The following is a 72089-nucleotide window of genomic DNA, read 5'->3' as shown; positions in this document are numbered from 1 at the left end:
TAGTCATATTGGTGATGTTGGATCTCAACATTCTTGTAACTTGGGTAGCAATGATGTGTTGCTAGATACCTCTCATTGCTTATGTCCCTAATTGGATTTAGGGACATTGCCAACGTTGACAAGAACCTATAGGGTCACACACATAGAGCAATAGATGGAGACTAGTTCATATGATGAACCAAGAGGAAAGATGAAGTCAAGTTTGACTTGGCTAAATATGGAAAGTCTATAAAAGGCAAGTTTGACTTGACCTAAATCCACAAGTTTGACTTGACTATGAGTTAGACTCAAGTATGATCCAAATGTTGGATAAATCAATTAAGGGAGTTAATTTGGTCATGTTTGACTTTGGCCAAATTAGGAAGGTTGAAAGTCAATATTGACTTGACTTGGATGCCACCACATTTGATGAGGTGGCATGGGAGAACCAATGGGGATGCTACACATCACCATGCCACCTCATGCTTGCCACCTCATGGGAGGTTACCCATGAGTGGCCGGCCACATTAAGGGGGCAATTAAGAGCATTAATTGCCCACTTAATGACATTTATGTGGCCGGCCACATGATATGGTGGATTGATTGAATTTTTGAATTCAATTTTTGATTCTTCTTCTTCCTTGGTGCTCTCGGCAACTTCTCCTCTCTTCCTCCTCTTCTTGGCCGAAAACCACATAGGTGCTAGCACACCTTGTTTCGGTCATCTTCTCCACCTAATTGCTTGTGTGGACACATATAGAGGGGCTCTACTTTGTGCCCTCTAGATCCAACTTCAACCTTAGTCGAGCGGGATAAGCGAAGGGCACGCATCAAAGGTAGTTTTTCTTTAAACTATAGATCTAGGAGTAGATCTAACATATTCGGGTATTAAGCATGATATAAATACGTGGAATTTTTCGAATCGGATTTTTCTTTGCACGAGATCCTTGGCTAGGGTGTTTCGGGGTTTCCGCGACGCGAAAAGCGATTTTCGTGGCCCGAAAAATTCTAACAGTGGTATCAGAGCCATCGTGCGAAGCACGTATTTATTTTTTTCTGTATTAGATACAAAATTTAGATGCTTTTAAGTTTCTGTGATTTTTCTAAATTTTAGGAATTTTTGGGTATTTTTCTCGTAGAGGCGAAAGAACGAGTGCGAAGCACTTGTACACTTTTGTCACCGAGAAAAATTTCTCCGAAACGGCAAGTTTCACCCAAATAGATTTTGGGACAGCGGGTAAGGGCGCTGTATAATCGCAAGAGGACACTCGCGAAGGTTATTTCGCGAATAGGGGCGCTGCCCCTAACCCCGCAAGGGGCCTTGTCCCGCGATTACGCCCGAAACCCGCTTAGCGGGACCGCCGTGGAGAAGGGACTCAAAAATTCAGAAAAATCAGTAGAAAAATTTTAAATAAAAAAAATACACAATTCTGAATTATGTACAGTATGTGTTGGTCATGGCCCAAGTCCCAAAATTTTTTATGAAAAATTATGCGTGTAATTCATAATACGGCCTGCGTGCCGTCATGTGTTGTGTGTGCTGTATTGTGGATGCGACCTGCGTGTTGCCTTTTTCCATTATTTTATTTCTGTAAAAATTAGTTTTAAGACTCGAATGTAACTCGAGTATAAATTTTGTAATGTACAAAATTTGAAGATGACGAAATTCCGGAGAAGACGGACTCGCGGGAGCATGCCGGCAACACATGGGGATCGGAAGGAGGAGCTTGGAGAAGCTGCCACCTAGACCCTAGGATGACCATTGGATCTTCTCTTTGGCTAGAGAGGATCCTAGTAGGGCCATGACCAATCACATAATTTAAATGTATATATTTTATTTTTGCTTATGTGTATGTGATGCATGTTTGTGTAGAATAGAATATGCATGAGTGTATGTGATGCACATGTGATGTGGGAACCACATCTTGATGTGCACAATACACATTTAGGATTTAAATTAGATTTAATTTACGCCTAAATATGATGCACATCGTCGATTAGATTAGATCTAAATCGAAATCAACTCGTAAACGCCTACCGGGCCATGATACCCATCACTACCTCGATCATATGCGATTGTCGTATCTGCCAAAGCAGAGCAACGCATTTAATCTTGGTAGGATGCGGAGGGACAACCTTGGTCCCGCCTATCACGCTCGGGTTAGATTGAGCTCAATTAGATTGAGTAGCTAGCAAAGCTCAATTGGATCGAGTGAAGCTATAGGCGTATTCCAATAGTTGGAAAGGTAGGACAAGATCACGTTTATAAATAATCTTGGGCGATTTAGCCAAAGCTAACTCAAGATTATTTGTAAAAGTTAAATCTTGATCCTATAAACAAGAGTTGCATGGAGATGTAATTGGTAATTAGCTACCTACCGATCATACTAGGTCTTGGGCGATTCAGCCAAAGCTGACTCAAGATGTAGTATGATGTGGATCTTGTCCCACAAAATTCAGTGGGAGCATCATTTAATTAAAGGCCTAATTAGATGATAGAATATGATATTGATTCTCTGCATGTTTAATATGTTGTAGATTGCCATGTCACCAAACGCGAACACTCTCTCCCTACGATCTGTCCTTGAGAAGGACAAGCTCACAGGAGCTAACTTCCTGGACTGGTACAGGAACCTGAGGATAGTCCTCATGCAGGAACGTAAGCTGTACGTTCTGGAGCAAGCAGTTCCTGAAGCACCACCAGCCTCTGCCGCTCGTAGCATTAAGGATGCTCATCAGAAGCATCAAGACGATGCGTTAGACGTGTCGTGCCTAATGCTATGCTGCATGTCCTCTGAGCTTCAGAAGCAACACGAGAACATGAATGCCTTTGATATGATTGGCCATCTTAAGCAATTATATCAAGGGCAAGCCAGACATGAGAGGTTTGAAGTGACTCAGGCCCTCTTTTCATGTAAGATGAAAGAGGGAACCCCTGTAGGAACTCACGTACTCAAGATGATTGGGTACGTCGAGAACCTAGAGAGGTTGGGGTTCCCATTGGGCCAAGAGCTGGCCACTGACTTGATCCTGCAATCGTTGCCGGCAAGTTACCGTCAATTCGTCATGAACTATAACATGAACGAATTAGACAAACCACTGCCCGAGATGCTCAACATGTTGAGAACTGCTGAGCCCAATCTCACCACTACCAAGACCAGTACCGTCCTGATGGTACAAAAGGGCAAGGGTAAGGGCAAGTGGAAGCCCAAGGGTAAGGGTAAGACCCAGACCAAGGGCAAAGCCAGCTCTTCAGCACTCAAACCCAAGGGCGGGGTGCAAAAGGATGCTACCTGCTTCCACTGTGGTCAGACAGGGCACTGGAAGAGGAACTGCAAGATCTACCTGGAGGATCTTAAGAAGAAAAGAAGCGAGGCTTCTACTTCAGGTATAAATGTTATAGAAGTCAACCTTTCTATTTCTACATCATGGGTATTAGATACTGGATGTACATCTCACATTTGTACTAATGTGCAGGCGCTGAGAAGTAGCAGGGCATTGGCAAAGGGCGAGGTGGACCTACGAGTAGGCAATGGAGCAAGGGTTGCTGCTGTTGCTGTAGGAACATATTTTCTATCTCTGCCCGCTGGGCTTGTATTGGAACTAGATAATTGTTGTTATGTCCCTGCACTAACAAAGAATATTATTTCAGTTTCCTGTTTAGATAATAAAGGTTTTTCATTCATAATAAAGGACAAATGTTGTTCTGTTTATTTGAAAGATATGTTCTATTGTAGTGCACATCTGATGAATGGCCTCTATATTCTAGATTTAGAGAGCCCTATCTATAACGTGAGTACCAAGAGGTTGAGATCAAATGAGTTGAACCCAACCTATCTCTGGCATTGCCGCCTAGGCCACATAAACGAGAGTCGCTTGTCCCAGCTCCATAAGGATGGTTTGTTGGACTCATTTGATTTTGAATCATATGAGACATGTGAGTCATGCCTTCTAGGCAAGATGACTAAGACTCCCTTTAGTGGACATAGCGAGAGAGCGACAGACTTGCTAGGACTCATACATAGTGATGTATGTGGCCCTTTCAATATCACTGCTCGGGGTGGTTATAGGTACTTTATCACATTTACTGACGACTTCAGTAGATATGGTTATGTGTACTTGATGACACATAAGTCTGAATCCTTTGAAAAGTTCAAGGAATTCAGAAATGAAGTACAAAACCAGCTCGGCAAAAGTATTAAGATACTTCGATCAGATCGAGGTGGAGAATACTTAAGCCATGAGTTTAGTGACTATCTAGCAGAGTGTGAGATTCTATCCCAACTCACTCCTCCTGGAACACCACAGTGGAATGGTGTATCTGAAAGGAGGAATCGTACCTTATTAGATATGGTACGATCTATGATGAGTCACACAGATCTTCCTAATATCCTATACGGCAGTGTTCACACTTAACCGTGTTCCATCAAAGGCGGTCATGAAGACACCATATACGATATGGACTGGGAGGAGTCCCAAGATGTCTTTCAAGAGGGTTTGGGGTTGTGAGGCTTACGTTAGACGTCAAGTCTCGGACAAATGGGACCCAAATCGATAAGTGTTATTTTATAGGATATCCCAAGGAAACTAAGGGATATTACTTCTACATTCCTAGTCAGCACAAAGTGTTTGTTGCTAAGACTGGGGTCTTTCTAGAAAGGGACTTTGTTTCTAGAAAGACTAGTGGAAGTTCATTTGATCTTGAAGAAGTTCAAGACAACGACCAAAACACTGAGCCATTGATGGATACTGAACAGGAACCACAAAGAGTTGTGGATGATGAGATTGTTGCACAAGAAGTTGTGGAACAACAACCTGTTCATGTAGACCTACCTCTTCGCAGGTCTGATAGGGTACGTCGTCAGCCTGAGAGATACTCATTTCTCTTGCACGACCGGGATGACGTTATGCTCGTTGAGAATGAGCCTACCACCTATCGGAAGCTGTGATGAGCCCAGATTCGAGTCATGGCTAGAAGCCATGAGATCCGAAATGGATTCCATGTACACCAACCAAGTTTGGACCTTGGTTGATCCACTGAAGGGGTCAAACCCATTGGGTGTAAGTGGGTCTTTAAGAGAAAGACTAACATGGATGGACTTACTCATACCTATAAAGGTAGACTGGTAGCTAAAGGTTTCAAGCAGATTCATGGTATTGACTATGATGAAACCTTCTCTCCAGTAGCGATGTTTAAGTCCATTCGGATTATGCTTGCTATTGCAGCCTACCACGATTATGAGATCTGGCAGATGGATGTCAAGACAGCGTTTCTGAATGGAAACCTCCTCGAGGATGTGTACATGACACAGCCTGAGGGTTTTGTAGATCCACAGCATACTAGCAGAGTATGCAAGCTGCATAGGGCCATTTATGGTCTGAAGCAAGCCTCTCGGAGCTGGAATCTTCGATTCGATGATGCAATCAAACAGTTTGGTTTCATCAAGAACGAAGATGAACCCTGTGTCTACAAGAGGGTTAGTGGGAGCACAGTTGTCTTCCTCGTATTGTATGTGGATGACATACTTCTCATTGGGAACGACATTTCCTCGCTACAGTCTGTGAAGACTTGGCTAGGGAATTGTTTCTCAATGAAGGACTTAGGTGAAGCAGCCTGCATTCTAGGCATTAAGATCTATAGAGATAGATCTAAGAGATTGCTTGGCCTAAGTCAGAATACATACATTGACACGGTATTACTTCGGTTTGCCATGCAGAATTCCAAGAAGGGAAATCTGCCGATGTCACATGGTGTGAGTCTTTCGAAGACTCAAAGTCCCTCTTCTAGAGAGGAGAGGGACCGCATGGATAAGATCCCCTATGCCTCGGCCATAGGATCTATCATGTACGCCATGTTATGTACTCGTCCTGATGTCTCGTATGCTTTGAGCATGACGAGCAGATACCAGTCAGATCCAGGTGAGCATCACTGGATTGCGGTCAAGAATATCCTTAAGTACTTGAGAAGGACTAAGGATTATTTCTTGATATTTGGAGGTGATGAGCATCTAGTTGTAAAGGTTACGCGATGCTAGCTTCAAGCCGACCGGATGATTACGGATCGCGATCGGGGTTAGTGTTACGCTTGAATGGTGGGTGTGGTGGAAGAGTTGAAGCGGACACGATTCTGATTCTAGCGGAGGTGAGTATATTCTTGCATCGAGGCGTGAGGAGGCGATTTGGATCCATGAGTTCATTTCGAGCTTGGGGTGGTTCCTAGCATATCGATCCTGAGCTCTCTGCGACAACAATGGAGCTATTGCGCAGAGCTAAGGAACCTCGCTCACACCGCGGACAAAGCATATACTACGGCGCTTCCATCTCGTTCGAGAGATCATCGATCGAGGAGATGTGAAGATTTCAGAGTACCAGAGGCTAACGTCGCGGATCCCTTGACCAAGGCTTTGGCACAGACTAAGCATGATGGTCACACTAGGTCATTGGGTATTAGATACTCAGTGATTGGCACTAGTGCTAGTGGGAGATTGTTAGTGAGCCCTAGAGCCAATCATGTGATGGTTACTTTTTGGACTCTTTGTATCATATTCTTGTACATATATTTCTGATATATAAATAAAGGCATTGTGATTATTATACTTGTGTGTATTTGTGCTATATAAATAAGTATAATAATGTCCTAGAGTAGTAGGTTCATATCTATATCAATCGATTAGTTGAATCGATAGTGAGATGATATAGAGAACACTACACTTAATTATTCCTAGTCAAGTATTAACATAGAAGGACAATGTTAATGCATTGAGACTAGCATGTAGGTCAACATGATGACTTGATCTCACAAGTCATGGATATGAGATATCAAGTTGACACATGGGTATACATTGGAGAATGTATACTGAATGACCCGCCATGAGAAAGTATCATGGATCGTTATATGAGTGTCATATACTTTCTCAGTGACTATTAGTATGACTTTAGTCCTTAGACCTGAAGTCACCGTTCCCTCATAAGGAGTTATGTACTTTGGTTTCGTCAAACGTCACCCGTGGCGGGTGGACTATAAAGCGATTCTTGGGTATGTAACAAATTATGCGGAGGATGTGAGTGATGTAGATGGGATCTATCCTCCCATATTACGAGTGATATCATAGTCTTGATAGAGTGAGATCACTAAGTGCGTGGCCATGCCCAAATAAGGCAATATGTGATATTGCGCTTATTTGATTATAGTGAGTCTACTTGGAGTTCAAGACACTTAGATTGATTGGAGGATGACACGGTCTATGCCTCATATAAGATCAATCTAGATATCAAGGATAGAAGGACAATGTCACATATTGTGAGAGTCACAATTATTAGTCATATTGGTGATGTTGGATCTCAACATTCTTGTAACTTGGTAATGATGTGTTGCTAGATACCTCTCATTGCTTATGTCCCTAATTGGATTTAGGGACATTGCCAACGTTGACAAGAACCTATAGGGTCACACATATAGAGCAATAGATGGAGACTAGTTCATATGATGAACCAAGAGGAAAGATGAAGTCAAGTTTGACTTGGCTAAATATGGAAAGTCTATAAAAGGCAAGTTTGACTTGACCTAAATCCACAAGTTTGACTTGACTATGAGTTAGACTCAAGTATGATCCAAATGTTGGATAAATCAATTAAGGGAGTTAATTTGGTCATGTTTGACTTTGGCCAAATTAGGAAGGTTGAAAGTCAATATTGACTTGACTTGGATGCCACCACATTTGATGAGGTGGCATGGGAGAACCAATGGGGATGCTACACATCACCATGCCACCTCATGCTTGCCACCTCATGGGAGGTTACCCATGAGTGGCCGGCCACATTAAGGGGGCAATTAAGAGCATTAATTGCCCACTTAATGACATTTATGTGGCCGGCCACATGATATGGTGGATTGATTGAATTTTTGAATTCAATTTTTGATTCTTCTTCTTCCTTGGTGCTCTCGGCAACTTCTCCTCTCTTCCTCCTCTTCTTGGCCGAAAACCACATAGGTGCTAGCACACCTTGTTTCGGTCATCTTCTCCACCTAATTGCTTGTGTGGACACATATAGAGGGGTTCTACTTTGTGCCCTCTAGATCCAACTTCAACCTTAGTCGAGCGGGATAAGCGAAGGGCACGCATCAAAGGTAGTTTTTCTTTAAACTATAGATCTAGGAGTAGATCTAACATATTCGGGTATTAAGCATGATATAAATACGTGGAATTTTTCGAATCGGATTTTTCTTTGCACGAGATCCTTGGCTAGGGTGTTTCGGGGTTTCCGCGACGCGAAAAGCGGTTTTCGTGGCCCGAAAAATTCTAACACGAATAGCTATAACATCATAAGATGAGTCCTATGCTATCATATATAGTTCTTCCTCTACCTGGCACCTTCTAATTTTCATTGATTTAGTTTGTCTAACTACAAAATCAATGGCCTTCCTTGAACATGAACTAGTATCTCTCATATTCCTTGTTTATTGAAGCTACACCTAATTGATGCCAGATAGTAGTATTTCTTTATTTTATCTTTTCTAATCATCCGACTTGATATTACTAACTTTTCATTCATGATATTCCAAACTCTAACCTGTATAGTCTTATAGAATTAGTGAAGGATGATAGGAAAATGGATGAGGAAGCAACAACCTGTAACGACCACCCTTCTTAATACTCTACTACTCTCTCAGAGTGACCGTTACTTAACTACTAACTCTACTTAACCGGTATAATTAAAAAACCACGAGGAATCCCTACCGAAAAATTTCGGTAGAATCTCCCCTGTACCGGTGACCATAATCATTAATACATAGCATAAAATACATAGCCACAGGTGGCTGGAACATTTATCAAACAACCACGCAGTTTATAAGACACAACAACTAAAAAAAATAAACTATTCTAGCAATAACAAATGAATAAAACTCCAACAATGAAAAATAACCAAACTAACAATGCGGAATGAAAATACAATCTCAAAAGACATAAACCATAAGGTACAACTCAACTATTTCTATCCACTAAACATGAAACTCAAAACTTCCCAGGTCTCCCCATAGTCCTGGCATCACACATCCTTCGTACACCTCCTTGTCGCCTTCCTTTCTATATCTTTTCCTTTCCTGTATCTGCAGTAAGAGGAAATGCAAACTATAAGCAAAATTTGCTTAGTAAGCGCTATCTAACTCACAAAAACATGAATATGCATGTATACAGAAAGAACTAGAAACTATATGCTCTAAAAGAAAGTAAAGCATAAACATAACTGCTCATGTCAAACTAATAGCAAAGAAAACTAAGGAATCATGCTATACAAGGAATCATGCTATACAGGATAAAACTGCATGCTTGAAAATAAAGCTAATCATGCTAAATAACTAAGCAGGAAAAAAATAAAACTAATACTGCATGCTTCAAAATTAAAAAAAAAAACTAAACTTACTAACTCTAAGCATAAATGGTGCTTGTTTCATTTGTTTCAAAACTTATACTTTATTACTTTAAAATAATAATCAACTTCTCTTGGGCCCGGCATTGTACCAATTTGCGCGCATCCTTATTATGAGTCGAGGTATCTAATCCCAAAACTACTATGGTACTTCTAGGCGATCTTGTGCCTAGGGGTGATCTAGGAGCCCACCCAATGGACCTTGTGTCCGGTACATGCTATTAAAAAGTAAAATACTTATCTTCTTTTTAACTATAACTTCCTTATACTTGTTATTCTTTAATTCTCTTATAACAAAATACCTTGGCATTTATTCAAACACTTAGTGTGCTTTAAATCCTAAACTTCTAGAATTTATGATCAATTTAAGACCTTGGTCTTTTCTTACTTATAATCACTCATAACCCCTAAAAGAGTTTAATAGAGCACTATATGCATAAAAATTCTAGAGTTTCACAAAATAAACACAATTCTGCATATTAAGCTACACAATTCTGCACTACAAACTCTAAAGAAACTAGAAACTAATTGTTTTAAAAGGAAGGCTACTCATGCACATCTAATAACATAAGGAACTAGAAATCTGCTCTAAGATTGGAGTTCTGCATATTGAGGTAACAAGGAAACTCAAATATGTATGCTTAAATGGAAGTAGCATATCTAAACCTCAAGCTCATATTTAACATAGGCAAATTATCTAAACCTCATGCTCAGATTTAACATAAATAAATTATCTAAACCTCATGCTCAGATTTAACATAGGCAAATTCTGGAATTTAAACTACACTACTCAAACAATGGCTTATACTACAATCCGAACTGAAATGCTTTAAAAGAAACATGACTGTTCATGTTCATCAATGCAAGGAAACTGAATTTGCCATGCTTAAAGAAAACTGATCATGCTTCCTAAAAATCGTAATAAGAACATCTAAACAGAAACTCAAAGTGGGTATGTTTGTGCCCATTTCATAGCGAGAAAACTAATACTTATACTTTACACAAGAGGGATGTCCTTGCCTTTTAAATAACGCTAAAAAGGTCTAAACTAGTTAGAACTTGAAACTCTCTTAAACTTATACTTCTTATACTTTAAAATATTAATCTTTTCCTATTAACTCTAGAAATAACTAGTATTTAGAGCTCCTAACATCTCCAGAACAAACTCCAAAACGATTTCCAAAAGTTAATAAAACTCTTTACCAACTCTATTCCATATGGACAACTAGAAGCAAAATACTAGAAACAATTTAACAAGTTCATCTGAACCTCAAAAAAAACATCATCAAGAATTAGCTATAACCTTGTAACTGGAATCTTAAACAAACTTATGTAAAACTAGTTCAAGCTTATACCCTTATAAAGCATCAGAAATCCTTAAACTTGTCATATCAGAACTCTACACTAATTCCTTATGGAAACATGCACTGTTCGGAAATCCAAATTCCGAATTTCAATTCACAAAACCGAAGCAAACATTTACAAATTAAACAACCTAAACAAACCAAATTTCATCACATGCATTTCTCCATTTTCTTCAGTTCTGTCAAAAGAATCCTGTAAAACTCCATATAAACTGATCATGCACATAAGAATTCATGAACACAAGGACCTGAACCCATATCTGTCAATGAATCCAAAAAAAAAACACCTTGGTGTAAAACATTTCTTTAAAGCTCACAGAAAGGGACTGATCTACAAGAAATTTCATCCACTACAGAACAATATCCATAAGAATCCACAGCTATTCCGGGAAACAATATGTCAATGAATTAAACCTCCACCTTCCGAATCTATTCAACATTTTTGAAGCAACAGGACAGCAAGAACATCAATGATCAAGAATTAAAGCTCCAATAAAGCAAATCAACCTTAAAATTCAAATCTCCACTGGACTCAAAACACCATTCAATCCTCAAGAATTAAAGCTCCAATAACTTCTCGATCAGGCATTTGATCAAACAGGTATTATGCAGAAATCTCACAGCCTCAACAACATGAAAGAAATCAAATCCAAATTTGTTCTTAGCCATGTGAAAGCCATGAAAATGGCGAACAGAACCCCACTTGTAAATCGAATCCCTCAACAAGACTTAAGCAGAATACAAAGCTTTAAATCTGAAAAACTAGGGTTCTATGGCTAACTCAATCTTTACAACTGCAATAAGGGAGAAAGTCACGGTAAAACTCAAGAAAACAAGAAAACACCAAAGCAAAAATCGGAGCAACTCTTACCACAGGTGAGTAGCAACTTACCTTGCCGTTCTTGAACTCACAGCCGGAAAAGAAAGCCTCTAGGGTTCGGAGGAGGTGAAAATCTCAACGATCCCTTCTTGTCCGCGTGCCCTCCTCGACGAAATTACCTTGCTTCTTCGCTGCCATCGCCCGAGAGGAGGAGCCCTAGCCTTGGCTGCGCCTTCGCCCGAGAAGAATCGCTTGAAGAAGGGACACGGCGCCGTCGCGGGAGCAAGAAAGGGAAAACGGGATTTTTAGGGTTCGCGTCGGGTGAAAGTAAAAGGATTAAATCCTTATACTTAGGTATTTTATTATCTAACTACTGCTTAAGTATTATTCATCCCTTTCCTTAATTAACACCGGCAGCCAGCATAGCTGGTCAGGCAGGTTTTGCTCGGGTCAAAGGTCTCGGCTTCGATCCCTCTGCCGCGCACTTTTTATTCCAATTTATTTTAAACGTTCCAACTATAGCTTAAATATATTTCACTCCATACTTGATTAACAAAACTCTCGCAGATCGGTTGGTTGGCTGAGTTCGGTTAAAACTTGGTTCGGGTCCGAGGTCTTTGGTTCAAAACCCGGCCTCAACACTTTTTTTTTTTAAACTTCTTCCTCTTGGTAAAAATATCAAACGAACACCAAAAATTACATAAAAATACTCTAAAAATTTCTAAAAATCTCTAGAATTTTTCTATAGCATTTTAAAATATTTTTAAATTACTTTTGGGACCCGAAATGTTGAAATTTGGGTTGTTATAATTCCCCATACCTTATAAAAAGTTCGTCCTCGAACTTAGAATAATTCTGGATATCTCTGTCTTATACTGTTCTTTACTAGTGATACTTCTTTGCTTCTTAGTCTCTTAACTTCTCTGTCCATCATCACTTATATCACTTTGTACCCATTAGTGGTCCTTGAAAGACTTGTTATAAAGTCCTTGGAGACCATAGGTGCATTAGTCACACAAATTGGCATGACTACAAATTCGTAGTGTCCATGAAAACTGTTCTGGGTGTATCGCTTCCTTTCACTTCCAACTGATGGTACCTAAAGCGCAGGTCTGCTTTAGAGAACACTATTGCTCTCTTTAACTGATCAAATAGATCATCTATTCTGGGAAGAGAGCACTTGTCCTTAACTGTTACTTTGTTCAGCGCTCTAAAATCTATGCACATCCGCATAGATCCGTCTTTCTCCTTAACGAACAACTCTGGAGCTCCCCGGGGTAAATGACTAGGGCGGATGAAACCCTTGTCAAGTAGCTCTTGAATTTGTTCTTGTAACTCTCTTAGCTCTGCTAGAGAAATTCAATACAGAGCTTTTGAAATTAGGCTGGTGTCAGGAAACAACTCAATTTCAAATTTTATTTCTCTGTTGGAATATAGTCCAGGTAGCTTTTCTAGAAATACCTCTGGATATTCACAGACTACCCGAATGTCTTCCTGCTTGGGTCTTTCTTGTTATTATTGTCCTTCTAATTCTAATTACTTAAATGGGCTTCTGACTCCCCACTGTCTTGTCCTCTATCTTAACATCTAGTTATGCCAAGAATAATACCTGATATCTTCTCTATCCTTTCTAAACATACTTATGTATATATGAATATAAGAGAAACAAAACTAAAATTGTCTCTATTCTTTCTAAGCATATGTATCAAAACATAGAAAATTAAAACATGAATTTTCTTCTTTCCTAAGCACATATAAGCAGATACTCTATACTGCAAATAATAAAGAAAGCATAAAAGAAAATTAAATACTTTCTTACTTGAAGACGGCAAGGATGGTGCTGATGTGTGATGCTGGAGAATGGGGCCTGCTCTGATACCAACTGTAATGACCACCCTTCTTAATACTCTACTACTATCTAAGAGTGACCGTTACTTAACTACTAACTCTACTTAACCGGTATAATTAAAAAAACACGAGGAATCCCTACCGAAAAATTTCGATAGAATCTCCCCTGTACCGGTGACCATAATCATTAATACATAACATAATATACATAGCCACAGGCGGCTGGAACATTTATCAAACAACCACGCAGTTTATAAGACACAACAACTAAAAAAAAATAAACTATTCTAGCAATAACAAATGAATAAAACTCCAACAGTGGAAAATAACCAAACTAACAATGCGGAATGAAAATACAATCTCAAAAGACATAAACCATAAGGTACAACACAACTATTTCTATCCACTAAACATGAAAACTCAAAACTTCTCAGGTCTCTCCATAGTCCTGGCATCACACATCCTTCGTACACCTCCTTGTCGCCTTCCTTTCTATATCTTTTCCTTTCTTGTATCTGCAGTATATAAGTAAAATTTGTTTAGTAAGCGCTATCTAACTCACAAAAACATGAATATGCATGTATACAGAAAGAACTAGAAACTATATGCTCTAAAAGAAAGTAAAGCATAAACATAACTGCTCATGTCAAACTAATAGCAAAGAAAACTAAGGAATCATGCTATACAGGTTGAAACTGCATGCTGGAAAATAAAGCTAATCATGCTAAATAACTAAGCAGGAAATAAATAAAACTAATACTGCATGCTTCAAATTAAAAGAAACTAAACTTACTAACTCTAAGCATAAATGGTGCTTGTTTCATTTGTTTCAAAACTTATACTTTATTACTTTAAAATAATAATCAACTTCTCTTGGGCCCGGCATTGTACAAATTTACGTGCATCATTAATATGAGTCGAGGTAGCTAATCCCGAAACTACTAAGGTACTTCTAGGCGATCTTGTGCCTAGGGGCGATCTAGGAGCCCACCCAATGGACCTTGTGTCCGGTACATGCCATTAAAAAGTAAAATACTTATCTTCTTTTTAACTATAACTTCCTTATACTTGTTATTCTTTAATTCTTTATAACAAAATACCTTGACATTTATTCAAACACTTAGTGTGCTTTTAATCCTACACTTCTGGAATTTAGGATCAATTTAAGACCTTGGTCTTTTCTTACTTATAATCACTCATAACCCCTAAAAGAGTTTAATAGAACACTATATGCATAAAAATTCAAGAGTTTCACAGAATAAACACAATTCTGCATATTAAGCTACACAATTCTGCACTATAAACTCTAAAGAAACTAGAAACTGATTGTTTTAAAAGGAAGGCTACTCATGCACATCTAATAACATAAGGAACTAGAAATCTGCTCTAAGATTGGAGTTCTGCATATTGAGGTAATAAGGAAACTCAAATATGTATGCTTAAATGGAAGTAGCATATCTAAACCTCAAGCTCAGATTTAACATACACAAATTATCTAAACCTCATGCTCAGATTTAACATAAACAAATTATCTAAACCTCATGCTCAGATTTAACATAGGCAAATTTTGGAATTGAAACTACACTACTCAAACAATGGCTCATACTATAATCCGAACTGAAATGCTTTAAAAGAAACATGACTGTTCATGTTCATCAATGCAAGGAAACTGAATTTGCCATGCTTAAAGAAAACTGATCATGCATCCTAAAAACCGTAATAAGAACATCTAAACAGAAACTCAAAGTGGGATTGTTTGTGCCCATTTCATAGCGAGAAAACTAATACTTATACTTTACACAAGAGGGTTGTCCTTGCCCATTAATTAACGCTAAAAAGGTCTAAACTAGTTAGAACTTGAAACTCTCTTAAACTTATACTTCTTATACTTTAAACTATTAATCTTTTCCTATCAACTCTAGAAATCACTAGTATTTAGAGCTCTTAACATCTCCAGAACAAACTACAAAACGATTTCCAAAAGTTAATAAAACTCTTTACCAACTCTATTCCATATGGACAACTAGAAGCAAAATACTAGAAACAATTTAACAAGTTCATCTAAACCTCAAGAAAAACATCATCAAGAATTAGCTATAACCTTGTAACTGGAATCTTAAACAAACCTATGTAAAACTGGTTCAAGCTTATACCTTTATAAAGCATCAGAAATCCTTAAACATGCCATATCAGAACTCTACACTAATTCCTTATGGAAACATGCATTGTTCGGAAATCCAAATTCCGAATTTCAATTCACAAAACCGAAGCAAACATTTACAAATTAAACAACCGAAACAAACCAAATTTCATCACATGCATTTCTCCATTTTCTACAGTTCTGTCCAAAGAATCCTATAAAACTCCATATAAACTGATCATGCACATAAGAATTCATGAACACAAGGACCTGAACCCTTATCTGTCAATGAATCCATAAAAAACACCTTGGTGTAAAACATTTCTTTAAAGCTCACAGAAAGGGACTGATCTACAAGAAATTTCATCCACTACAGAACAACATCCATAAGAATCCACAGCTATTCCGGGAAACAATATGTCAATGAATTAAACCTCCACCTTCCGAATCTATTCAACATTTTTGAAGCAACAGGACAGCAAGAACATCAACGATCAAGAATTAAAGCTCCAATAAAGCAAATCAACCTTAAAATTCAAATCTCCACTAGACTCAAAACATCATTCAATCCTCAAGAATTAAAGCTCCAATAACTTCTCGATCAGGCATTTGATCAAATAGGTATTATGCAGAAATCTCACAGCCTCAACAACATGAAAGAAATCAAATCCAAATTTATTCTTAGCCATGTTAAAGCCATGAAAATCGCAAACAGAACCCCACTTGTAAATTTGAATCCCTCAACAAGACTTAAGCATAATACAAAGCTTTAAATCTGAAAAACTAGGGTTCTATGGCTAACTCAATCTTTACAACTACAATAAGGGAGAAAGTCACGGTAAAACTCAAGAAAACAAGAAAACACCAAAGCAAAAATCGGAGCAACTCTTATCACAGGTGAGTAGCAACTTACCTTGCCGTTCTTGAACTCATAGCCGGTAAAGAAAGCCTTTAGGGTTCGGAGGAGGTGAAAATCTCAACGATCCCTTCCTGTCCGCGTGCCCTCCTCGACGGAATTACCTTGCTTCTTCGCTGCCGTCGCCCGAGAGGAGGAGCCCTAGCCTTGGCTACGCCTTCGCCCGAGAAGAATCGCTTGAAGAAGGGACACGGCGCCGTCGCGGGAGGAAGAAAGGGAAAACGGGATTTTTAGGGTTCGCGTCGGGTGAAAGGAAAAGGATTAAATCCTTATACTTAGGTATTTTATTATCTAACTACTGCTTAAGTATTATTCATCCCTTTCCTTAATTAACACCGGCAGCCAGTACAGCTGGTCAGGCGGGTTTTGCTCGAGTCAAAGGTCTCGGCTTCGATCCCTCAGCGCACACTTTTTATTCCAATTTATTTTAAATATTCCAACTATAGCTTAAATATTTCACTCCATACTTGATTAACAAAACTCTCGCAGACCGATTGGTTGGTTGAGTTCAGTTAAAACCTGGTTCGGGTCCGAGGACTTAGGTTCAAAACCCGACCTTAACATTTTTTTTTTTTTAAACTTCTTCCTCTTGGTAAAAATACCAAACGAACTCCAAAAATTATATAAAAATACTCTAAATATTTCTAAAAATTTCTAGAATTTTTCTATAGCATTTTAAAATATTTTTAAATTACTTTTGAGACTCGAAATGGAGAAATTTGAGTTGTTACACAACCTAGCTTCTAGCTTAGCTTACAATCACCTTAACAAAATCCCCTTTTCTAGAATAGTTGAGAACTGCCCAAAACATACAAAATAATTTGGGAAAAAAACACACATATCTGAGTGATATGACCACATATCTGAGTAATTTAACTTACGACATTTCCATCTATCTCATGAAGTACTACATTTCCTCCCTTAGAAATAAGATATGGTCTTACTTCATCCAATACTAACTCAACATTTTCAGCAGTTAAGGGAAACTCTGCTAATCGATTTGGTGCAGCAATTGATTTAACCACTGCAGCAAACATTGGCAACAAAGACTGTCAGCTTTATCACAGAAATCAACTAAATCAGAGAAAGAATAAACATCCTTTCATTTTGGAAAATATGATCAATGGGTGAACCTTAAGATATTTAACATGAATTCATGGAATTATGGTAGGTGTAGAATATCTTCTAAGCAAAACAACAAAACACAGGAAAAAACCAACCTTGAGGCGGAGAGGACGGAGCGGTACAAAAGAGGCGGCAGCAAAAGAGCACGCGGCTTCCATGAAAGGTGAGGGATTCGTCAATACCGAGGCTCGCATCATATTAACCAAAAATCCAACTCCTCTGTTCTCTTCTTCGTCCTTTTCCGTATTCTCTTCTACTAGTCGACCACTTAAATACCAACTCCTAGGCCAGTTGGATTGATCCATGAATTTAAGTTGCATGGGGCTAGACAAGCATGACCTACATGGAAGACCATTTCACGTATATGGAGACAAAATTATACTAAATTAAATGAATTGTATATTATAAGGAACACCATCAACTCAAAATTAATCCACAACCTAAGGAATACGAATTAAATTGAATGCAAAAAAGAACAATGATTTCAATCTTTGGGCCATTGTAACTAATTTATGAACCCAAATATCATCTCTTTCACCCTATATTGCACTATATATGTAGTCTTTATTAGCAAACATGTAGCATAACAATGTCTTTGAAAAACATCTTTTGTATCAGAACAAACAAAAATGAAAAGGAAACAAAACACCAGCCCACTGATACTAAATGGTAAAACGATTGTATTGGATGTTGTGGTGATTTACTGCAGCCCCAATCTGCATATAGGCCCGTTCTTTATAACATTGAAATCAACCTGAAACCAACGATAATTATGTCTTAACCCACAATTCTCTAGCTACTGATGTATTATAATCCAATCATGCTTTTACGATGTTTCTATACCTTTGGTCCAAAGAGATCTCTGATGTTGTCGATTCCATACAAGATCATTGTCGGCCTGGGTTACACAGAATAATGGTAAGTAAAAAGTACATTTATTCCAGAAGAGAAAAAAAAGGGCGTCATGCTTCGCAGCTTTGGGTGGCGCATGGCGTACAGGTGAGGTGGATGCTCGGAGTCGTCGTCGGTGCTTGCTGCCGTCGCTGCTGGAATCAAGAAGGGTGGGCTATGGAGGTCCGGCCGACGGCAGTGAAGAGAAGAAAGAGCTGTCGGCTGGTGGTGAGGAAGAAGAGACGACCGGCAGTGGGAGGTCGCGTGCCCTAGCCGCGCGAGAGGAAATGTCACGAACAGAAAGGAATCACCAGCAGCACTGTGTCATCGCATGGGTAAAAGGATACGAAATTTTCTCCTCCTTTAATCTGAGCCGTCCATATTGTGATGAAGATGGATGAAGATCTAACCGTCAGATCTTGAGATAAGCGCTCTAGATCACTTAAGATTGAGATGATAACTTGACAGTAGACAACGTTTTTCAAAAATCGTTGTCGTAGACACTAAAAAAAAGACTAATAAATAACGCTTTTTACGAAGCATTGTCTTTGACCCATAAAAATCACTAATAGACAACGATTTTTAGAAAAGCGTTGTCTATTAATAAGAAAATAATGAAATAGACAAAGTTTTTCACTAAAAGCGTTGTTAAAAAAAAATAGACAACGCTTTTTAAAAAAAAACATTGTCGTTTAAGTGTTGTAGAATTCTAATTTTCTTGTAGTGTAAAATCCAAAGTTAGTTGACTAAAATTCAAGAGTGATCTATTACAATCAATTATCAATAGTCCAGTTAACTTTAAAAAGTCTCTAGTTGATTAAAATCTTATTCAGTTGACTAGAACTCAAGTTAAGTATACTCAAAGTCATAAAAGGTATTTTATTTATGAATAGAAAGTTTGTAGTAAATTCATTATATTGTTAAGCCAACTCAGGATCTTAACTTTAATTTACATATACCCCTGCAAAGTTTCAATATCAAACTCGAGCATTGACTATAACTAGAATCTTATTGGTTCTTAGGTTCTTAGGGATATCCCCGGAATTACGATGTCATGATAGAGCATTTAAATTATTATCCAGATATCCATGATTCAAATTTCAGCCATGATATATTTGTAGAAATTTTTCTTCAAAATGAAAGGTGTAACTAAAAGAATGCTGGACTGATCGTCACGTGTATTTCCTGATTTAATCTGATAACCGATGAAAAATTTTCGTAAGATCGAATCGATCATTCTAAGATAACCAATGAGACTAAAAAAAATTATCAATTTTTTTATTAGTTCTCTACCAAAGACTCATTATAAAATAAATATTTTTTTCACACAGGGTATGCTCTTCATTGGAACATCTTAAGGTAAAAAAATATTAAAAGAAAATTAAAAACCTATTTAATATATTTAAACTATGCTAACTTTATTTAACCTAAACAACCCCATGGTATGATTATTATTATATAACATGACTTTACACTCATGTTATATTTTAAACCCTTTTTTATCTGCTGGAAGAAAAACAGCTGATCTGATGTCGTGGTGGGTATAAATCCCAATAACACAGCTGTCATTCACATGAGACCTTGCAACCGCCACCGACGCCATTGATGTCCGATCCCAATTTCCCAAGGCACATTCCTCACCATTTTAATCACCATGATGGTGTCCTTTTCTCTTATACTTTTTCCTGTAACCGAACTGACGTGTTCATGTACATAAAGATTGAGATAAGATTGCTTTGTTTTTTTTTCCCTCTTTGCATATCGCATGTTGCTGTCCACACGTCAATCTTCCATTTCCAAAGGAGTAAAGAAACAAGTGAACTCAGTGGCAGTCACCAATCTACGCAACTTTACTACAGGCTTTAACTTAACCTCCGCCTTCCATTCTTGTATCTTACAAGCCACTTCCTCCTCGCAAGCAAAGGATGGGAGACAAAAAACAGGGCTACGCCTGCAGATCTCCTCTTCGATTCTCAAATTCATCGACCTTGCCCCGTTTTTTGCTCTCTTGTTTGGTCGTAGTCCTCAGCTGTGATGGAACTTTGGCCTACAAGAACTACACAGTTGGGGATTCCTTAGGCTGGTTTGACAGCCTCATGCAACCCAAGGTGGATTACCAGAAGTGGGCGGCTGGAAAAAATTTCTCCCTCGGAGATTTCCTCTGTGAGTTTAACGATCCATATCTCGGGGTCAACTTGTCTGATTATATAAAAAGACGACTCTGTTGTTGAGAAGATTTTATAATTCATCTTTTTTCTCATTTTGGTCTCTTTTATTCGTTTTTGATTTCACAATGACAGATCTTGATGAAATTCCGTTAAAAAATTTTCATTTCAGTTTTTAATACGGACAAGAATCACTCGGTCGTGGAGACCTACAACCTGACCACTTACGAGCGATGCGACTACGAGGATGCCGAGGCTAACGACACCACCGAGTGGTCGACGGCGACGCCGGAGTACAGCTCGGATCCGGTAACAGTCCCTGTACCTCTACTCAAAGTAGGCGCGACTTACTTCTTCTCCGGTAACTACGACGGCGAGCAATGCCAGCATGGGCAGCGCTTCAAGATCGTGGTGACCTACGGGCAGGGCCTGCCGGAGAGCCTCCGAAGCCCGTCAGAAGCCCCGGGTCCTGTGAGCCCTGATGACGGTGGGTCGATGCCGGACTCAGTCCCAGCCAACTTCGACCACCCAAAGAATACCGGTGATGGGGAAGACGTGAAGCCGGCGTCGCGTGCAGGTGAAAGGCTAGTGAGGTTGATGTGGGAGCAACTTTGTGGGATTCACATAGGAATTGGCTTCTTGTGGCTTCTAATGCACAAGGATGAAGCTTTTTAATTTGATTTGAATTTGTTGTCATTATTTTGTTCATCTTTTGTTGGTTAAGCTGGAGATTCATGGTTTATAATTCACCCAATTCATGTGTATGATGATATATAAGGATTTGAGATTAATTAACTACGCTGTCATATTTTTTTCCGATGTGTGTGATCAGAGCATGCCCTTGTTATTTAAAGGTAAACTATTAATTATCTCAATTTTATTCTTCCATCAATGTAGATAATAATTATTTTAATCTATAAAATTTTATTTCTAGAAATGAATAAGGAAACAAAATTTTTTTATTCTAGCACAGGTGTTCATTTTTTATATTTATGCATAAATTTTTACAATTCTAATATAGAAATAAAAATGAAGAATCAATTTCAAAACTATGGATATAATTTTTTTTCTATTTCTACAAAATTAAATTATTCAAAAATAATAATTCTATTTATAATCAATTTTATTCTAAATGCAAAAAGTGTTTACAAAAAATAATCACTTGAATTTTTAACAAAAAAAATTACTGAAGTGAAGAAAAATTTAACTCAAAAATGTAAAAAGATAAACAGAGTAATGTAACATAAAATCATAACATAAACTGAGAAATAATAAAGAAATACAATCTAGTTAGCTTATCTCCATAATCTATGGATCCAGGCGCCTAGAGCTTCCTATATAAGGAGGCCTCCACCTGAAGCAAAGCACAATAACTTCTTCTATGACTGCTCTATTGCGCACTGTTCCTATAAAGTTGTGAGGCTTCTTCGATAACCTGCGACTCAATTTCCTTTTCTTGTTATCAGTATTCTTTTAATAATTCTTGTACTAAAGTTTGTAATATTTTATGAATTATTAGTGATTGCCCAACGAAAGCACTTGACGAGTGCGGACCTTGGAGTAGGAGTCAATGAAGGGTTCTGAACCAAGTAAAATTGGTTTTGTTAGCGTTGTGCTTATTATTTTCTGTTGCGTACTTGAATTACTAACGAATTTTCGACAATCGCTATTCACCCCCCTCTAGCAAACTTTACTATCCAACAAGTGGTATAAGAGCGGGTACCGCTTTGAATTGGTGCAACCACCAATCAGACAAAGGGGATCTTTTTTTAATTTATATCGTTTTCATTTAAAAATTATTCTTACGCATTTCATTTTTTTCCCTCCAAGTTTTTTTAAAAAAAATCACTTCAATTTTTTCACTATTAGTTTAAATTAACAAAATAATCATTCTGGTAAAATTTGTTATAATACTTTTTATTAAATTGGTGAAATATCTTCATTTCCCACACTGCTTACCCCAAGATAAAGTCTTGGAATTTGCTTCTTGTCTATATTTTTTGCAAGTATACCAATGCCTATTCAAGAAGAATGAAACATCTACGAATCACCACCAAACGTTCAAGAAGATTTAAACTACTAGAGGTGAGGAATGGAATGGTTCTTAGGAAGTATAAATTTTGATAATTTATTGATATTGAGAAAGCCTTCTCGGGACTCAGAATTGAACAAAAATGTAAGTAAACTTATTTGTAATATTTTACCTAACAATATTTTATGCAGACTAGAAAAGTACAAGAATGCACATGAGCTTTGGACCTAGTTGATCAAGCTACACGAGGAGTCGTTAGAGCTAGAGGATCAAGTCAAAATCAAATATGGACTCGAGTCAAATCCAATCGAGAAGTTTACTGAATTAGGAGATGCGTTTAAGGTTAGTATAATTTACCAAAATACCCCTATCAGTAGTAGTTAAATAATATGCATGATGATTCAGATAAGTATGAAATTATCTCAAGTATGGTGCATGATAATCTAGATTTATATGATTTAAATTCAAAATCATAAAATAATCTAGACTCTGATCAAGTCAATCAAAACTTTGATCAATTCGACATTAACCTTGAATTTATTAAACAAAATAATGACCAAATCAATTCAAATAATTTAGTTAATTCAGAAAATTTAAATTTTAGTGAACATTTAGACATAAGTAAGTCCAACATTAAAATAAATTCAAATTTAAAAGATAAAAAAGAGAAAATAAATTTAGATAAAATCAATACCTTAATAAAGTATTTAATAATCTAGATAAAATCAGTCTGGAAAATTCTATTCAAAACCAATATAATTTAATTAATAAAAAATTAAATTTTAAAGACAAAGCAAATAAACTTAATAAATATGAGGATAAATTCAAACACTTCAATAAAACCAAAACCAAATTTAATAAATTCAAAATTAAATATTAAAAAAATGAAATTAACAATTAATAAAAAGTTAAAAGATAAACCTTTAAAGAAATATAATTCAAACAATCTAATCAATTCAAATTTAAAAACTAATAAAAAACTTAAACATTAAAAATAACCTTAACTTAAGATTGAAAGAAAATTTAAATATTAAATACACTCCTTTAAAGAAGGATAATTTGACCAATATAATTAATTCAAAAAAAAATTTAATTTAAATTACAAATTAAACATTAAATCTCATTAACTTTAATTATACAAAAATCTTAAAAAAACAATAATTTAGGGGGAGACTTCAAATTAGTTTGGCACCTCCAAAATAATCTGACTGGGTAATTAGGACTAGCTTAAATAGGAACAACAGTTTAACTTGACAAACGATACTAGTGAAGTTTTGGATGATAGTAGATTAGGGAAGCTCTGTCTATGCACGTCTAGGAAGATATGACTTCGACCAGGTGCATTTGAATTAGTGGAACTAACTGAAGCTACCTCTTACGGATCCTAACTAGTTAGACCAAGATTTTGTACTAAGTTTAGTGGATGAGACTATTTGAAAAACTTCGAAGGGATGGTTACTCTAATCATGTTCAGGTGACTCATCATATCCCAAAAGTTTATCCAAAGAATGTCTGTTTGTTGATCCCAAAGCTAAATATGAATAAAACACAAAGTTAAATCAAACCCTGAAATTTAACTTAACTCATCTCACAAAATTATAGGATTCCCTGATCGAAAACATAGATCGGCTGAGATGACTAACGACTTAACTTGAATTAAATTAAATTTAATTTAATTAAATCAAATTAAAATTAAATATAAAATTCAATTCCAAATTATTTTATTTTAAAAATGATTTTAACTTAAAAATTATTTTAACTTAAAAATTATCTTAACTTAAAAATTATTTTATTTTAAAAATTATTTTAACTTGAAAATGATTTTTAAAATTATTTTAACTTAAAAATTATTTTAAATTTAAAATTATCTTAAAAATTATTTTATTTAAAAATTATTTAACATAAAAATTATCTTAAAAATTATTTTATTTTAAAATTATTTTAACTTAAAAAATTATTTTAAAGATTATTTTAACTTAAAAATTATTTTAACTTAAAAATTATTTTAAATTAAAAATTTAACTTTAAAATAAAATCAAATTCAAATTCAAATTAAATTAACTTTAAAATTAAATCAAATTAAAATTCAAATTAACTTTAAAATTAAATTAACTTTAAAATTAAATCAAATTAAATTAACTTTAAATTTAAATCAAATTAAATTTTAAATTAAATTAACTTTAAATTTAAATCAAATTAAATTTTAAATTAAATTAACTTTAAAATTAAATTCTAATTAAATTAACTTTAAATCAAATTCGACTCCTGTCAATAGAAAATACACAAGAGCATATTTCCGAACAAAGAGGAGTAATTATGCTGAAAATAATATTAAGAGTGTGAAAGTGCATAAACAAAGTATGCGTAAAATATGTGAATGTGCATCAAAATATGGTAAATAAGTATATATAATCTACGTATATCACACCCCAGACTTAAATTTTTGCTTGTCCTCAAGCAAAGCCCGTAATATAGATTTATGTGCGTAGATGACATGTAATAATCCCTAATGAATCAATATAAACCTATCATATAGTTTCATTGATGGGCACGTTACAAAAATTATTTGAGTGTGACCTAAGTAGAAGTTCTCCGTGCTCAGTGTGATAAGTGACTTAACTTTCTCAAGTGTTAATTTCTAAGCCTAGTCAAATTTTCATTTAACCGTGTTACTCATACTTCCGGCAATAGACACTTACCTGCCACATGCAAGGTTCGTTCCCCACAAAAATGCTATGCATCGTCTACACAAGGTCTCAAAGGAATACTCAGTATCAAGAGAAATTCATTTCCCTAGTAACCTAACTCGGTCTCAAAGGGGTGAATTACTAGTTTCCACTCACGATAATTATTTTTTTATCCCTTATTTCTTTCTTTCTTTGAATGTTTGCAAAGTATCAAACTTGAACAAACCTTCATTCATATTTTTTAGGGATTGATTTTTCCAAATGAGCTTGAATGATCTGAGTTTTCCAGTAACCAAAATGTAGTTGAGAGGTCACTATAAAAGCAAGAGTATTAGTCCGGTTATATGAATCATGACTATTTTAAAAAATATCTACCATCAAAGTCAAGCATAATGTGAAGAGATCCTAAAACTAGGCCAACATTCAAATTGTTCTAGTAATAACAATGCTCACTTTATGCTACTATGGATAGGAAAAATATAGATCAATAGACATACTAGCATACCAAATCACACAATATAAATATCTAGATGAAACGTGCTAGTATTTTGCATTAAGAAACAAATAATCATGATATGATGAATAATGCAACTAGGAAAAATTTCAAAAAGAAATGTGCAAAAACTAAGAAATATGACAAACACTAACCTAAATCCAAACATCCCCCCAACTTAAACTTTTCATTGTCCCAATGAAAACTAAAAATGGAATGTGGAGGAGATTTATGAGGTTTAGAGAAGTTACCAAGTGATGAGCACCAAATGGTTGACATTCATGTTTTGAAAATACTTCCCTATATGTGAATTTCACTCCTCCACAATATTAAATCCTACAAAAAGTAAGATAGGCTAGAAAAATTAAGTAGAGGGCATGATTTATTATGAATAAAGAAACTAAAAAGGAACTTGAAGAAAACTAAAACTTGTAACGCCCACCCTTCTTACCCAACCAAAGGTGGCGCTACGTTCTTATACTACTTACGTACATGCTTTAGTTATAACAGCGGAAGAATAAAAACTTTAAAGAATTTAATTTATTAAGCATAATATCACATATTCTGATTTGTTCAAATGTGCATATGTTGATTCTATAACTAATCATATTAATTTGTCCGGATCGTTCTTTGCCGAGCCACCACCACACACATCACTATCTGCTCCTCCTGTTGCTCCTCTAGCTCATCCAGCTTCTTTATCTGCGGTACAAGGAAAGTAAGCTATGAGCACTCATGGCTCAGTAAGTTCCTTTCCTACTCACTAAAACCGAATTCATATCATTGCATATCAATATCATGCGAGGTATCATAAGCATACGACATACAAGGGTATCATATTCATAGTCATATCATAATATCACGTGACATAATATCTAATCATCAGATAATTCAAGCACATATGTAGGCAATGCATCATGAATTTGAAAACTTATACTTATAAGTACTTGAAATTCATATCATCATTAGAGGGGATCCCGGTTTGTACTACATACATAATGCGCGCGCTTCTTAAGTAGGTCCAAGGTAGCAAGTCTTGAACCCTACCATACATACATACTAGGTCCGAGTCTTACTCCATCGACCTAGGGCATTCAGAAGCCCATTTCTGACGAGGCCCGAGTCTTATTCCATCGACCCCGGGGCGTTTACGGAGCCCACCCTTGGTACAAACCATACAAAAATAATTTATCATGCATAACTATCATATCATATCCCTAACAATCTTTCATGCATTTCATTTTTCATTTCTTTTCATTATGTATAGCATTTCCTATGCTATCACATATCATGACATTTACATAACATAAATTTCATTCTTTTCTCATTATGTATAGCATTTCCTATGCTAACACATATCATGGCATATACATAACATAAATTTCATTCTTTTCTCATTATGTATAGCATTTCCTATGCTATATCATGACATATACATAACATAAATTTCATTCTTTTCTCATTATGTATAGCATTTCCTATGCTATCACATATCATGGCATATACATAGCATAAATTTCATTCTTTCTCATTATGTATAACACTTCCTAGGTTCCTTTCCTTTTTTTTTTCTTTTATTTTCAATTATCTTCTAAACAAGAAAACAAATACATGATCCTTAACATTTCATAGGGAGAACCTCGTACTAGTTGGGTAAAACAATAATTTCCCTAGCCTCTTAAAAATATTTTTGGCCGAAATTCTAGGGTTAAGTACTCCTTTGATCAAGCATCATATAGGTGTAAAAACATGAAGAAGATCCCTTTTCTATGGCATAGAAAATCTATCATGTAGTGTAGACTTAGTTAAACCTCACTAGATTTCGAAAGCTCTTCTTAACCGAATTTTCTCAAACTTGTTTCTAGGTTTTAAAATCCTCATAAAATCTGAAAAATATATAAAAAGCCTTGTACCACAGGTGAGAGGAAGCTTACCTTCTTCGCTTAAGTTTCCTAGAGTTGAGAACTTGCTTGGACCTTTCTTCCTTGCTTGCTTTGCTCGGCACCAATGGAGGAGAGGAGTGGCTAGGTCTTTTGGTGGAGAGGAGGAGGAAGAAGAGGCTTCTCTTTCCTCTTGTGTTGCTCGGCAACAACAAGAGAGAAAGAGGGAGAGAGTGAAGAGGAAGAAGAGGTTCTTCCTCTTGTGTTGCTCGGCAACAAGAAGAAGAAGAGAGGGAGAGGTGAGTCTCGGCACAAAAGGGAGGAGAGGAGGAGAATGAGTGGGGGATGAAGTTGAAGTCACCCTCCATGCCTATTTATACTAAAATGAGGGGAGGAAACTTAACTTGATCCATCCTCCCTATTCATTTCTCCCCTTAAATGACAAGAATATTCTAGAGAAATGCCTTTTGAGTTCTCTCTTTTCTTTCCCTTAATTTCTCTCTTTTCTCTTCTTTAATTAAAATTCCTATCTCTCCTCTTACAATATCCTCTCCTATCCCACTTGGTTAACACATGCATGCATCCACAAGAGAACCAAGGATCAAAACTTGTTTATGTATATTTTTATTTCTTTTTTACTTCCTTTTCCTTTTAAGTAGAAAGAATCCTTTCTTATTCTTAACTACTTAATCCTTTCTCTCCTTATCAATAATTCTCCTATCCCCTTTGGTATCCTATACATGTTCCTTACAAGAGATCCAAGGTTCAATCTCTCTTCTAACATTTTATTTTCTTTTGTACATAATAATTCGTATATTACTATATTATGCATTATGCATAAATATTTCATACATATATATATTATCTCATATTTCTTCCTTTTGTCCATATTAATTCCATACATTTTAAATCATGCATAGATGATTTATACTCTCAACTTTATTTTTCTTTCATAAAGTTTTAATCATCTAAATCCATCTTAATATTTAACTTAGAATATTTACACCTTCTTTTCATTCGTACTCTCATTATCCTTACTTTCTTATCTAGGCTTTCTAGGGGTGTTACAATCTCCCCTACTTATTGAAAGTTCGTCCCCGAACTTAGAATGACAATTTCTGCTCAGATTCCCTTAGACGTTGGTGGAGCTTCTAATCTCCCTTGACTCATTGAAGGTCCCTCAATTGAAGTCTGCAGTTGGTGTAACCTTGCGGGACCACCTTGATTCAGAACATACTGTGGTGCTTTAGTTTTGGTAGGGCAGTCTCTAGATAGATGTCCTTCCAGTCCACAGTCGTAGCATTTAATTTTGCCCTTACGACAGTCTTTTGCTTTATGACCCTCTATCCCACAGTTGTAGCACTTATTAGTGCCCGTACGACATGTCCCTGGATGTTTCTTCCCACATGTATTGCACTGAGAAAACTTGAGCTGCTTGTTGGACGGACCAATCTCAGTGTCATTCCGTCGTTTTCCCTTTCCGCCGTGGTTCCCTTTCCAGTTGGCCTTAATATTTTCTAGTTCTTCCATCTGAGCTTGCTTCTTGTCCTTGCCTAGTGCCTTCAGGTAGTGTTCGGTATTTAGGGCACTGCTAATTAACTCTTCTGTGGTCCGCGGTCTGTTAACTCCGCCGGCCACATTAAGTGCTATCTCGGGTCTGAGCATCTTTAGCATAAGCCTGACCCTTTCTCCCTCCGTCCTAACTAATTCCGGGCATAATCGTGCCAGGCGGTTGAATCTTTTCATCGCTTCTTCCACCGTTAGGTCACCTTGCCGAAATTCGGTGAATTCATCATAGTGCCTACTTGTCACCCGAGTGTGGAAGAATTCTTCGAAGAATTCCGTCTCAAAATCTGCCCAACTCATTTGGTTCACTGGTCTTTTCACTTTCACTCTGTCCCACCATATTCGGGCGTCTCCTGTGAGACAGAAGGATACGCATTTGACCTTTTCATGCTCAGGCCAGTCCAATAGTTCTATCATGCTCTCCATTGTCTTAAACCAAGCTTGTGCGTCCCATGCTTCACAATTTCCAGAGAATTTCTCTGGCCTCAGTCTTTGCCACTGGATCAGATACGCTTCTTGACGAACTACCGGTGCCAGATTCACTGATGGTACCGGTGCTGCTACCGGCTCCGGTTCAACTACTGGTATGGTTGTCGTATTATTCTGATTTGGGGTAGCAGGATTCCCTTGTTGATTCATCATGGCAGCAATCATCTGTTGTTGTTCCGTAAGCTGTCGTTGTAGCTCAGTAACTACTTGTGCCCAATCAGGTGGTGGTACGGTCTCCTCCGTTCTGGCATTTCGTCTTCTAGTCATACTTATTTTCCTAAATGATAACAAGATTAGTCTAAGTTATCATTTATGCATGAATATCCTAACATATCCTGTCTAGGTTTCATGCCATGTTTGAGTTTGAGGTATTCTTTCTTAGGTTGTCATATCATCTTTAGGTTACCTTACCATTCATACGCGTCAAGATCTAGCCGATGGTATTATCATTCTTATGCTTAAATTGATACCATTTCTACTCTTTTTATTCATCAAAAGCTTTTATTACATAACTTCTTCTCTTAAAAGGCCAGGTAGGTTGCGACTACTCCTGCCATAAAGGACATGAGAGCAGTAGTCATTATCAACCCAACCTGTATCGACTTGCCCAGATCATCCTGGGGTGGATCAGGCATTATCGGAGGTTGAATCTCCGATGCCTCTTCCGGGTCGATTATTGTCTCTTCATCCATTCCCTCGTCTTCTTCAACATGTTCGTCCAGTTCCATCGGGTCTTCATTTAGTTCTCCCTCGAGGTTGTTCAGTCCCCACTCGAAGTCTATTATATCGTTGGGGTTGAAACCCATTTCCATGTATTCAGCAAGGTTAAATTCATCCTCGACCATCTCAGGAAACTCATTCTCTCCTTCATAATATTCCATAATTTCTGCATCTTCATCTTCATTATCGTCCGAATTCCATTCCTCGATTTCCTCGAGATCCTCCTCTCCGAACTCGCCGTGTTCCGGAGATTCCGAGTCGCTCACATAGTTGTTGAAGTATTCCAGCATATCGGGTTCATCCGCGAACTCGAGGTATTCGCCAGAATATTCCACATCCTCGGGATCGTATTCGAACGGGATATAGTTCATTTCTACAAGATTTTAAAGATTCATTATTCCTCTTATGTTATAGCCTAAGGTTCTTGTATCTAGGCTACCATTCATGCATCCTACTTATCATCATGCACCATTCTCTAGGGTATAGCTTAAGGTATCTTTTCTAGGCTACCATTCATGCATCCTAGAGTATCATACTATTTTTGCATACAAATAAATTATGCAACTGTACTTACTTGGAGCGACAGGAAGGAGCTTGATGTGTGTGTAGTGAGCTGGCAAAACTTGGCTCTGATACCACCTGTAACGCCCACCCTTCTTACCCAACCAAAGGTGGCGCTACGTTCTTATACTACTTATGTACATGCTTTAGTTATAACAGCGGAAGAATAAAAACTTTAAAGAATTTAATTTATTAAGCATAATATCACATATTCTGATTTGTTCAAATGTGCATATGTTGATTCTATAACTAATCATATTAATTTGTCCGGATCGTTCTTTGCCGAGCCACCACCACACACATCACTATCTGCTCCTCCTGTTGCTCCTCTAGCTCATCCAACTTCTTTATCTGCGGTACAAGGAAAGTAAGCTATGAGCACTCATGGCTCAGTAAGTTCCTTTCCTACTCACTAAAACCGAATTCATATCATTGCATATCAATATCATGCGAGGTATCATAAGCATACGACATACAAGGGTATCATATTCATAGTCATATCATAATATCACGTGACATAATATCTAATCATCAGATAATTCAAGCACATATGTAGGCAATGCATCATGAATTTGAAAACTTATACTTATAAGTACTTGAAATTCATATCATCATTAGAGGGGATCCCGGTTTGTACCACATACATAATGCGCGCGCTTCTTAAGTAGGTCCAAGGTAGCAAGTCTTGAACCCTACCATACATACATACTAGGTCCGAGTCTTACTCCATCGACCTAGGGCATTCAGAAGCCCATTTCTGACGAGGCCCGAGTCTTATTCCATCGACCCCGGGGCGTTTACGGAGCCCACCCTTGGTACAAACCATACAAAAATAATTTATCATGCATAACTATCATATCATATCCCTAACAATCTTTCATGCATTTCATTTTTCATTTCTTTTCATTATGTATAGCATTTCCTATGCTATCACATATCATGGCATTTACATAACATAAATTTCATTCTTTTCTCATTATGTATAGCATTTCCTATGCTAACACATATCATGGCATATACATAACATAAATTTCATTCTTTTCTCATTATGTATAGCATTTCCTATGCTATCACATATCATGACATATACATAACATAAATTTCATTCTTTTCTCATTATGTATAGCATTTCCTATGCTATCACATATCATGGCATATACATAGCATAAATTTCATTCTTTCTCATTATGTATAACACTTCCTAGGTTCCATTCCCTTTTTTTTTCCTTTTATTTTCAATTATCTTCTAAACAAGAAAACAAATACATGATCCTTAACATTTCATAGGGAGAACCTCGTACTAGTTGGGTAAAACAATAATTTCCCTAGCCTCTTAAAAATATTTTTGGCCGAAATTCTAGGGTTAAGTACTCCTTTGATCAAGCATCATATAGGTGTAAAAACATGAAGAAGATCCCTTTTCTATGGCATAGAAAATCTATCATGTAGTGTAGACTTAGTTAAACCTCACTAGATTTCGAAAGCTCTTCTTAACCGAATTTTCTCAAACTTGTTTCTAGGTTTTAAAATCCTCATAAAATCTGAAAAATATATAAAAAGCCTTGTACCACAGGTGAGGGAAAGCTTACCTTCTTCGCTTAAGTTTCCTAGAGTTGAGAACTTGCTTGGACCTTTCTTCCTTGCTTGCTTTGCTCGGCACCAATGGAGGAGAGGAGTGGCTAGGTCTTTTGGTGGAGAGGAGGAGGAAGAAGAGGCTTCTCTTTCCTCTTGTGTTGCTCGGCAACAACAAGAGAGAAAGAGGGAGAGAGTGAAGAGGAAGAAGAGGTTCTTCCTCTTGTGTTGCTCGGCAACAAGAAGAAGAAGAGAGGGAGAGGTGAGTCTCGGCACAAAAGGGAGGAGAGGAGGAGAATGAGTGGGGGATGAAGTTGAAGTCACCCCTCCATGCCTATTTATACTAAAATGAGGGGAGGAAACTTGACTTGATCCATCCTCCCTATTCATTTCTCCCCTTAAATGACAAGAATATTCTAGAGAAATGCCTTTTGAGTTCTCTCTTTTCTTTCCCTTAATTTCTCTCTTTTCTCTTCTTTAATTAAAATTCCTATCTCTCCTCTTACAATATCCTCTCCTATCCCACTTGGTTAACACATGCATGCATCCACAAGAGAACCAAGGATCAAAACTTGTTTATGTATATTTTTATTTCTTTTTACTTCCTTTTCCTTTTAAGTAGAAAGAATCCTTTCTTATTCTTAACTACTTAATCCTTTCTCTCCTTATCAATAATTCTCCTATCCCCTTTGGTATCCTATACATGTTCCTTACAAGAGATCCAAGGTTCAATCTCTCTTCTAACATTTTATTTTCTTTTGTACATAATAATTCGTATATTACTATATTATGCATTATGCATAAATATTTCATACATATATATATTATCTCATATTTCTTCCTTTTGTCCATATTAATTCCATACATTTTAAATCATGCATAGATGATTTATACTCTCAACTTTATTTTTCTTTTATAAAGTTTTAATCATCTAAATCCATCTTAATATTTAACTTAGAATATTTACACCTTCTTTTCATTCGTACTCTCATTATCCTTACTTTCTTATCTAGGCTTTCTAGGGGTGTTACAAAACTAAAATGAAAATAAGATTGAACTTGAGTTGCCTCCCAAGAAGCGCTTGTTTAAGGTCATTAGCTCGACCCCTTATTCGGCTCGCTTAAATTGTGATCTGGCTGGAGTGAGAAACTTCTGGACTTTTCTTCCAATAGCCCAATTTATTAAGAAGACAGTTGTCATTATAAGAACAATGTAGTGTATCTCCGCTCTCTTTGTAAGATATCGACAAATTTAAATAAATAGGTTATTTGGGAAATAGCCTAATAGAATTTCTCTGGAATTCTTGGAAATTTTCTTAGAATTTTTCGAAGCTCGTATGACGGGTTTTGAGGGGACGAATTGACGGATTCGGATAAAGCCTGTTTTGGATACCCATTTAAGTGAGGAAATGTTAATATATAAATTAGTTTCCTTTATTATTCCTCCTCAACCCAAATCGCCGAACCCGAGCCTTCTTCTTCCTCTCTTCCCCGATCTCCCCTCTCTTTCTTCTCTGTTCTCTCTCGCAGATGAGCGACGCCGACGGGAGCGAGGCTCCAACTCTGGTGATCTTCTCTACCGGCATCGACACCCATTGGGCTCAGATCTGGCCAGTGTTTTTCTCTCCGAGCCGCATCACAGCATTGCATCTGCTCTAGCCGGTTGCCGACGCCACTGGATTGATCCAGATCCACTCAATTGCCGGTGTAGGTAAGCTATCTTTAACCGAATCTTCTACTTCTTTGGATTTCCTCCGACTCGTGCCCTAGCACAGTTGGTGATTCTTCTTCTTCTCTTGATCCTTTCCGAACCATGCCCTAGGTCCATTGTCGGTGCTTTACATTCGGATCACAGCTTCGTGTGAGCAGATCTTTGATCAGGAAGGGGGTCCTAGCCCTAGCCCTAGCCTCGAACCTCCTCTGTTCTTGATGTCGTGCCCTAACTCCGAACTTCGCCTCCTCTTTAGAGCAATGGGGTTCCGACTGTAACGACCCACCTTCTACTGACTAGGCTGTAAGGCCGGGGGTTACATTATGCTAAACTATTCTGTGCGGAAAAACTAAAAGAATTTAAAATTTCTCTAGGCTGATGTAAATTCTTTTGATAATCGCTATAGGATCTAAAATTCATGTCTGAACTACATCTTGATTTGTAGTAGCTATTCTAGAGGAGGTTTTCTGAGCTTAAACTATCCTCAAGAGCTGAACTGAGGTGTTTACAGCTGATATCAGCCCTCCGATCGATCCACGGATCGATTCAGCTCGTTACTGTATTCGGGTGAAACTCTAGATCGATCGGCGGATCGATCCAGGTTAAACAATCAATCCAATGATCAATTCGGGAGCTCTCTGTTCGCGAGAGCTGATCCCCTGATTGATCCCTTGATCGATCCAGCGTGCTACTGTGCACGGAAGAATTTATGGATCGATCGGTTGATCGATCCAGCTACATCAATCGATCCACTGATCGATTCCGCGTGCTACTGTGCACGAAGGTCCCGTTTGGATCGATCGGCTGATCGATCCGGTCTGGACGATCGATCCCAGAGCTCTCTGCTCGGGGCAGAACTCATCCGGATCGATCGATTGATCGATCCAGGACCTTACTGTTCGTGGTACAAACTCCTCAATCGATCAGCTGATCGATCGAGAAGCCTCCAATTGATCGGCTGATCAATTGGGGTTTCTGATTTCGTACCAGGAATCTGATTTCAGCACTGTTTCGTGCCCAAATTTGCATACATAAATTCTAAAGTGGCTGGACAATATTCTAATATCAGATATTAGCATTCTAAGCATGATAACTAGTATTCTAGGCATACTTTCACAATTCAAAGCATTTAGATAACTAAGTAAGCAAAAAGTAACATGATAAGAAACGCTAAGTTCTTAAATGTTCTAGTTCTTCCAAGATCTTTATTCCAGGTTCCATCCACACACATCTTCATCGCATTGTCCTCCAGCCTCCGCTAGTCCATCTTTCCTTTACCTTTATCTGTAGTATAAGGAAAAGAGTATCTGTAAGCTTTCACTTAGTAAGAAACCATCTACCTCACAAAACATGCATACGATGCAATTTATGCTTTGAAAACATGATATTTGAAACGTGTGCTGAGCAAGCTATAATATGACATTTTAACATACAAACCATAGAAACCAAAAACTGATCATGGCTATAACTGAAATGTCAATAAGCAAAGACTAAAGTGAAACATACTGAGCTAAACTAAAGTTGAGCTAGAACTGATGTTAAAATATAATCACCTGACTGATTTATGAATTTGAAATCTATTATCATACTAGATAAAAATACATAATCATGCTGCTGATGGGCCCGACAACTGTACTTGCTATGCGCGCATCCCTAACTAAACCCGGGGTTGCAAATTCTGAATCTAGTAGGGTTTACTAGGTTATCTAAACCTAGGGACGACTATGGGAGCCCAACCCAATGGACATCTAGTCCAGTACAGTGCCACTACTAAAAGTAAAATACTAGATCATAAGCTAATTAATTTATCTTGCTGATTCTAGGTTATCTGAACCTAGAGCTAGGTTATCTGAACCTAGAGGCGACTATGGGAGCCTACCCATGGATCGTAATCCCATATAAGCTGTACTAAAACTAAGTATACTGAATAAATGCTTCTATTGCATTTAGCCAAGCTATTAAAATGCCTAAGTTACATTTTAAATGTGCTGAACATATTATCAAGCACTTGGTGTGCGCTATTGCACACCCTATGTGCCAAAAGTCTGTATACTAACAAACGAAGCATAAAAATGGATAAAAAACTACTTATACTGCAGGTGAGGGGTTTCTTACCTCCTGCTCGAAGTTTCTTACAAATCTAAATGCTAGGTTTCCGGTGGAGAAGATCCCTTCGGCGATCTCCTTGCGTCTACGTGTTCCTCTCGCGGGAGGGAGCGTCCTTGTGCCGGAGTTGTTGCCGGAAGGTGACCTTACAACCCTAGGAATGAAACCCTAGGCCTCCTTGTGGTTGGCGTCGAGAGATGAGGGAAAGAGAGAGCGTCGGCGGGTGAGGTTTGAGGGAAAAGTTTTCTCGTTTAAGAAAATAACAATTCCTCACTTAAATTCCCTATTTATATTAAGTGGGTAATTCGGCCCAACTGAAATATAAATATAATTGTTCCCCTTTCCTTTCAGCACGGCCCTGTTGGGTTCACTTGGTTACTAGAGTCCACTATAAGTCGTAGGACCCAATAGGTCTCGGGTTCAATACCCGCGTAGACTATTTTACGTTCCTATTTGTTTTTTCTATTTCCGCTACTCTAAAAATTCTGTAAAAATATCCTAAAATTCCAGAAAAATACTAGGATATTTCTAATAATTATTTTGAGAATTTTCAGGCATTACACCGACAGTGAGGCAACGAGGTAAGATTAAGGTGTTGATTGATTAGTGATCTCCATTCCTTGTTTGATTTGTGATCTCCTCATCTTGATCCGATCCAGTGAGGTGAGGTTCTGTGATCGTGAGGTGAATCCATCAATGAGGATCTGTTGAAGGTGATCTTGGTTCCTGTGGTGTTTCCTTGCCGCTAGTACTCCAACTAGTAGCTCTTCTGGTTCCAGCATCAACAGTAGCTAGGAATTGAGGTATGGTGTAGGGATTTGATTACATGAACATGTGTATATTGAATTAGGGTTATGGTTGAATTGAATTTAAAATGGAACATATGGTAGATCATGTGTAATGGGATTTAGGTTTTGGATTTCTATCTAATGGAATGATTAAGTTTAAGGTAATTAATCCTAGTCAATCATTGGATTTCTAATCTAATTGGTGATTAGGGATTAGGTAACTAACCCTAATTGACCGTTAGATTTAATTAGGTAGGTTGTCATTATGGTGATTAGTGTTTTTGCCCTAATTTAGTTCTAGGGGGTTTATTTAGCTATTCATATGGATTTAGCTAAATAAAATATATATATTGTTTGATACAGGATTCTGATTCGAGACGGGCGTCTTGACTTTGGATTGCTTAATAGTACCTTCTATTTGAAGCGGATACCCTTTGACTTATCTTTTTGATATTATTTTATGATATGTATAGTGTATATATGACTAGTGGCAATTAGTAGTTTAGCACTTTCCTAGGATTTTAGTTTTAGTTAATACCTGAATACATGCTTCTACTGTTATCTGCTATACTTAGTTTGGTATACTTTTATTTCCTACCATGTGCACATATGTATGTAGAGATGGATATTTATAGTGGTTATCTACACAGGATTTGTTGCTAGACATACTGGTTATATGTTGTTGAATTCATGTTGCTATTATCCTTGTTATATATGGAGGATATCTTCAAGTATGACATGCTGTAGCTGCATGCACCATCTCGTATGATTGCATGCTGGGCGATTGACAACTCCATTATTGTTGAGCTCGTCGTCCGGCTACATGGGTCTGTACACAATGTGACCACTACATGGGTAGTGGCACAGCACTCAGGATGTGTATGGTAGGTTGCTCGGTGGTGCTCCGCTGGGACGCTCATGGGTAGTGTGACTGCAGCATGGTAGCACGCCGGGATCCCTCCCCATCATCGCGTACCGGGAAATGAGAGCATTGCGCTCCCTCACTATGTTAGAGGTAGGAGGATAGGTGTACTCCGACAACATCCTGTCCACTCAGTCACTCTTCAGGGGTAGTGACGGTAGAGTGTACGGTGTCACAACCCTACCCACTCGGTCTCACCATTGTATGTGAGATGGCTGATTGACGTCAGGGGTGACCAGGACATGTCATTTGCATCATATGCACAGATTGCATTCTTTGTGATTGATGCATATTGGATGATGCATTTTGGTGATTGCACATGATTGACATGTATACAGGATATATTCTTTTACTTTGACTATTTTTACCCGTGTATGTTCACTGTTACAGCTCAGAGGATTTGCAGGTGAGTACAGTTTATTTCAATTATGCATTTCTTATTATTCTTGTTGTAGACTGTATTACATGCTTACTGCTACTTACTACAGTTTATTCAGCTATGTATACCTGTTATACTGTTAGGAGACTGTACTATAGGTTCTATAGTTTAGGAGACTGTACCATAGGTTATTGCTGGTGGTTATTTGTTGCTGTACATATCTATTGGTTACCTACTGAGTTCTTGGACTCACATCGTTATATTACTACTTTTCAGGTTGAGGTCGTCGGGAGATTCTAGTAGCTAGCCCCCCATTGTTGCGATGATTTTCGGTTGTAGATGTTTTGTATTCGTTCTATATCGTTATATACCGGTGATGTGGGTTCTTGTATTGAGGACTTTATGTTGGACTCTTTGGGTTTGCTTCTTATGTTTTCCGCTGCGGTATTTCCATTATTTCGTTGATTGTGTTTTCTTCATTGTAGTGGAGTAGGAGTTTACATATATCTATGATGATTTCTAGATCGTCTTTCCTTTTTATACATTTTGTTGTCAACCGAAGGCTACATATTAAATTGCGTGGATTGATTATATTGAACTGTGTGGAATGTTTATATAAACTGCATGGTTTTTTTATTATTTGTATTGTATTGTTCCGACCGTGTGGGCCGAGGTATGGATATGTGTATATCTGGATTCATATTATCACCCGTACAGGAGAGATGCTGCCGAAATTTCTTTTGGCAGAGACTACCTGGGGCGTGACAATTTATTTGGTATCAGAGCGAGTTTACGATACTTGGTTTCGTGTGTTGGATTTTTGAATTAATCTGATACCAATATTTTTTTGGTATCAGAGCGGTTTTCTGATACTCGTTTTATGAGTTTTACGAGGTTATCTGGGTATTTTCGGATTGTACAGATTTTCGTCGATTTTTCGATTCGGAATTTCGAGGTATATTTTGACGAGGTTCTATTTGGGGGACTAAGCAACGACAGAACATCTCCAGACGACAACGAGGTAAATTAGGTAATTTTATAGTTCTCATACCTGTAGTGATATTTGGGTTTGCTTCTTATATTTTCCGCTGCGGTATTTCCATTATTTCGTTGATTGTGTTTTCTTCATTGTAGTGGAGTAGGAGTTTGCATATATCTACAATGATTTCTAGATCGTCTTTCCTTTTTATACATTTTGTTGTCAGTCAAAGGCTGCATATTAAACTGCGTGGATTGATTATATTGAACTGTGTGGAATGTTTATATAAACTTCGTGGTTTGTTTATTATTTGTAGTGTATTGTTCCAGTCGTGTGGGCCGAGGTATGGATATGTGTATATCTGGATTCATATTGTCACCCGTACAGGAGAGATGCTTCCAAAATTTCTTCTGGCAGGGATTACCTGGGGCGTGACACTCTTCATCATCATCTCCTTAAGAATCCTTTTGGGCGGTCGGAGATGGTTCAGTGTGAGCTTCCAATTGTTGGCCTCTTGAAAACCAACACACCCACAAGAAAAACATACCTCCCATATACATGTTAAATAAGTAAGAACCAAAATCATATCAAGTTTAGTTATGCAGTTATAAGTAATGGAATCACATCCAACAAAATCAAGCATAGGTACCTCTATGATGTTTTCTAAAAGATCACAGTAATTACTAACCATGCATTGTTGAAAGGTACTTGAAAGTTCCAAATGAGTGGATGTGACTTCTTTTGAATCAAATAATGGTTCTGGCTCTGGATTAGGTGATGTTGCAACTAAAGGTGGTGATTCTTGAGACTCTGCTAACTCTGCATAAGTCCCTGCACATTAATCCACAACATGTTCAATCCTTATAATTCTCATAGTCTCTAAGAAGTGTGTGGACAAAGGAGGTAATTCTTGAGATGTTGCTTCCATACCATAGCTCCCTAGACTTCCTTCCATATCATTATCATCAACACAAATATCAAAAAATAAACCAACATCAATATCCTCAATAGGAGAATCAACTATAGGAGGATCACTAACTTCATTTGCATTTTTAAGTTAATCTACCTCATTACATTCATCATCTGAAGATTCAATTTCATCATAACATCCTGTAAAACTTGGAGGTAGATCTGAAAACTTGTTATCCACTATATTATCATCACAATCCTAATCTGAAGAGTCTTCATCTTTATACACATCTAGAAATCTGCACTCAACCATATTAGAATCATAGAATTTTTTAAAATATTTGTTTTCATTGACCTTCACTAGCCTTTGTGGAAAAGGAAACCTTAGTGAAGGTCTTGGGAAAGATTAAACTTCTTTTTTCCCATATTCCCTTTGAGCTTATGGAGGAGGTCCAACTTGCTTATCTAGTGTTGGTGTGATCAATCGTTGAGGGAAAGGTACTTGTGGCCTTTGGGTACTTCCTAGAGTAATGGAATTGAGTTCTTGTAGTCTTCTATTCACTACAACAAAAACCTTCATAGACATCGGTTTTCCACCAGTGTCTATTACATTTTCGACCGATGTCTATGAAGGTGATGTAAAAGGTCTGCCATTTTAGACATCGGGTTAAAACCGGTGTAGTATCACTTAACAACACCGGTGTTCGAATCGGTTATTAACCGGTGTAGTATCACTTAACGACATTGTTTCATCAATGGTGTAAAACCAATGTAATATTATATATTAATAACACCAGTTTTGGCAGCGGTGGAAAACCGATGTAATATCAATATTGTTTAACGACGCCGATTCGATTTCCGAAATAGTGAAAAACTGATATTATACAACATTTTAATAGTATAAAATTTAGTTAATATTATTATACATCGGTGTATCTAAACACACCAAGTCAATATCCATATAACCAACACATAAATATTATTCTTACAATATAAAAAGATAATAGATATTGTACACATCAAGTCCGTATCCACAAATTACACAAATATTCTTCTTACAACATCAAAAGATAATTAACTATGATGCCTAAATCGCATTGGCTGATGACAAATCACCGACAGGGGCTAAATCACCTTGAAAAATTATATCAAGCTTATAGTTGCAGGGAGCAGTGTTGCCAATTCAGTCAACTTCTGTAAAAATCTTCTACCATTGTTGACTTTATGTTTGTAGCTGATGCCAAACGCATTTCATCAATTTCTATTGTAAGCAAGGCGTCGCATACAACCCGTCCAACTTGGAGAATTTTTAGGCAACCTGATAGGATATAGTTGTAATGAGCAAAAAGATCAACAACGAAAGATTAACTGCAATAGATAGGGCACTTACCTGCAACTGGGCATCGAGGATGTGGTTTCTTTGTGCTTATGTAGTGGATTACTGGTTCCTTCTCATAAATGTGCTTGCAGTCCATCCTGCTTGATGAAGAACAACAGACAGAAAGAACACGGTTTATAACTTTAATAATAATAATAACATACCTTTTGCTTGGGAAACAAAAAAAAAAAGTGAAACAGACTAGTTATAAGCTTCTTCATCACTTGATAAATAAATATACATCAAGCATTATTCAAGGAACATGAACAATTGAATTAACATAATCTGTTAAAAGGTTTTTTTGAGTTGTTAGAAGGAAATATAAGTAGAAAGCTATGGAATGTTGTCTACGACATTAACATATCCTGGGAATACGCAAGGACCAATGTTTAATTGTATATGATACCAATGTTTTATTATATATGATATTCTCATTTTCTAAAAATGCATTATAAACTATTCTAACGTTTTTCCATTCATAATTTCCAAATGGCTTACTATTAATATTTTCTTCAAATTAACATTAACAAGTACAAAAATTTACTGCCTCCTTTGGTCTTGAGCACAGTAAAATGTTTTAAGGATCGAATATACTAATTACCATGATGTTGCAAATCAACCGGAAGAGAGCTAAATCACTGCTTGGTACACTCTACACACTAACAGCATGATTCACAAACATAACTGCTATTAGCATTGTAGACCAACATTGTACAACATATGATTACCCAATATGCAATATTTTTATATTACCAAGATACAGAATATGAAAGAAACAATTGACCAAACCCAAATTCTAAGGTTTTTTCAGTATCAAGAAAAGAAAAAAAAAAAGCAACATGCAAGGATGATCTGAACTTAACAACCATATAAAAAGCATAGAGATTTTTCTCTTAGTGAAAGATGGGACTTGATAAGAAGACAAACACAGTCCTAGAATATGCAATCAATGAGTTAAAGATCGACGCAATGAACTTGCAGGATAATCAGAACAATAAGATAAGATGACATTCATAATTGTATTATTATGCCATAACTAAAATCCATGATGAAGCAATGCCAACTGCATCAGATTCTTTCCTACTTTGACAAACACACTCATAATAGCATTAAATAGAAAGTTGACCACAAAAGATTCAGCAACGCCTACTTTATACATGAAAATGCATCAATCAATGAACTTGCCACAAATGAAAACAATATGAGGCATGCATGATAGCAAGGATACACTTTCCAGCATATGACGGAAGAAGTCTCATTTTAGTGACTTTTGACAATTCCAAATCATCATTACTTTCTGAATCTGAGCTTTCAGATTCTTCATCTTCGTCGCCTATCTCAATCTGATGAAGAATCCAGCAAATAGTACATAAGCAATAAAGCAAAAAACAGCACAGGAGCCATCAGCCAATCTGACTATCCTCAATGGTGTAACTCAAATTTTCCCCTCAAATAATTCAAATCCTTCAGGACATTATTACTATAAAGGACCATTCTCAGCTAGTAATCACCAACTCAAATAGGCAACCTCAAGCACCAACATGTAGCTATCCAAGAAACAGCTTACCGGTAGCCCCTTAATTCATGCTTAGAAAATTCAAGTCAGAGGCAACAAAAGTTCAAGTTTACCAATCAGTGAGGGAAAATAGCGCATTATCGAGCACCACAATAAATTCTCCAAAAAAACACAGAAAGCTTTCTAATGTTCAGATAAACAGAAAAGAAAAAAAAGTTACATTTTGTAATTTTGATCCTTTGGATTCAATAGAAGTTCAGGTAGAACTGCCCCAAACTCAGTTATAGATCAAATACCTGAGTATAGATGCAAGGAAAGGGGTAGGTCTCTAGGTCCCTTGACACAGCGTGGAGGGATAATGACAAGATATTTAATGATATTCAACTCAGACTTTAACTTTTCATTATCCTCAAAGTCCTCATCGACTCTATGTCCATCATCAAATGTGATAGATGCAACATCAATAAGAGTCCCCAAAGTAAAAATAGCAGAAGCTCTAACCTGCCAAACAGATGTTGAACTACAAGAATTTTCCTAGTAAAACATATACAAAGATGTATAAATTCTACCTCGGGCTATGGTTCCAGCAATTAAGGTAAAATAGTTGCTACTCCATCTGCATGAGAACCTATGATTTGTACTTATGGAAAATCTTTCCAGAGCTTTCCTGGCCCAGACATAAACAAAGCCATGGAGAAGTAAAGGTTCATTTTGCCCATCACTTGGATTAGCAATTTATAAATGCTTCAGGGACACATTTAAAAAATTTGCTTGAATACATGCTTCTTGTCTCCGCCGATGTCCATCCACTACAACTGCCAAGACAAAAGCATCCATTGCTCGCTGCTCAGCATAGGCATCCATGCTATCATGAAACCTGATAAAATATGTGTGACCACCATCTTTCACCAGATCTACCTGACAAGACTGATATCATTAAAAAAAAAGTAAACAATAAATTAGTCATTCTCTAGAAGCTAGCAAAAAGATGAAGGAACACCTAGATCAAGGTCAACAGTCTAGTAAAAGATAAAGGACAAAAGTAGATTAGCATGGAGGATGGTTGTAATTACATTAGGTAAAGTATGTAGGAGTATACTTTTCAATCAGTATGGAACAGAGATGAATGGTTATGCGTGTACCTAACACTGACAAAATAAGGGAATGCCAGCAAAGAGCATCAACACAACCAAAATCATGTCACATGGCATTTGTCAATGGCTATCCCAACAAGAAGGGTCCTATGCATGAGCTACTAAGCTCATGTGGACAAGGGTCAATGAGTAGTCTTCTCAAACAAACAAAAAACATGGTACCATGTAGGTCATTCTCCTCCTCTTATCTATATCCTTCCACTTCATTTTCCTGTTGGTTGCTACTCAAAAATCCCAATGGTTCCAATGTACAAAAATTTTGTACGTGATCTGAACTTTTCCTAGCTACCATGTGTTCTTTTAAGTTAAACTTGTATCTCCTGCGGAACTTAATATGTTTGATTCCAAGTTTAACTTATATGTTCCTTTAGGTTTAGATTTGGATCTCCTGCGAAACTTAACACGTTTGATCCAAATCACCTAGGTTATAAATTCAATTAAATATTAGTTTCCAAAATTGGCTTCCAGTACTGCATGGCGAGGCACTTGGCCTTCTTGGATATGGGAGCAACCACCACCGACTAGACAAAGCCTTTTAAGGAAAGTTAATATTTAATTTCCTTATATAACTCTAGGTTAACCAAAAGGAACAATCAAATCACAAGGAAAAAAGAAAAAGAACACAACATCGAAATTAAATTCGAAAAACAAGAATCGAATGCCTCTTGTATTTGGTATTTATACAAAGAAAAATTAACTAGTATGATGCGAAAATTAAATACTAGTTATACCTCTTCCTTGTATGCTAAAAACCTCGAGATCTTCTTCCGTATCCCTCGCCTCCTCTTGGACGTCGTGTGGGCGACGATCCTCCAAGATGAACATCACCCGGAGAGCTTCTCCTCCTTCTCTAGAATTCGGCCACCACCACCACAAAGGAGCAAAAGAGAGCAAAGGGAAGAGAGGGAGAGGGGCCGACCACTTGATGATCTCCAACAACAAAATATCAATTGTTATGTTTTTCAAGGCCTCCCTTTCCCCCCTTTTTATATTAGTTTCCCAACGAAAAATTATGGAAAGAGTTTTATAAAAAATTAGACTCATTCCTATTTCCTTTTAATTTTTTCTTTTTCTTTCCTTTTAATTAATCAATCATAGATTGATTTATTAATTAAACAACTATTTGTTGATGTTTAATTATTTGACCGGCCCCTTGCTTGGGCACCAAGCAAGGTGGCCGACCACTTATTAAAAGGGAAAGAAAGAAAAATTTTTTATAAAATTTTAAAAGAAGAAAACTTCTAATAAAATTTTACAAACTCTCTTTTTTTTCTAATGTAGATATTAAAAGGAAAATTTTAAAATTTAAAACATCTCTAATAATATTTCTTTTTAAAAGAAAGTTTTATAAATTTTATAACTCTCTTTTAAAACCTTGTGGCCTAATTTAAATTAGGAAAATTTTAAAATCTCTCTTTTTACAAATTGTAAATATCTGAGGAAATTTTAAAATTCAAAAACAACCTTCCTAATTTAAATATTGCGGCCGACCCCTTTACCCAAGGCAAGGGCCGGCCACTTCTAGAGAATATGTGGCCGGCCATTGCTTGGTCACCAAGCAATGAACCGGCCCCTTCTTGGACACCAAGATAGGCTTTTCTTTGGATGGACTTGAGGCTTTATTGAGGCTACAACAGGGACCTAGAGGAGAAATTGATTTTGGCCTTCCGATGAGCTTGAGTATCCCGTGCTCACCCCGAACACACAACTCAAGTTCATCGATAATAACTCATTCCACTAGAGAGTTATTATCGCACTACCGCACCAATCCCAAATTACATTATGGGCTCCTTTTTATCATGAGTGTGTTAGTCTCCCTGTGTTTAAGTTTACGAATGTCCACTAATTAAGTGAGTTACTGACAACTCATTTAATTAATATCTAACTCCAAGAGTAGTACCACTCAACTTTATTATCATGTTGGACTAGGTCCACCTGCAGGGTCTAACATGGCAATCCTTATGAGCTCCTCTTGGGGACATTCTTAACCTAGATAACTAGGACACAGATTCCTTCTATAATCAACAACACATACTATAAGTAATATCATTTCCCAACTTATCGGGCATATTGATTTATCGAGCTAAACCTCACCCTTTGATAAGTCAAAGAAATAAATATTAAATATACATGCTTGTTATTATATTAGGATTAAGAGCACACACTTCCATAATAACTAAGGTCTAGTTCTTTTACTAAGTCAGTACAAAAAGAACTTACCTAAATGATCCTACTCAATGCACTTAAAGTGTATCAGTGTAATTTATTAGTCAAGATAAACTAATACTTAATTACACTACGTCTATTCTGATGGTTTGTTCCTTTCCATCTTAGTCGTGAGCAACTATTTATAATTTATAGAGAACCGACAACATGATCTTCTAAGTGTGACTCCACACTTCATGTTATCTACTATATAAATTAATTGAACAATTATATTTAACAAATAAATGTAAACATTTGACCAATGTGATTCTTTATTTCAAAATAAATGTGTACAAAAGCTAAACTTTTAAGTATACACTCCAACAATCTCCCACTTATACTAAAAATCTAAGCTGCCATATCTGTTGCCATACATCTGATTCTCATCCCCTCCACATGCTGATCAAAAGCTTTCGCCAGAAGGGCCTTAGTGAAAGGATCTGCCAGGTTATCTGCTGATGCTATCTTGGTGACGACAACTTCTACTCGCTTGACGATGTCTCGTATCAGGTGGTACTTGCGCTCTATATGTTTACTTTCCTTATGGGCTCGTGGTTCCTTCGAGTTTGCAACTGCTCCACTATTATCACAATAAATTGTGACGATCTTGGGGAAACCAGGAATCATATCTAAGTCCATTAGAATGTTTCTGAGCCATACAACTTCTTTGGCTGCCTCAGAGGCTGCCACATACTCAGCTTCCATGGTTGAGTCTGAGACGCATTTCTGCTTAACACTCCTCCATGCAATGGCTCCACCTCCTAAAGTAAACACATAGCCTGATGTAGACTTACTGTTGTTCCTATCTGATTGGAAGTCCGAATCCGTGTAACCCACAGGGAGTAAATCGTCTGCTTGGTAAACTAGCATATAATCTCTAGTCCTTCTCAGGTACTTTAATATATGCTTCACTGCAGTCCAATGTCCTTGTGCAGGGTTACTTTGATATCTGCTAACCATGCCCACGGAAAAACAGATATCAGGTCTCGTACACAACATTGTATACATAAGGCTTCCTACAGCCGAAGCATAAGGAACTGCCTTCATGTCCTCAATCTCCTTTTATGTTTTTGGAGACATCTCTTTAGATAAGGCTCTCCATGCCTAAAAGGTAAGAAACCTTTCTTGGAGTTTTGCATGCTAAAACGAGCAAGGATTGTATCTATATATAAAGCTTGGGATAGGCACAACATTCTTTTCTTGCGATCCCTTATAACTTTGATCCCAAGGATGTGTGCACATTCTCCTAAGTCCTTCATATCAAATTGTTTGGACAACCATACCCTTATGTTTGATAATATCTTGACATTGTTGCCAATTAACAAAATATCATCTACGTATAGTACAAGACATACCACCATGTTTCTGTTACACTTCTTGTATACACAAGACTCATCCGGACACTGAATAAATCCATATGACTGGATTACTTCATTAAACCGGATGTTCCAAGATCTTGAAGCTTGCTTCAGTCCATAAATGGACTGATTAAGTTTGCACACTAGATGCTCTTTGCCCTTTTCAATGAACCCTTCTGGTTGCTTCATATGGATGTTTTCTTCAAGACTTTCATTAAGGAAAGCTGTCTTGACATCCATTTGCCAAATCTCATAATCCATATGAGCGACAATGGATAAGAGTATCTGGATAGACTTAAGCATAGTTACCGGCGAAAAGGTCTCCTCATAATGGATTCCCTCTTTCTGAGTGTACCCCTTCGCAACAAGCCTTTCTTTGAAGGTTTCTACCTTCCCATCTGTCCCTCTTTTCCTTTTATAGATCCACTTGCATCCAATGGCTTTTACACCATCAGGTGGTTCGACAAGCTCCCAGACCTTATTAGAATACATAGATTCTATTTCGAAATTCATTGCCTTTTGCCAGGATACTGCATCTATATCTTGGAGTGCTTCATCATATGTCCGGGGATCTGGTTCATGTTTGCCTGGGATCAAGTCCGAAGACTCACCCAAAAACATGAATCTCTCGGGCTACCTTACAACCCTCCCACTACGACGAGGCACCGTCTGTGGTTGTGTATCATGTGTGACACGTGTTGCAGGCTCTTGTGGTACTTCATCTTGTACTGTTGGTAGTGAAGTAGACGTGTTCTCTCTAAGTTCTTCTAGAATAATTTTACTACTGGGCTTGTGATCCATTATATAGTCTTCTTCTAAAAACTGGGCATTGGTGCTAACAATGACCTTCTGGTCTTTAGGACTATAAAATAAACCACCTTTCATTCCTCTGGGATACCCCACAAATATACGAACTTCTGTACGAGATTCTAACTTATCAGCATCTTGTTTCAGCACATGTGCTGGACTACTCCAAATCCGAATATGTCTTAGACTGGGCTTCCGCCCATTCCATAATTCTGTGGGAGTAGAAGGTACTAAGTTTAGAATGTGCGCTGCAATTTCCAGAGCGTATCCCCAAAACGAATTTGGTAATTCTGAATAACTCATCATCGATCTAACCATCTCCATAAGAGTCCTATTCCTTCGTTCTGCCACACCATTCTGTTGGGGTGTACCAGGTGCGGATAATTGGGATTGAATCTCGGCCTCTGATAAGTAATTCCTAAACTCTCCTAAGAGGTATTCGCCACCACGATCAGATCGTAGTGTCTTGATACTTTTACCTAGACGTTTCTCCACATCAGACTTGTACTCTTTGAACTTATTAAAGCACTCAGACTTGCGGCGCATTAGGTAAATATATCCATATCTTAAATAATCGTCTATAAAAGAGACAAAATATTCATAGCCACCTCTATCCTGGATAGATATAGGACCACACAAATCAGAATGAACCAATTCTAACGCTTCTTTGGCTCTATACCCCTTGGCCTTAAAAGGTCTCTTGGTCATCTTACCTTCCAAGCAAGATTCACACGTTGGAAAGTTTTCCAACTCTAATGGACCCAAAAGTCCATCGGCTACAAGCCTTTGAATCCTACTTAAGTTAATATGACCAAGCCTTAGATGCCAAAGATGTGCTTGGTTCATTTCCGAAGGTTCTTTTCTCTTATTAGAGTTAGAAGATGTGTTATTAATTTCCATATTTTGCTTTGTGAGAGAAATTGGATTTAAAGTATATGAATTGCCAACCAATGCACCAGAACAGATAATCACTTTATTTCTCTTTATAACCAAATTGTTACTAAAGGAAACTGAATATCCATCCAAATACAGTTTAGAAACTGAAATTAAATTCTTTCTAAAACTGGGTACATAAAGACAATTCCTTAAAACCAATTTCCTATTCCTATCAAATGATAAGTAGACGTCTCCCACTGCAACAACCACCACCTTAGTAGCATTGCCCATGTAGACAGTTATCTCTCTATCAAATAGTCGCCGGGTTTCCTGGAACCCCTTTATTGTTCTGTTTCCTACGAGGATAGTCCGCCTTCCAATGTCCAGTCTACTTGCAAATAAAGCACTTGCCCTTCGGCTTCTTTATTCCCGCTTTTTGTCCTTCACCTTGAGGTTTATTCACCTTCTTTGCTGAGCCATTTTGTTTCTTCTTCTTCTTGCCTTTCGGTTTAGAAGTAGAACCATTTTCAGCATAGTGAATTTGAGAATGTTGATGAAACAATCCTTCGGTTGTCTGAAGTTCTGTCAGAAGTTCCGCCAATGAATACATCCTTTTATTCATATTATAGTTCAGGCGAAAATGCTCAAAATTTCTGGGCAGCGTTTGGAGGATGATATCGACCTGGGTTTCCCCATCAATTTCCCCTCCAAGAACTTGTATTTCATTTAAGTAAGCCATCATCTTGAGAATATGATCCCTCACGGGAGTCCCCTCAGTCATGGTGGCTGTCATCAGTTTTCTCATTGCCTCTTGCCTAGCAGCCCGATTCTGATGTCCGAAGAGTTCCTTGAGATTGTTCATTATATCATAGACTGTTGGTAAGTCCTGATGTTGATGTTGCAATACATTTGACATCGAAGCCAAGATGTAACACCGCGCCATCTCATCAGCTTTTACCCATTTACTATGATACTAAATCTCCTCTAGGGTAGAGTCATTGCTAGATGTTTTTGGGCATTCCTCTAACAGTACAAACTTATAGCCCTCAGCAGTTAAAACAATGTCCAGGTTTCTTTTCCAATCTATATAGTTGGGACCAGTAAATCTGTTTTCTTTTAGAATAATAGTCAGTGGGTTGAAAGTCATCCTAAGAATCACAAAATAAATTTTGGTCAGAACTCTAAATTTAGAATAATATTGATTCCTCAAACAATACTATTTTAAATTAACCAATACCTTAAAACACTGTGAATTTTGTATGCCACGATAGTGTGGACGTATACAAATTTAACATTTGTAAAAGGAGGGTATATCCCATTAATTTTATTATCTTGTCAACCTAACTTTTTGACAAATAAAATTAATAGTTGGTTTCCTTCGGTCACACAAATAATAGCAGTGACTCCGATGGGGAGGATACTATTAGACGTGCCTAAGTGTATACCATTACTTGACAGTAAGTCCATTAATAAGATTGTGCCCCTTCCGATGGGGAAGATCACACGCTCTTAATTAATTTCCTATAGTCATCCAAAATGGAAGTTTGGTTTAGTGATCTGTAAACAAACTCATCCGATATGGAGGAAGACACTCAGAGCCAATGCGCAAGTTTGTTTGCATCACTTACAAACCAGTAATGGAGACCATGGAATTCACTAAAACAAATCCCTCTCCCACTTAGTTATTTAAAGTGAGGAGTTTTGATGATGCTAGCCTACTAAATATGTACACTAACATTCACACACAGCACAATATAAAAGCAATAAATAGAAAAACTAATTTTCAACTATTATGGCTTTTATCTATTGTTGTCCTCCGTGTGTCGTCATCCCTAGCTGCTGCCATCTTTGGCCACCGCCACCGGGTCTAGTTGTCGCATCCATCTTGCTCCTTGTTCCGTTACGCCACTCTGATCCTCAAAAGGTTCCACGCCTTGCAAGATTCGATCCGCGACATAAATAAAATTTTACATTTTTTGATCCTATATTCCTCGAAGGAATGTACATGTAAACTAGATTGAACATAAAATAAAATTTACATCCATCGATCCTATATTCCAAAAAAGGAATGTACATGTACCTAGATCAAAAAATAAAATCCTAATAAAACTAAAAACAGCTCCTGCTGTATTTTATAATACAATCATGCACACATAATAAATGCCCTTGACATGTCCAAGGGTCCAATCACACACATAATAACTATAAGCCATAATAGTTGGATCCTGCATCCACAAAGTTAGCACATCCTACTATTAACCTGCCTAAATTATGTATGACATGTGCATAATTAAACTAATACCAAATACACAGAGGTAAAACCCTAGCTCTGATACCATTTGTTGGTTGCTACTCGGAAATCCCAATGGCTCCACTGTACAAAAATTTTGTACGTGATCTGAACCATTCCTAGCTACCATGTGTTCTTTTAAGTTAAACTTATATCTCCTGCGGAACTTAACACGTTTGATTCCAAGTTTAACTTATATGTTCCTTTAGGTTTAGATTTGGATCTTCTGCGGAACTTAACATGTTTGATCCAAATCACCTAGGTTATAAATTCAATTAAATATTAGTTTCCAAAATTAGCTTCCAGTACTGCATGGCGAGGCACTTGGCCTTCTTGGATATGAGAGCAACCACCACCGACTAGACAAAGCCTTTTAAGGAAAGTTAATATTTAATTTCCTTATATAACTCTAGGTTAACCAAAAGGAACAATCAAATCACAAGGAAAAAAGAAAAAGAACACAACATTGAAATTAAATTCGAAAAACAAGAATCGAATGCCTCTTGTATTTGGTATTTATACAAAGAAAAATTAACTAGTATGATGCGGAAATTAAATACTAGTTATACCTCTTCCTTGTATGCTAAAAACCTCGAGATCTTCTGCCGTATCCCTCGCCTCCTCTTGGACGTTGTGTGGGCGACGATCCTCCAAGATGAACACCACCCGGAGAGCTTCTCCTCCTTCTCTAGAATTCGGCCACCACCACCACAAAGGAGCAAAAGAGAGCAAAGGGAAGAGAGGGAGAGGGGTCGGCCACTTGATGATCTCCAACAACACAATATCAATTGTTATGTTTTTCAAGGCCTCCCTTTCCCCCCTTTTTATATTAGTTTCCCAACGAAAAATTATGGAAAGAGTTTTATAAAAAATTAGACTCATTCCTATTTTCTTTTAATTTTTTTCCTTTCCTTTTAATTAATCAATCCTAGATTGATTTATTAACTAAACAACTATTTGTTGATGTTTAATTATTTGACCGGCCCCTTGCTTGGGCACCAAGCAAGGTGGCCGACCACTTATTAAAAGCGAAAGAAAGAAACAATTTTTATAAAATTTTAAAAGAAGAAAACTTCTAATAAAATTTTACAAACTCTTTTTTTTTTCTAATGTGGATATTAAAAGGAAAATTTTAAAATTTAAAACCAAGTTTTAAAATTTAAAACATTTCTAATAATATTTCTTTTTTAAAGAAAGTTTTATAAATTTTACAACTCTCTTTTAAAACCTTGTGGTCTAATTTAAATTAGAAAAATTTTAAAATCTCTCTTTTTACAAATTGTAAATATATGAGGAAATTTTAAAATTCAAAAACAACCTTCCTAATTTAAATATTGCGGCCGACCCCTTTGCCCAAGGCAAGGGCCGGCCACTTCTAGAGAATATGTGGCCGGCCATTGCTTGGTCACCAAGCAATGAACCGATCCCTTCTTGGACACCAAGATAGGCTTTTCTTTGGATGGACTTGAGGCTTTATTGAGGCTACAACAGGGACCTAGAGGAGAAATTGGTTTTGGCCTTCGGATGAGCTTGAGTATCCCATGCTCGCCCCTAACACACAACTCAAGTTCATCGATAATAACTCATTCCACTTGAGAGTTATTACTGCACTACCGCACCAATCCCAAATTACATTATGGGCTCCTTCTTATCATGTGTGTGTTAGTCTCCCTGTGTTTAAGATTACGAATGTCCACTAATTAAGTAAGTTACTGACAACTCATTTAATTAATATCTAGCTCCAAGAGTAGTACCACTCAACTTTATTGTCATGTTGGACTAGGTCCACCTGCAGGGTTTAACATGGCAATCCTTATGAGCTCCTCTTGGGGACATTTTCAACCTAGATAACTAGGACACAAATTCCTTCTATAATAAACAACACATACTATAAGTAATATCATTTCCCAACTTATCGGGCATATTGATTTATCGAGCTAAACCTCACCCTTTGATAAGTCAAAGAAATAAATATTAAATATACATGCTTGTTATTATATTAGGATTAAGAGCACACACTTCCATAATAACTAAGGTCTAGTTCTTTTACTAAGTCAGTACAAAAAGAACTTACCTAAATGATCCTACTCAATACACTTAAAGTGTATTAGTGTAATTTATTTGTCAAGATAAACTAATACTTAATTACACTACGTCTATTCTGATGGTTTGTTCTTTTCCATCTTAGTCGTGAGCAACTGTTTATAATTTATAGAGAACCGACAACATGATCTTCTAAGTGTGACTCCACACTTCATGTTATCTACTATATAAATTAATTAAACAATTACATTTAACAAATAAATGTAAACATTTGACCAATGTGATTCTTTATTTCAAAATAAATGTGTACAAAAGCTAAACTTTTAAATATACACTACAACACTTCCACCCCATAATCCCCCTCCCGATCACTAGAGAACAACACAACTAGAATTAACAATCTGGCACAATGCCAAACTAGCATAGATGCGATCTTGTTCCAACTCTATGATTCGACACGCATCTTACTCAAACTTATATGACACATATGTGTATCCAAGTGTGAAATAAATGTTTCCAATTTTTTTTTACATGATCAATAGAGATCTTTGAAATTCCACTCGAAGTGTTGGGATCAAAGACACAAGTATGAATTGGGTAGATAAAGACTAAAGATTCTAAGTATCAGAGTCCAATGCACGTCATAACAAGATCACAATCCTTTAGCAAGAGGAGTGGTTGGTAGAAGGCCTTGTCCAAATATGCATTAGTGGTTGTGTAGAATATCAATTCTATGAAGATGGTCCAAGTGTGAAGACACCATGGATGTAGCCAATTATTACTATATTTGATGGTCTACTTCACTAAGGAACAATTCCCTAAATTAGGGAAATCAATGGTACTTAAGAAAATACTATACTTTACCATAAAAGGCTGAAAATTAAGGAGTTGGAAATTTACCACTGTCTTAAGTGCCTACCTGAAGAACTACTGGTAGCTGTTCTGGTAGTTTCTTATGTTCGGAGCCATGGGCTAGCCACACCTCAAAAGCTGTCAGTTGCTTTGTAAAGAATGGGCTTGTCTAATTTAAACAAAGTAAAAAATATTAGTGAAGAGTCTCAGGTAAACAATGGATATGAAACAGGAGAGCAGTTAGCAGCTCTCAAAATCCGCTCAGCAAGTAAGAAATTGCGAAAGAGACTTGCAACTAATAGGTCTTACCTAAATAGTCTCTGGAAAAGATCTGCGCAATTGCATTTAACACTATTGCCCACATTTCCTCTCTTGGAGAAGGCACTAATTAAAGCCTCGTTGGCTTCATTGAGTAGAAGCTTGAGGCACACTTCTGCCTCTTCTTCCGATAGATCAATTTGATCCACGAGCGACTCAATTACCTAAGCCACACAATCTTTAAGAACCACAACTAAAAATAAACAAAGACAGGAAAGCACATGAAAGAAACAAGCCCATGGTTCAATGACAGCGAGAAAATCACCTTGTTGAGCCGAACCTCCAAAGGGCCGGTCCCCAGGGCGCTTGTGGTGGGCATGGCCAGCAGGGGATGAACAGCCACAGATCCGTAACTACGAGTGGCAGATGCAAGATTGACGAGGAGTGGAGAAGGGAGAGGGAGGAGGGTGATGAGAAAACAAGCGGAGGCTCGACAGAGGAAGGGGTGGAGGAGGCGAGGATCTTAAAGAGAAAACAAGAGGAGGCTCGATAAGGAGGAGGAGAAGTAGCAGAGGCGAGCGAAACGGAGGAGGGAGAGGGAGGTGGGCGGTGGATTGACGAGGAGCGGAGGAGGGAGAGGGAGGAGGGTGATGAGAGGAGGGATCAAATCAGAAGAAGGAGATGAGGAATCTAGGTTACCAGATATGAGATCAAGAAAGACTGGAGGAGGGCGACTTCTAGCGATCAGACGACGACTCCAAGCCACACAGGCAGCCTCTTCTCACCCAAAGGGAGGAGTTGGAGGAGATGCGGTGTGGTTGGACGGAGAAGCAAGGACGCCCTGTGTTGATCCTGATCGGGAGAGGAAGGGGCGTCGATCTTGGAAGGGGAAGAGGGAGATGAGGCGACGGTATATGGTGGACGGCGCGATATAGGTTTAGGTTTAGAGGGAAGGATGAAGTGTTGCAAATTTCAGCTAAGTATTGGTGGAAAAATTATATTATTTTATTTTATCATAGACACCGGGTTTTAAAAACCGTTGTTAAAATCGGTGTCTATTAAAAAAAAAGGTGCTCATAGACATCGGCTTAAAAATCGATGTCTATGAGCGAAAATCTACGCTTATAGACACCGATTTTTGGAAAAACCGGTATAAAATACTCAAAAACATCGGTTTTTGCTTAAAACCGTTGTTGTTCCACCGATGTCTATGAGGGTTTTTCTTGTAGTGATTGTTCTTCTCCTCAATTCTAAACAAATCATTCTTCAGAAGTTCTTCATGATTTTTGCCACTTCTCAACTTAGTATCATCACAATGTTCACTAGGCCTTGTCTGTGTAGGAGGGAGGTCATGCTTGAACCATTTTGAAACTATGCTAGCAATCTTTGCCTCCAACTGTTTGGACCCCCCATTTTGTGACTTGTGATTTTCAAAATTCTTGGATGGTTGAATTGCAATTTATTTGTCATGCTCTTCTATCTTCATGTCTTGCACTTTTGGAACTATCGGGGGAGAATCCATCCAACTTTTATCTAACCATTCTTGGAGGTTTAATGTCACTTGATCAATTAATGTATATGCTTTATCCACACTTTTGTTGTCCCCAGGGCGTAGCATAGCTGGGGGCGCGTGGTTTCGTAGCCGAAAGGTCCAGGGTTCGATCCTCAGGGTGTCATTGCTTGGGGTTAGAGTCCCGGCTATGTGCTTTCAGCTGTCTACCTGCATTTACCTCCCTCCATATCCGTGGGACCGGCTCTAGGGGGGCCACTGATGTGGCGGTTCCACATTTTTTTTTTATCCACACTTTTGTTCATAAAAGACCCTCCAGCTGATGAATTCAATAAACTCTTGTCTGAGAAAGAAATTCTCCTATATAATATGTGCAGAGTCAAGCATTTTTCAAAACCATGATGAGGGCACTATCTTTATAGACTCTTGAATCTGTCCCATGCTTCAAATAATGATTCTCCATCTACCTAAGTAAAATTTGTGATGCAATTCCTCATGTAAATTGTTCTACTTGGAGGGAAAAAGTGATTCAGAAATTGTTGCTCCAATTGTTCCCAACTTTTAATGCTTTAAGGATAGAGAGAATATAACCAAGTCCTTGCTTTATCCTTAATACCGAAAGAAAATGCCATCAATCGAACTACATCCGCTGACAGTCCTTCACAGTTCAACATATCACAAAGCTCTAGAAATGTCTCAAGGTGTAAATAAGGGCTTTCTGATACATCTCCTTCAAATTTGTGACCTTGTATCATAACAATTAACTCTGGATCTAGTTGGAAATTTTTTGCTTCAATATGAGGTTGCACAATGGGAGACATAAATTTAATAGAATGAGTGTAGAAAAGTCTCTTAAAGGCCTACATGACATGAGTAATCATGGTATCTAAATAAAAAAAAAATAAGAGAAGAAATAAAAATGAAGAATTAAAGGCAAGAAAGAAAATGCAGAATTTAAATTTACAGGAAAGAAAAGTGCAGAAATTAAGGGAAGGAAAAAAATAAACTGGACTAAAAGCTAATAATAACAAGAAAAGTAAATGCAGAAGTAAAAATAGAAAAATAAATGATAAACCTATTAACAAGTATAGAATAATGTTGGTGCGGTTAGCACTAACGGTCTAACTCAGGTTTTGATGAATGACAAATTAGGTTAAGTTAGATTTGTCGATATCTAACACTCTGACCGAGTGTGTAGGCGAAGTCCAGACAGGTCGACGGGTTGACCGGATGTCTAGCACGAAGTCCAAGCGGGTCAACGGGCTGACCGGACGCATGGCACGAAGACCAAATGGGTCGACGGGCTGACCGAACATTTGACACGAAGTCCAAGCGGGTCGACGGGCTAACCGGATGCTTGGCACGAAGTCCAGCTAGGTCGACGAGATGACCGGATAGCTGGCGAGAAGTCCAGACGGGTCGAAGGGCTGACCGGACGTCTAGCAGGTAAGTAAAGGTAAGTCACTGGAAGGGAGTGACCGTGAGGATGCGTTCTCGGGAAGGGAACATTAGGCGTCGATCTGGCTTAGATCCATTTCGGATATCTAAGTCGAGATCGTGACTAGATTCCGGTCTCGGAAAGACGGAATCTAAGTCATACTCTTTATGTTGAACTTATAAACTGTGCTAACACTTTGTTTTGTAGGATACATATTATATATTTTCCTTGGATTAACCTTGTCTTGCAGGAGAAGGACTTTCTGGAGAAAGGAGGTCTGCGCACCCGGAGGCAAACTTTATCCAAGACGCGGCGTCGACACATGGAGCCCGCTGGTTGGGACTGCTACGTCACACCAGGGCGCCCGGAAGGGATCTGGGGCACCCCGAGCCTGCTATATAAGGAGGGTCAAAGGCGGAGCTCAAGACAACAACTCTGAATTGACGATCTGCTCTCCTGCGTCCTACGACGTTGCGACGCCACTTCGACAAAGCTCTGATTTCTTTATTATTGCTCTATTGTCGGTATTTTACTTCTATCAATTCTTGTACTTAACTCTTTTGTAATTATTATTCGAATTGATAGTGATTGCCCAACGAAAGTACTCAACGAGTACGGGCCTGGAGTAGGAGTCGACACAGGCTCCGAACCAAGTAAAAAGGTTCCGTGTTAGCATTGTTTTACTTTTTCGCTGCACCTACTCTCGACGAATTTTTGTAATCGATATTCACCCCCCTCTATCGGACGATCATGATCCAACAAGTGGTATCAGAGCAGGTACTGCTCTGATTTGGTGCAACCACCAATCAGATAAAGGGTGTGTTTTTTTTAAAGAAAAATTAGATATTGTTTGTTTTTAAAATAAAACTACTTTTAAAGAGCAGGTAGGCCTTTCGTTTTTTCCCCTCCAAAACTACTTTTGAAAAATACATCGTCATCTTTTCACCATTATTTAGTATCGACAAAATATTACATTTTCCAAAAATTTGAGATAATATTTTTTTATTAATATTTTAATAATATTTTATTATTTTTTAAAAAAAAATATAGTGAAAAATTATATTTTTTTCTCCAATACTGCTAATCCAAGATCAAGTCTTGGGACTTTTTCTCTGTTTCCATGTGTGCAAGACCAATGCCTCTTCAAGAAGGATGGAACCCCAATGAACCACCATCATACGATCAAGATTTCAACTACTGGAGGTGAAGTATGGAATGTTTCTTAGGAAGTCTAAACTTTGATTATTGGCTGATATTGAGAAAACCTTCTCAGAACTCAGAACTAAACACAAATGTAAGTAAAATTATTTGTAATGTTTTACCTAACAATGTTTTATGCAGACTAGAAAAGTACAAAGATGCACATGAGCTTTGGACCCAGTTGATCAAACTTCACGAGGAGCCGATGGAGCTCGAGGATCAAGTAAAAATCGAATCCGAACTCGGGTCAGATCCAATCAAAAAGCCTACTGAATTAGGGGATGCGGTTAAGGTGAGTAATATTTACCAAAATACCCTTGCTAATAGTAGTTTAAAGAATATACATGTTAATTTGGATATTTCTGAAAATATCTGTGAAAATAGTGTAGCTGGCAATACTTGCAAAAATACCCCTAGGATATTTTCTGATAAAATAAATCTAATTAATTTAAAAAATTTAGAAAATTCAGAAAATCTGAAAATAATTAATAACCCTAAAAATTCAAATTTAAACCTAAACAAATATGAAAGTTCAAATAATAATGATAAGGTCAATATTAATCTAGACACAATTAATAAATTGTTTAATAATCTAGACAATATCAATCTAGAAAATCCTATCCAAACCCAAGATAATTTAATTAACAAAAAATTAAATGTTAAAGATAAGACTTATTTAATAAATTCCACTAATTATATTAACTTAAAAGGTAAAGAAAATATAAGGATAAAATCAAACACTCTGATAAAATTAAAAATAAATTTAACAAACTTAAAATTAAATGTTAAAGATAACATATTAAACAAAGATAATCTAGAAAATTCAAAATAGTACATTAGGGAAGCTTAGTCTATGCATATCTAGGAAGATATGACTTCAACTTGGTGCATTTGCCTAAGTGGAACTAGCCGAAGCTACCCTTTACGGATCCTAACTAGTTAGACCAAGGTTTTGTATTAAGTTCAGTGGATAGGACTATTTGGAAAACCTCGAAGGCATGATTATGCAACAACCAAATTTCCTCAATTCGAGTCCTAAAAGTAATTTAAAAATATTTAGAAATGCTAAAGAAATATTCTAAAGATTTTTAAGTATTTTTATGCAATTTTTGGAGGTCGTTTGGTATTTTTACTAAACGAAAGAAGTTTCGACAAAAATAATGTCCAAGCCGAGATTCGAACCCATGATCTCCTGCCTAACCAAGCCTTAAGCGAATCCGGCTGACCAAGTGTGCAAGCGGTCGATGTTGATCAGATATGCAACGACAAATATTTAAGGTATAGTATTTAATAAAAACCCTAGTTATAAGAAAAGAATTAGGTTTTTATTTTTCTCGAAAAACTTTCTCTCCTTTCCTTCTCCCCGTGCGTCGGCGTTTTTCCACTAGGGCGGAAATGAAGGAGATTTAGGGCATGCATTTCGGCGGTCGGTAAGGGCGTTCTCCGAAGGTTTCTTCATCTCTTTGTGATCCTCTCGTCAAGGAGGAGCCGTGAGCACAAGAAGAGACCGAGAGCTCGAGTTCTCCGAAACCCTAGAGCCTTCCCCTTCGGCTGTAAGTCCAAGAAAACCTAAGGTAAGTTGCTACTCACCTGCAGTAGGATAGCTCTGAGGTTTATTCCTTGTTCCTCTTCTTGTTTCCGAAGCTTTGCATTGTTCCCTTTTTGTTTCATTGTCGTAGCACAGGGTATGAGGAATAAATGTAGTAGCAAATTGTTTTCCTTGTGTTTCGGATCATGTTATGCAGAGTAGTTACAATTTGGGTTCCTTTTTGTTTAGTTGTCGTGTAAGTCATTGATAAGGGTTTGCTGCCGTGAGTTCAAAGGAAGGAAGTAATTAGATTAAGCATGTAGGGTTGTGTTTTGTGGATTACTGAAAGAATAGTTATATCTTGTTTTCTTGCCGTGGCATTGAGTGTGAAGAATTGGTGGCATTAGAATAGTTAGAGGTTTAAGAGTAGCATGAGTTTATTTACTTTCTTTGCTTCCGGATTTTATTGTACAGTATGGAAATAGCTAAAGGTTTAAGAGTAGCATGAGTTTATTTACTTTCTTTGCTTCCGGATATCCTTCTTGTACAGCATTAGGATAGCTTGGAATTAAAGAGTAGTTTAAGGAATTAGTAGTTTAAGGAATTATTCTGCATTGTATTATGTTTGGGTTCCTTATATGTTCTAGTATATTATCATGTTCACGTATCAACTTTTGATAGCAGCAGCATTATTTTAGTAGATGGCATTTCTTTTGCTTGAGCTAATTGACTTGTCTTTACTAAGGGGATTTGAGCAGTATTGGATCTTATTTCCATTTCCTTGCTATAGATTCAAGCATGAGCAGTATCGATTTTAGATCTCTAGATTTCTTTGCTATTATATTTTGATGAGTATGGCATGCAGATTTTTATAAGTGTTGCTTGCAGATTTTGATATGTAATATATGTAGAACTCAAATCTTAGAGTAGATTTTATTAAGCATTTCAGTACAGTTTTATTAAGTAATTCCATGCAATCCTGTTAAGCATTTCAGTGAAATGTTAATAAGCATTTTAGTGCAGTTTTGGTATGAGACATCCTTTATTAGAAGTATTAACAAGTATAAGAAAGATAAAGAAAAGAAAGAAAAAGGCCAAGGCCTTAAGTTGATCCCAAAGTTAAGACTTTAGGGATTTTGGCATACAAGGTGCTTGTTAAAATGTTAAGACATTTAAAGAAGAAGTAATTAAGATATTTTACTTTGAAGAGGCTAGTACCCGACTTCCAAGGTTGTCGTTAAACAAATCCAGGTGACCAATTCCAAGGTCTTGGCCCTGGTAAGACCAAGGTCTTGGCCCTGGTAAGACCAAGGTCTTGGCCCTGGTAAGACCAAGGTCTTTACCCTCGTAGGACTTGTGACTAGCTACCACAGTCTCTATTAGGGAGCGCGCATTAGTACTAAGCCTGGGCCCAAGAGAAGTTGATTACTATTTTAAAGTATTAAAGTATAAGTTTTGAACAAATGAAACAAGCTTCACTTATGTTTAAAGTCAGCCAGTTTAGTTTCTTTTAATTCGAAGCATGCAGTATTAGTTTTATTTGTTTCCTGATTAGTTTATTGAGCATGATTAGACTTATCTTCCAGCATGCAGTTTTATCCTTGTATATCATGAGAATGCAGATTTTAGTGCTTGCTAATGAATATGCATGAGTAGATTTATTTCCTAATTTCAGTACTTTTGACATGAGCAGCTTTATATGTCTTCTTTTTAAGCATTCAGTTTCTAGTTTCTTCTTGTATACATGCATATCCGAGTTTTTGTGAGTTAGATAGCGCTTACTAAGCAATTTTGCTTATAGTTTGTATTTCCTCTTACTGCAGATAAAGGAAAGGAAAAGATTTAGCAAAGGAAGACGACAAGGTGGCGCGGATGATGTGTGATGCCAGGACTATGGGAGAGACTTGGGATGTTATTGAGTTTTGTGTTTAGTGGATAAGAAACAATTGAGTTGTATTTTATACTTCATGTCATTGGACTTCATTCGTGTTTTAGATTGCATGCTGAGATGAGTTCTGTGTAATAAGTAGATATTTTGGTGTTTGACACTTATTTAATTGCGTGGGTGTTTGATACATGTTCCAGCCACCTATGGCTGATGTATACTATATATGTATCTCAGTTTATGGTCACCGGTACAGGGGAGATGCTGCCGAAATTTTTCGGTAGGGACTCCTCGTGATTTCGATCATACCGGTTAAGTAAAGTTAGTAGTTAAGTAACGGTCACCTTAGAGAGTAGTATAGTAAGAAGAGTGGTTGTTACAGTTGGTATCAGAGCAGTTCCTATTCTCCAGCATCACACATCAGCATCAGCCTTGCCGTCTTCTAGTAAGAATGTATTTATACTTTCTTTTATGCTTTTCCTTTAGTGCTTGCAGTATAGAGAAATGTTTAGAAGTACCTGCTCATATATGTTTAAAGTCAATAATCATGCTTAAGTAAGATATATCTAGAAAGTATAGTGATGATTTCAAGTTTTCCCTCTGCATGACGAGATGTCAAGAAGAGGGCGTCCCCGTACCGCTCGTACTGAGGATCGAGCACAGGAGAATGAAGAGCCCAGAACAACTGAACCAAATCTCTCTGAAGTTGTTGCTCAACTTCAGAGACAGGTGGCAGAGCAGCAGCAAGTGATCGTCAATCTAATGGCGAATCGACAGCCAGTCCCTCCCACTCCTTCAACTGTCAATGTGGAGACTCCATTGGTGACTGAGGTTCCACTAGCCGCCCTGGAAGTCGCCATAACATTGATAACCATGATTTTATTGTATTATTTTGATTCATATATGCATGGTTTGATGTTGATTTCATAGGTTAAAATCATGGTTACATCACATTTTGTGCATAGTATGTATTTTTGGACTTAATTACAAATTATCTTATTTTTGTGCTATTTGATGCTAATATTTGATTATTATTTTGTAGGCATCAAAGGATCTTGAATTTGGATCAATTTGGACCGAAATTGGGCTCGAATCGGAGTTCAAACAAGAAGATCAAGCTTTGGAGCATTATGGGCCGTTCATCAAGAATAGGACAGATCTGGACCATCCGTTGAAGATCTGGCCGATCCAACCTAATGGGGAGCAGATATAAGCCATTGATGAAGATCCAGAAGTTTTGATCCAGATCTGAGTTCATCCAGCCATTGATCCAGCCGGATTAATCTGGGCCGTTCATTGAATATCGGCAGATCTGGGCCATCCAGTGATGATCTGATCGATCCGACCTAAGGGAGGGTAGATCCAGACTCTAGATCAAGATCAGTACCTTCGGATCGGATTTTGGGCAAGTTTTCACCGTTGATTTAGCTCCAAATTGCTCCTAGCCGTCCGTTCAAATCTGGATCAGATTTAAAACAGAAGCTACAGCTTCTTCGTCGATCCCCTTCGCGCAGCTCAATCCCGGCGCGCGTCTTCCAGCGGATTTCGGCCCCGATTCTTTTTCCAATCGATCTTCTCAAGCTTCTACCTCGGTGATAATCTCTACGGCAACTCATCCCGATCATCTGGAGCCTCCGGTGGGTGTTTCTTCCGGCGAATTTTGCATTTCTGTTCTTCTCTATTCCAGCGCCGATTTGGAGGCGGTCTTCCAATCGGCGACTCCGATTCCCATCAGAGACGCTTGGAGGTGGTCCGCCGGCGTTCCTGAGCTTCATCCGATGCCCATCCGCAATCCACAGTGCTCATTCCGATCCAGAGTTTCAGATTTACAAATTTCCAGCATTTTCGGCACTTGAGTGGGTTCCGGGATGTTCTTAGCTCGTCGGGGGTGGTCCGTCGGTGTAGTTGAGCACTCCTTGAGCTGATATGCCATTGAGATGTTCCATTGAGGTCCAAAGTTGGGTGGTCTCGACTTTGGCACTCTTGTGTGACGGCAAGAGTGTGAAACTTGTATGGATTGGTTGTGAGTTGGATTGGTTAGGGTTTAGTTCACTTTTATTACTGTTTTACAGCTTAGCACAGATTACTTTTATGTTTTGTTATCTTTTTATGCAAGTAGTTAGCATTTCTTTCTTTGTTGAAGCTTAGTTTAATTTTAATTTGTTGCTTGGTTAAGTGTTTAGAGTTTAAATTCAAGCTAGGGTTTTAATTGGTGTTGTAGATCAGATTTACTTGAGTCTTCTTATTTCAATCTTCGTTTGATGTGTGTTGATGATTTAATTATAATGTAGGGTGACAATGCATTATGGTTTGATTGTTGGCACACAAGTAGATTTCATTTGTTTAGGTTTCACTCTTATGCTTTAGATTAATTTCTTTACTGCTGTGTTTTCCTTTGTAGATTTATATTCAAAGCTTTAAAACCCCCAGCTCCATTTTTATATCGAAACCCCAAAAATAGGAATAAAAAGACAATCCTAAATTACATTCTACCGTTGGTTCCTCGGATCGATCCTGGGCTCGTTACTATAACGTTATTGTGAAATTAAGGGGTTCAGTGAAATATTAAATTGTTAATTTGATAAGCCTATTTGTGACATTTAATATAGATTTTAGGCTTTATCAAATTTTAGCACCGTTGCCGGGGAAATTTTTATAAGCATTGTAGTAATTTTAGGATTGTTTTGAATGCTTTCATGTTTATATCCATGTGTTTAATTTTATTTGTTCCTGAGTCTTCTGATTTTATTTACTAGTGTTTCAGTGTAAGAACAGGAAATTCATGTGACCATGGATCCATATCATCAGTATTTTGGAGATTGGAGGGAGAGTCAGTCCTACCTACCTATGGAGCAACGGAATAGGTATGAGGATGCACAAGAACAAATTGAAGAATCAATGTGGAAATGCAATGATATTATGCAACAAATGAGAGAGCATCAAGAGAAACAATTTGCAAGGATACAGAATATTCAGAGTCAGTTAGATCAGATTGCATCATCCATTAATCAGTTACAAGCACAGAACTCCAGTGGAGAGATGGAGAGTAGTGATTTTGTCAGGCCTGACCCTATTCCCATTTATTCACAAGACTTATCTAATTTTATTTGTGATGATGATGTAGTTGTTCAGATTTCTGATTCTACTGATAGTGTTGCTTTAGATGTTGTTGAAGATGCAGGTATTGTTGCAGAAGATGATATAAATGTAGGGGAGTGCTTACTGGAAGCATTACCTCAAGAATCACCAAGAATAGAAGATCTAAGTGTAGGGACTTGTGCTATGGAGCCAATTAAGCACCCAAGAATCACTACATGAAGTTGTACACTCACCAGAACCAGAGTCTGAGCATTTACTAGGTAGAAAGGAGGTAACAATCACTACTTTAGGTACCTTTCAACACGACAAGGTGAGAATTTCTTGTGAATTATCCAAAAATTTCATAGAGGTACCATTAATTGAATTTGTAGAATATGATACCCATTTATCTTTTCATGATAGTGTTCGAAATGTGTTGCTTATCTTTGCTTTTGCAGGACACAATAGATGTTTGAAATGGGTATTAAAACTGAACCGCCTCCGTCCTCCAGAAAAAGCTTTGAAGGGAAAAAGGATTAATAAAAAGAATTTAAGTGGAACCATGATTATTCCACTTCCGAGGTGGCTCCTTCTTCTAAATTTTTTTCAACTATCGGGAATTAAAGGGGAGTTAGTTCCAATTTTGCTTACTCTTGCATTTTAATTCAAGCTTTGAGTTTAATAAATTCTTTATACATTTCTTTAGTTTCATACGTTGCAATTTGCATTTTACTTTCATACTTTGCATTTAATTGGTATACATAGCATGTCTTTTGAATAAAATCTCAATGGAATTTTCTAGTAGTATTTTTAAGATGGTAAAAGTATCTTAAATTTGATCATCAAATTTAGGTCATTTGACATGATTGGATGTCTTTCTTACATGATATTGGTTAATTTGGTGGAGGATTCCAATTTGATTGATTGAGCTTGTTGAAAAAAATTACCTAGAGAGGGTCACTTTAAGCCTAAACTCTATTATTACCTTTGTGTGAAATGCACTCATAGCAAATTAAACTCTAGAACTTGCTTTGCTTCTTTTCAAAGTCATAATAGCATTTGTATGCATGGAAATAAAGGAAATTTATCATTCTTGCTCTCTCGTAAATTCTAAATTTCCTTCCTCACAATTTTTCTTGAAACATTTTTATCTAACATTCTAACTCTTGATCACCTTGCTTTGTCTTCATTTCATTTGGAGTGTTGGTTGAAATCTTGATGAGTTGGCTTAACTAGATGAACAAAAGTTTAAGTGTGGGGGAAGATTGGTATATGTTTAAGGATGATGAAGGATTTAGATGGCTTTGTGAGAATTGATCTTTGATTGTGTATGATTTATTGAAATTGTTGGAGCATTATCAAGTGCCCAAATTGCTTAAGGCAGTGAGGTCTACTGATAGACATTTTCCAGTGAGCGTGTGTTGCTGTTGGGAGGCAATAATGAGAATTTGCAGGAAAAAAAAGGGTGCAGTAATGCAAAACAGAAACTTAAGAGGAGTCAAGAGTTGAGCTGTGAATTGGATTTGCAAATTGTGGGTGCTAATTCCAATCTGTGGAGTACTATTTCTTTGATGCCAAATTCACATTTTGGCTCTGAATATAAGTAGATAGAAATGCAGAACACATAAATGCAAAAACAGGAGGATTTTGTAGCTATTGTAATCTTTGAATGAGAAGAACAGTGATAAAAAACAGTGAAGAAGAGAAGAGCAGAATTTGATTGTGTGCTAAATACATATGCTACCTTTCAGTGAATCAACTAAATTCCAGCACTTTGAAACTAAGATTAAGGCATTGAAGATTCAAAAGTAGTATCAAGATTCAAGGTTGTAGAAGCAAATGGAAATTGAAGATGCCATTAATGCTGACTGAATTCTGAACCGAACCTAAATTTCTTAAATTTGATGAACAAACTGTTGAAGTGCTGGAGGATTGCAAAATTGCATAACAGGAACCTATTTGTGTGATGTTTGTTTCCAAGCTTAATTTCATGAATCCGACTAAGTATTCAAGAGCTATTAAATGCAATGAATCTGAGGTGGAGATTTAATATTTGTGGAGCTCTATTAGCATTTGGAAGCAGAAATTCAGCTTGACCAGAACTGGAAATGATTACTACAGGGCTTATTGTATCAGATTTCTGTTTCAATTCCAAGAGTTCTATCCAAATATGATGTTAAAAGTTTTGTTCAAATTCAAAGTTTGAGTTCCTTTGAATATGAATCTTTGGAGTCAGTTATACATGGATTTCTTAAGCTTAAATTTGAATCTGAATTCAGAATTTGTGTGATTTGTTTGAAACAAGCGTTGTCAATAGAATGATATGGTTCCATCAATGCAATAGAAATGCATATACAGCTAATGAGTTCAGAAAGTGATGTATCAATTTCCAAAAGTGAAAATGCTGATTTTGAAAAGCAGGCCCTGGAATTCAGCTTTGTAATGATTCTGTGCTAAATGAAACTTGCTGTGAATTTGTTTCCAGGAGCTGTTTTTGTTCCAGACTTTGGTTTGATTCATAAGTGATACAAGGTGTTGCAAATCTTCAAGATGCCAAGACACAAATGACATTTGCAAATCTGCAAAAACTGTAAGTCATTTACAGCAAAAGGATTAAGGTTGCTACTGGACTTAGATTTTATTGCTGGAATTAAGGTTGCTACTGAATCAGAGTTGATTTTGGTGTACAATCTGCAGAACCAAAAATCTGAAACTAAGAAGTGCTGAACTAATAGCAGTTGGACTAATTGAGATGTACAAATCAGAATTAAGATGATGTCTTGAGTATAGATGGTGTAAGGAATATATTGTATCTCTGCAAGAAACCTGAATGCCTACAATTCTGGATTTGTAAGGTTTATATGCTGAACTTTGTTGCTGAACTTATAAGTTGGAATTAGTTCCCTATTTTTGCTGCTAATGAGAGCTGAACGGAAGTTTCATATATTTATAGAAAAATTGCTTTTGGACATGAAACCAAAGCTCGAATTTGCAAATTCAGTGACAATAGGTGCTATTCCTTTCCCTGTCTTCCACAATTGAATTTATATAGATTTTCATTTTCAAAAGCTGCTGGACTGTAACTGTGAAGCTGCAGAATTAGTGGTTCACTATCTGAAACAATCTGTGACGGATTGGACGTTAACCAGAACACAGAATGCATGTTTCAGAAATGCACGTTCTGATTTATAGCTAGAGTTGGTATCATTCTGGATTATAGTATGAGTAAAACATTAAACCTTCAATTCTGAAACTGCAGTGCAGATTCTGCAGGATGAAGTGGTGATAAACTGTGCCAATTTGGGAAGAGGATTGAGATGAATTGGGGCTGTCGAAACCTGTGAAGCTTTCAAGTATGCATTTATTAAGATCTTTAGAAGTTAGATGAAGAATATTAAGATTTTTGGTGGCTAAACAATACAAAATTGATACAAAGTCAGAATTCTGTATAAGGATCCAGATCTGAAATTGACTGTGCTACTTGGTGTTAGATTTGTGCATTGCTTTAGATTAAATGCAAAAGAGGATGAAAATAAAAAGAAAATTGAAGAAAAGAGAGTGCAGCTGAAAATGGAATTGGCTTATGCTGGAATTTGAATATGAAAAATCTGAAACAGAAAGTGCAGGAAATAGAAGTGCAGAACATAGATTTTGAAATGTTGAAATTGAATGCAGAAAGGAATTCTTATTTCTGAATTGTATCAAGCTGTCACAATGTTTCTTGATCAGTAAGAGTTCAAGCAAGTCTTTGATTTGTAATGCAATTGAAAATCAGGAATCAAATGCAGAATTCAGTATGCAAGGGAATGCTGGATATGGATTCAGAGCCATGCAATTGGGTCAACCTTTCAACCATTTGCTGATCAGGACCAAGGAGAAATGCAAGAAGCAGAATGTTGCTGATATGTATTCTACTTCTGGATTGTTGCAAACATGTGAGAGCTGGGATGAGATGGAAACTTTTCTTATAATGAAGGATACTTTATAAACAAAGTACAATCAGCTATATTTCTGAGTTGCTAATATTTGAGCTGAAATTCTGCTATTAACAGAACAGTAATTACACTCTGCTGTTACTAGTGCATAGAGTTTGAATTGGTACTTCATGGATTTTATGGCAATGTGTCTCAAAAGCTGCATTGATACATTACCTTGACAGTAACAATACTGCACAGAAACTGAGTTTCCAAAGAGCTGATAGCTGTGCCAATGATTCTCTGAAAATTTCTGCAGATAGCTGCAAAGTAGTGAGAAGGAATTGGAAAAGCGAGATAGTATTTATGAAGTTTGAATACTTGTTTGGTTACTATTATGCTGTCTACAGCAGTAAGCTTTAATGTTGAATTTCTGTGTGCTAAACTACTCTGCAATTTTCTGAAACTCTAAGTTGGTGTGACTGCTGGGATATGTTTAGTGCCAATTTTATGTGGATTTTGGATCAGTAATAAATGAAATTGAACTTCTTATTCATTCTATGCTAAACTGAATTTTGAATCAGGAAGCAATATCTTTTCTTTCTGTTGATGGGTGTTGTTCTTTTCAAGCTCCTTGTTACCATAATCAAGAATCTGAATTCTGTAAACAGCACTATAGCTTGTATCTTCAGTGAATCCAAAATCTGAAAGCTTCAAATCTGTGATAAGCTGATGAAGAAAATCTGCTGTAATCTGCCTATTTTCTGATCAGGAATAAGGTGCATTCAATTTCTATTAGTGCAGTGCTAAAAGGTGTTTATTTCTGTTCTTTATCTGCAAATCTGCAACAAACATTGAAGCTCTGTAATGCGAGAAGTATTTAAATTTTAATCTGAAATCCTGAACCGAATTTCTGAAACTCCTTTGAAGTTGAGATGATCTCTGAAATCTTCTGCAGAAATCAAAGATCAGTGGAGATTGCTAATTGAAGAAAGTGATCAGAAGCAGAAACACAGAAAACAGTGGATTTTGAGGTGTGTTAGGAATTGGAAAGAATGTGTTTCATTGTCTGAGACGGACAATACTTTAAGTGTGGGGGAGGGAGCTCTTTTCCATAAGGTGATATTGAATTGTTTTAGTTCCAAATTGCTGAAATTGAAGTGGAAAAATAGTGAAAGAAAATTTTTTGAAAATTGGCACATTCAAGAGAGTATCAAAAGGGAGACAATGTATCAAGATTCTATGTTGGCATTCAAATTGAATGGGAGGGTAGCTTGATACTTTGAATTGGTTAAAACAAATGGTATACAACTCTTTTTACATCAAAATGATCAACTCATCAAGTATATTCCTCCAATACTCTCATCTTCTCATTTTCTTCATTTATGCTTTTTCTTTTGCTACTACATTCATGTCACTTGTTCTTTTTTGCTTCCATTTCAATTATTCATGATAAATTCCTTTTAATTCATGTATGCTATGTTTATGGTGGTGGAGAAGTAGAAAATGAGCAAGCTTATGGTAGTGAAATGTTGTGAGTTGCATTGAGTGAGCTCCACTTATACACATGCTTGAGTGTGAGAGATAGATTAGGTAAATCCCTTGTGAGATTGCAACTTGCTTAATTTTTCAATTGGATTGAAACTACCATACATACTGATTATTGTTTGGATTGTATTCATGATTGTTAGTGATCTTTAAGATGATCTTAGTTAAACTCTTTTTACTATCTTTTAGGTATTGCTAGGAAATTTTCTATGGAGATGATTTTTAGTTTTCTTTACTTGCACGGGACGTTCAAGGCTAAGTGTGGGGGATTTGATAACCATGATTTTATTGTATTATTTTGATTCATATATGCATGGTTTGATGTTGATTTCATAGGTTAAAATCATGGTTACATCACATTTTGTGCATAGTATGTATTTTTGGACTTAATTGCAAATTATCTTATTTTTGTGCTATTTGATGCTAATATTTGATTATTATTTTGTAGGCATCAAAGGATCTTGAATTTGGATCAATTTGGACCGAAATTGGGCTCGAATCGGAGTTCAAACAAGAAGATCAAGCTTTGGAGCATTATGGGCCGTTCATCAAGAATAGGACAGATCTGGACCATCCGTTGAAGATCTGGCCGATCCAACCTAATGGGGAGCAGATATAAGCCATTGATGAAGATCCAGAAGTTTTGATCCAGATCTGAGTTCATCCAGCCATTGATCCAGCCGGATTAATCTGGGCCGTTCATTGAATATCGGCAGATCTGGGCCATCCAGTGATGATCTGATCGATCCGACCTAAGGGAGGGTAGATCCAGACTCTAGAT

The 72089-nt window shown here is 37.2% G+C and overlaps 1 protein-coding gene, 1 long non-coding RNA gene and 1 other non-coding gene across 3 annotated transcripts; 2 read left to right on the top strand and 1 right to left on the bottom strand.

The window, feature by feature from the left end:
* Positions 1-20345: 20345 nt before the first annotated feature.
* Positions 20346-21493, top strand: LOC122026181 (blue copper protein-like). The gene is made up of 2 exons (XM_042584832.1): positions 20346-20675; positions 20850-21493. Exons 1-2 carry the CDS (start codon positions 20438-20440, stop codon positions 21350-21352), a joined length of 741 nt encoding a protein of 246 aa, XP_042440766.1. The 5' UTR covers positions 20346-20437; the 3' UTR covers positions 21353-21493.
* A 22657-nt stretch (positions 21494-44150) lies between these two features.
* Positions 44151-55065, bottom strand: LOC122026192. The gene is made up of 2 exons (XR_006124052.1): positions 55017-55065; positions 44151-44291 (listed from the first exon to the last, which is right to left on the bottom strand). It is a non-coding gene; the product is annotated as an uncharacterized LOC122026192 (long non-coding RNA).
* Positions 55066-57110: 2045 nt separating this feature from the next.
* LOC122039197 lies at positions 57111-57216 on the top strand. The gene has a single exon (XR_006128082.1). It is a non-coding gene; the product is annotated as a small nucleolar RNA R71 (small nucleolar RNA).
* The last annotated feature ends 14873 nt before the right edge of the window (positions 57217-72089 follow it).

The sequence above is a fragment of the Zingiber officinale genome, chromosome 1A (genome assembly GCF_018446385.1).
Source record: "Zingiber officinale cultivar Zhangliang chromosome 1A, Zo_v1.1, whole genome shotgun sequence".
In the NCBI taxonomy this organism is placed as follows: domain Eukaryota; kingdom Viridiplantae; phylum Streptophyta; class Magnoliopsida; order Zingiberales; family Zingiberaceae; genus Zingiber; species Zingiber officinale.
The sequence above is the reverse complement of the archived record's forward strand: the minus strand, read 5'-3'. Positions and strand labels throughout refer to the sequence as shown.

What these genes read in the sequence shown, in the direction of transcription:
- LOC122026181 (XM_042584832.1), top strand. Translation starts at nt 20,438, where the DNA reads ATGGGAGACAAAAAACAGGGCTACGCCTGCAGATCTCCTCTTCGATTC. An exon ending in CTCCCTCGGAGATTTCCTCT is followed by an intron (nt 20,676 to 20,849) that starts GTGAGTTTAACG and finishes TTTTCATTTCAG; the next exon opens with TTTTTAATACGGACAAGAAT.